At 42.9% G+C, this 72089-nt stretch overlaps 2 protein-coding genes and 1 non-coding gene across 7 annotated transcripts; 1 reads left to right on the forward strand and 2 right to left on the reverse strand.

Moving 5' to 3' along the window:
• Positions 1-20251: 20251 nt before the first annotated feature.
• On the reverse strand, positions 20252-20325 carry TRNAT-AGU (transfer RNA threonine (anticodon AGU)). Its single transcript has one exon. It is a non-coding gene; the product is annotated as a tRNA-Thr (tRNA).
• A 3152-nt stretch (positions 20326-23477) lies between these two features.
• LOC136504881 (protein DEHYDRATION-INDUCED 19 homolog 2-like) lies at positions 23478-33469 on the forward strand. Its single transcript, XM_066499917.1, has 5 exons — positions 23478-23806; positions 23916-24100; positions 32102-32179; positions 32319-32566; positions 33048-33469. The coding sequence occupies exons 1-5, from the start codon at positions 23740-23742 to the stop codon at positions 33148-33150; spliced, it is 681 nt and encodes a 226-aa protein (XP_066356014.1). The 5' UTR covers positions 23478-23739; the 3' UTR covers positions 33151-33469.
• Positions 33470-34808: 1339 nt separating this feature from the next.
• LOC136504135 (calmodulin-binding protein 60 A-like) lies at positions 34809-39588 on the reverse strand. Of its 5 annotated transcripts, none has more exons than XM_066499001.1 (14): positions 38998-39588; positions 38870-38912; positions 38436-38488; positions 38224-38270; positions 37780-37828; positions 37621-37670; positions 36895-37373; positions 36650-36810; positions 36357-36563; positions 36087-36270; positions 35876-35992; positions 35613-35726; positions 35385-35476; positions 34809-35282 (listed from the first exon to the last, which is right to left on the reverse strand). In XM_066499001.1, the coding sequence occupies exons 1-14, from the start codon at positions 39496-39498 to the stop codon at positions 35073-35075; spliced, it is 2307 nt and encodes a 768-aa protein (XP_066355098.1). In that variant the 5' UTR covers positions 39499-39588; the 3' UTR covers positions 34809-35072. The 5 variants fall into 5 exon arrangements, with proteins under 5 accessions (XP_066355098.1, XP_066355097.1, XP_066355101.1 ...); XM_066499000.1 differs by having other exon boundaries at positions 36078-36270; XM_066499004.1 differs by lacking the exon at positions 38224-38270 and having other exon boundaries at positions 34810-35282; positions 35876-36019; positions 38998-39203.
• Positions 39589-72089: the final 32501 nt, after the last annotated feature.

Here is a 72089-nt window from a genome sequence, read left to right on the forward strand (position 1 = left end):
GATGGGACACCCCCCCCCCCCCCCCCCCCCCCTCCCAAACTATCTATGATACATATAATTCTGTATTTGAGGATAGTAGGAATTAATCATGTAAGAATCCAGATTCCATATTTACATGGACGTAGCCACCGGGGCTCTTTTACTACAACTAGTAGATATGCACATGCGACACGTATGTGCGTATGAAAAAAATCAAGATAGATGAGTATAAAAATCAAATGTTGAACAAGTTAATTCCTATGTCATATACAAAATATTCCTAATCTAAAATCTAGCTTTTGGTAATCCAGACTTTACAAACTACTTTTTACAATATATGGTGCAAACAAAGGCTAAACGGTCTTTGTGTAGTTGTTTCTTATAGTGGTAGATGATGTGATCATAGAGAGTAAAATACCTCTTGTATTTCACTTATTGTAATGGTAGAGTTTGTGTGCCTAAGAGAGATTACATGTAGAATCTTTGTAGTTTTCTATCTATAATATATACCATTATACATATAGAAAACTATTTGAAAAATAAGCTTCGAGGATCACTAAGAAATCCAACTATGTCGGTCGGCAGCTGTAGCCATAACAAGACATCATTAACATCCTGTCAGGGAACCTTCAAATAACAAATACATGTTCTTTAACCTCCCAGTCGAAAAATGTTGGGTTCCTCACACTATCAATGAGTGCTTCAACCATCTCAGGTACATAAAACATCCTGTCAGGGAACCTTCAAATAACATCTACCTGTTCTTTAACCTCCCAGTCGAAAAATGTTGGGTTCCTCACACTATCAATGAGCGCTTCAACCATCTCAGGTACATAAAACATCCTGTCAGGGAACCTTCAAATAACATCAACCTGTTCTTTAACCTACCAGTCGAAAAATGTTGGGTTCCTCACACTATCAATGAGCACTTCAACCATCTCAGGTACATAAGCCTTGAATGCAGCATAAGTATAGCACATCTGTTCAGTGTTCACGAGAGGATGACACAGAAACACTCTCTCCATTGGCCTCTACTTCATAAACCAGCCGTAAATGACACATATTTGTGGTGCTCTTGAAGAGCCATTAGCTCTAACCGATCAGCTGCTCCAGAGGACTCAAGGTATTTCATAGAACCAAAGTTAATGTACAGTCCCAATGACTATCGATGTCCTAATAAGCAAGTAAAATGAATGGATCATAATTATATACAGGTCATGATAGCAATAGTACAGGTATAGGTCACTTTTCCATAGTGGCTTTCGAGTGGAGTAGGTTAAAAAAAAATCTTAACATGGTAGTATTTAACAATAATATATTTTCAAGGAGCAATACAATGTATTGATTTGATAATAAGAATAACTAAATGGTGTATGTTATCATCAATTTAGCGAGACGATGACCTTTCATGTTACTGGATCATAAACAACACAGCTGTTGGTAGCATATATCAGTTTTGACAAAACCATCATACATAAATTTTGACGGTTCAAACCAAGTTTTTTTGCAACTGGAAAGAAAAATAAAATTACCAACACAGTTTATAAGCATATGTGAAAGTTTTTGTTAAAATACTTTTACTGATTGCAGATATTCCCTTTCCATTACCTTTTGCGGTAATTACACTAAACAAAATTACGAGGAATTCACTAAGATTCAGAAGCTTTTTAAAAAAAATGGTTCAAATAGATTTCATGATCAATGTTGCTGGTCATCTTAAGCAGGTGAAATCGTAAGTGTGGTTTGAGATCTCCATCGAGAAATAGCGCCCCTCTTATTTTAAGGTCAAACATAGCACAACAGATGAGCCAAACAAGTTAGTAAATGCTATGTTGCCACATGGCATTTCTACCATCAGAAGATAGAAAATGCTTACAGTTTTAGAGAAATATTTAAGCCGAAATTCAAATGTTCAACACATAGATTACTGCATGGCCATTATGTAGACCGGAAGGAACATAGGTGTATAAATTTGCTACCTCTGTAAGTAAATGCTCAGTAACTGACAGTTGTTAAACTGTTCACACACATGCAAAACATTTTTGAACCACCATATCAACTGTCTTACTGCACTTGGTGCAAATATCAATGTGGATTTGCAACATCCCCATCTACTCCAACATTATTAGTAAGATTGTTGCCTGAACGAAACTGAAACAAAATAAGTTTTATATATCTTATTGGGACGACTACACTAATAATAATATATGGTGTATGAAATGGAATGCAGACATGAGTTTTCTCCACAAATAGCTTAAGCTGAGCATCAACCAAATGTTCGCCAGTAGCCAGCTTCCCTTGAGATGATGGCAGGTTATCACTGTCCAATAATCATTTGAGATCTTTAAATTCACTAAAAGTAGGTACAAGAATATCTATTCATGATGATTATCTAGTGGATAGGCATGTGTGTCACTGAAAGCTCTAATTTGGTTTTGGTGAATTGATGAAACCCTAAGTGCTAACCCATTGCTCTAAGTGATCATGAGATAGGGTAGCACATTCCAAGTGGTGGAGCAAATGGATGATGATCAAGATGGTGGTGATGGCCATGGTGATGATCAAGTGCTCGGGCTTGGAAAAGAAGAAAGAGAAAAACAAAAAGCTCAAGATAAAGTGAAAGTGATAGTGATGATGATGAACCAACTAAAGATGAACTAATTGACATGCTTGAAGATGCTAAGACTCACTTTGACATCAAGAGAAGGGAATGCAAAGACTTGCGTAAGGAACTAAAAGCCCTTAAGCAAGCCTTTGATGAGCTCAATGCATCTCATGAGAGGCTAGAGAAAGCCCATGAGAAGCTTAGCAAGGCTCACAAAGAAGCTTGAAAAGGCTCATCCACTCTTTTTGAGCAAAATGAGAAAATAATTGTAACATGTGATATAATTGATGAATCTTTCTATAAGCCTATTGTTGTTGCTCCGGCTAACCCTTCTTGTAGCTCATCTGGCACTACCACTACTACTTCACCTATGAGTGATGGTTTCACTTGTGATGCCTCACTTATGGTTGAGAATGAGACCCTCAAGAAGGAGGTAAATGAGTTCACTCATGCCTTAGGCAAAGCCTATGGTGGTGAGGACCGCTTGCTTATGTGCTTGGGTAGCCAAAGAGCACCTCTCTACAAAGAGGGATTGGGCTATACCCCTAAGAAAGGCAAGGCAGTCTTTGCTCCTCACAAGACTAGTTTTGCGAAGAACAATGGTCAGTTTTACACTAGTTGGAAACAAGTTGGTCACAAAGAGAATGATTGCAAGAACAAGAACAAGAATGCTATTGTATCCTCAATCAAGTTTGATTCTTGTTATTTGCTCACTAAGGGTGCCAATGGTGTGAAGGTTAAGTTTGTTGGTACATCCATGTTGGGCACAAAGAAGAAGGTCATTTGGGTACCAAAGAGCTTAGTGACTAACCTTTAAGGACCCAAGCAAGTTTGGGTACCTAAAAAGAATTGATCTTCTTTTGTAGGTTAATTACAAAGCTGGAGGAAGGCATTGGGTTCTTGATAGTGGATGCACTCAACACATGACCGGTGATGCAAGAATATTTAACTCAATCAATATCAATGGCAATGATGGTTATGATAGTATCACATTTGGTGACAATGGCAAATGCAAGGTCAAAGTGCTTGGTAAGATTGCAATATCCAATAACTTGAGCATATCTAATGTGTTGCTAGTAGAGAGTTTGAACTTTAATTTGCTAATCGTGGCTCAATTGTGTGATCTTGGATTTAAGTGCATATTTGGAGTAGATGATGTAAAGATCATAAGTGTAGATGGCTTTAATTTAATCTTTAAAGGCTTTAGATATGAGAATCTATACTTGGTTGATTTCAATGCTAGTGAAGCTCAATTGTCAACATGCTTGTTCACTAAGTCTAATATGAGTAGGTTATGGCATAGAAGGCTTGGTCATGTTGGAATGAAACAATTGAATAGATGGTTAAGTATGATCTAGTTAGAGGCTTAAAAGATATGATATTTGAGAATGATAAGATTTGTAGCTCTTGTCAAGCGGCAAATAAGTTAGAAACACCCATCCTAAGAAGAGCATAATGAGTACTAGCAAGGCATTTGAGTTGTTGCATATGGACTTGTTTGGGCCAACACAATACACTAGCATCGGTGGAAACAAATATGGCTTTGTGATAGTGGATGACTATACTAGATACACTTAGGCATTCTTTCTAGTGGACAAAAGTGATGTGTTTGCAACCTTCAAATCATTTGTCAAGGGCATTCACAATGAGTTTGAAACAACCATCAAGAGAGTTAGAAGTGACAATGGTAGTGAGTTCAAGAATACTAGAATTGATGAGTTATGTGATGAATTTGGAATTAGACATCAATTCTCGGCCAAGTACACTCCGCAATCAAATATCCTTGTTGAGAGGAAGAATAGAATACTTATTGACATGGCAAGGTCTATGTTTAGTGAGTACAATATGAGTCAATCATTTTGGGCCGAAGCAATCAACATGGCTTGGTATTGTAGCAACCGCTTATATTGTCACCCATTGAAAGAGAAGACACCATATGAGCTCTTGAATGGTAGAAAACCCAACATTGCATATTTTTGGGTTTTTTGTTGCAAATGCTATATATTAAAGAAAGGCACTAGATTGAGCAAGTTTGACAAGAAGTGTGATGAAGGGTTCTTGCTTGGATACTCAATCACTAGCAAAGCATATAGAGTTTGGAATTTGGCAAGTGGTACTCTTGAAGAAGTTTATGATGTTGAATTTGATGAAACTAAGGGTTCCTAAGATGAGAATGAGAATCTTGATGATGTTAGAGGCATTCAACTTTCAAATGCCATGAAGAACATGGATATTGATGAATTGAGGCCTAGACAAGTGATAGATGAAGAAGATGATCAAGTACAAGTGCTCTCTAACTCAAATGTGCAAGAAGATACAAGTCAAGCAAGTACAAGTGGCTCTCATGACAATGTGGAAGATCAAGTGGCTAGTATATCATCTCAATCAAATGAGCAAGCGAGTGCAAGCAATCAAGTTCCAATACTCCAACCAACCAATATTGCAAGAGAACATCCATTGGACACTATAATTAGAGATATTTCTAGAGGTGTCCAAACAAGATCAAGATTAGCATCATTTTATGAGCACTTCTTATTTGTGTCATCCATTGAACCAAAGAATATAGAAGAAGCATTGAAGGAGGTTGATTAGGTAAATGCTATGCATGAAGAATTGAACAACTTCACAAGAAATCAAGTATGGGAATTAGTTGAGAGACCAAAGAACCGCAATGTGATTGGAACCAAATGGGCCTTTAGAAAAAAGCAAGATCAATATGGGATAGTAGTAAAGAACAAAGCAAGATTGCTAGCACAAGGTTACACTCAAGTAGAATGTCTTGACTTTAGAAAAACATATGCCCCGGTTACAAGATTGGAAGTAATTAGGATCTTGCTAGCCTATGCTTGTGCCCACAACATCAAGCTTTATCAAATAGATGTCAAGAGTGCATTTCTCAATAACTACATCAATGAAGAAGTTTATGTTGAGCAACCTTCAGGTTTTGAAGATGACAAGAAGCCTAACCATGTGTACAAGTTGAAGAAGGCATTGTATGGCTTGAAACAAGCACCTAGAGCATGGTATAAGAGGTTGATGGACTTTCTACTCTCTAAAGGATTCATGATGGACAAGGCCAACACCACTCTTTTCACCAACAAGATTGGAAAGGACTTGTTTGTGTTACAAATCTATGTAGATGATATCATATTTGGATTAATCAATCAAGACTTTTGTGAAGAGTTTGGGAAGATGATGGCTAATGAGTTTGAGATGTCCATGATTGGAGAGTTGAGTTACTTCCTTGATCTTCAAATCAAGCAACGGAAGAATGGTACATTTGTGAGTCAAGGAAAGTACATCAAAGACATGCTCTAGAAGTTTGGCATGAATGAGAGCAAAGCCATTAGTACACCAATGAGAATAAATGGAAATTTGGATAGTGATACAAGTGGCAACATGGTGGATCAAAAGTTGTATCGGTCTATGATTGGAAGCCTACGTTATGTGACCGCATCAAGGCTAGATGTCATGTTTAGTGTGTGCATGTATGCAAGATTTCAAGCCTCACCAAGAGAAACTCATTTGAAGGCTACAAAGAGAATATTGAGGTACTTGAAGCATACACAAAATGTTGGTTTGTGGTATCCCAAAGGAGCAAAGTTTGAGCTAGTTGGATATTCAGACTCTGATTATGCGGGACGCATAGTTGAAAGAAAGAGCACCTTGGGCACTTATCAATTATTGGGAAGATCACTTATTTCATGGTCATCAAAGAAGAAAAATAGTGTTGCATTATCAACCGTCGAAGCCGAATACATATCCGCTGGTAGTTGTTGTGCACAAATTCTTTGAATGAAGGCCACCTTGAATGACTTTAGAATTATGTTCAAGAAAGTGCCATTGCTATGTGACAATGAGAGTGCAATCAAGCTAACCAACAATCCGGTTCAACATGCAAGAACAAAGCACATTGATGTTCGTCACCATTTTGTTAGAGATCATCAACAAAAAGGAGATATTTACATTGAAAGTGTGGGCACCGAAGATCAACTTGCTGACATATTCACGAAGCCACTTGATGAGAAGAGGTTTTGCAAGCTAAGGAATGAGTTCAACATATTTGATTTCTCAAATATGTGTTGATGCACCCCCCACTAATATGACATGCCCCTCCTTCGAGCAATGCAAGGTAAAAGTTGATTGACATGCATACATTCTTTGCTAAGGACATGCTTCTAGTCATTCCTCATATTTAATATGCTCATTCATAAAAATTAAATGAATTTGATGCTTGTGAACCTAGTGTTGATCTAGAAAATGAGCTATAAGTGTTTGACTCAATATGGTCGAGATAACCGTTGAAATGAGGTGTGAAGAAGCTTGTCATTAGATCAAACCGAGTTAAATATCTTTGGCAAGTGTTCTCGATTGAACCAAAATTGAGAAAATGATTCTCACCCCATTGATTGACATTGATAATCTTAACCTATCTAAAATTAAACCTTTGTGGTCATTAATGACAAAGGGAGAGAAGTAATGCACAAAGATAAGGAAAAGTTGACAAAGGGGAAAACTTTGACAAAGGGGGAGAAATATGAAAGTAAGGGGATCAATTAAAATTTAAGCACACAAGTAGGGGGAGCAAGCTCATTGATTTGTATGATCCATTCGGATGTGCATTTACATATGCTTGCTTGCATTTGTCAAGTTTTAATTTGATATACTTGCTTGTGTGGTGTATGCTAGTTGTAGGCTTGAATGATGAAATGAAAAACTAGCATGCATAGGATGATAGTTAGATGTGACTTGCATTTGTTTTCACAAGTGGTACTAGAACCTTGCATATAATGTTGATCTCATGAGGTATCTAGTATTTGTGTTTTGCAAGTGGTATCTAACTAGCAATGGTGCTAAGGATGGTATATTAGTGCACTCCGATTGGTATCATGCTTCAAAGATCCATCTCTTATACATTAGCATCATTTGGTAGATATTACTCTCCCACAACTCTAATTCATGCATATGTGCAAGCTTCAATCCAAACTCTTAGCACATATGTAGGCGGAGCAATTGCTACCATTTCAGGTTCATGAAACTTATCCAAATCCTTTAGACATGATAAAAATCCTTAGGCAAGCAACATGGATTCAAATGAATTTCATTTCATATCTTTGTAAAAGGGTTGTCATCAATTACCAAAAAAGGGAAGATTAAAAGCTCTAGTTTGGTTTTGTTGAATTGATGAAACCCTAAGTGTTAACCCATTGCTCTAAGTGATCATGAGATATGGTAGCACATTCCAAGTGGTGGAGCAAATGGATGATGATCAAGATGGTGGTGATGGCCATGGTGATGATCAAGTGCTCGGGCTTGAAAAAGAAGAAAGAGAAAAATAAAAAGCTCAAGACAAAGGTATATTTGATAGGAGCTCTTTGTTTTAGTGATCGAGACACTTAGCGAGTATGATCACATTTAGGATAGATAGCCGTACTGTTAAGAGGGGTGAAACTCATCGTGAAATGCGGTTATCAAAGTGCCACTAGATGTTCTAACTCATTGTATATGCATTTAGATTCTAGTGAGTGCTAACACCCTTGAAAATGTTTGTGGAAATATGATAACTCACATGCACAAGGTGATACACTTGGTGGTTAGCATATTTGAGCAAGGGTGGCGAAGTTGGTGAAGTCGAGGAGGTCACTGGTGTGACCGGACACAGGAACGGACCCTGGACCAACGTGTCCGGTCAACGATGCAGAGAAGGGTGCAGCATCAGTCTATGACCATACGCTGGCGTAAGGAGCTAATCGGACGCAACGGTGGTGCGTCCAGTCGAGTGTGACGTACGCTGATGCAAGCAGTTTTGTGTGGAAGAAAGGAGTGGACGCTGGGGTGAGTCCGGTCGTCTTTGACCTGATGCATCCGGTGATGAAATCTCTGCTCGGGGAGCGTACTGGTTGTGACCTAACAATGTTCGAGGGTGCGTCCGATCATCCCCTTGGTGCGTCCGGTCATGGCACAAAGGCAGCGTGGGGGTGCGCGAGCGGATGCGGTGGCGCTGCGTCAGCTCGATACTAGCGCGTTCGGTCTTGACTTATGCACTGGCGTAGAGCGAGTTGACCATCGGGAATCGACGAACGTAGTTGAATCAGGGGGTGTAAGGAAAATGGACCCTAGGCCCATTTACTTTGAATTTTGGTGTTTGATGACCAATACAACTAAATTGGACTAATAAATTTGAAAGTGATTGTTTTGTAGTCCAATAGGGTGCAAGACGTGACTTGGACAAAGGTGACATGACGATCCAATGATCAACACCATAAGCAAGACCTTAGAATCACAAGAGAGGACCCAAGATATCAAGCAAAGTCTAAGCGCGAAGATAAAAACCAAGCCGGACGCAAGATCGCGAAGAAACGAGCTCACGGAGGTGACCGGACGCTGGCGAAAAGTGACCGGATGCTCTGATCAAGAGGCTCGGCAATAGCAGGCGTCAACAGCAACGGTCGGATGCTGAGTACTAAAATTGACCGGACGCACCAATGGTATTGTTCATCATCACCGGCAACACATTCAGTACTGACCAGATGCTGGCGGCAAATCAACGGGACGCAGGACTGCAGCGTCCGATCGAGTACAAAAAAGTTCTAGAGCAATGAAATTGCGACCGGACACGTTTGGTGGCATGTGACCGGATGCTGGCAGTGTCCGATTAGTTGATCATGGCTCTATTGGTCGGGATGACCAGACGCGTCCAGTTAGGACGTGATCAGCCTCCGGTCAGTAGCAGAGAAAGCGGGATCTTGTCCTCAACGGGTACTTTCTCAGTGGGGCTTATAAATAGACCCCCCAATCGGCCATTTGAGGAGTGTGGAGCTGAGAAAGCATATCTAGGGTGTTGATACACCATTTTAGTGATCTCCACTTGTATAGTGCTTAGTGATTCATTAGGTGATTAGCGTAGGTGCTTTGCGAAGTGCTTAAATTGATTAGACCACCTCTTATGCGCTTGCTCTAGGTTTAGGCCTAATGTTTAGTGAGGTTTGCATACCTCTTATCACTCAGTGCTTGCGCGCACCATTGTTGTACATCGAAGGGGCTTGTAGTCTTGCGAGATCACACCAACCGCGTTTGTGGTGTGGCCGCCACCATGTACCAAAGAGAACAAGGCCCGCGGCGGTTCGGCTAGAAGCTTGATAGTGAAGACGGCGGGGAGCAACCGAGAGAGGCTTGCCGAAAGGTACGTCAGAGACCCACTTATGCGTGGGGAAGGCCCGAGGCTATCCACGGAGTTACTCGACCGGGAGCTTGGCCCTTGCGAGGGGCTCCAACGAGAGCTAGGAGGAAGTTTGTGCGCTTCTCGATACCTCGGTAAAAATACCGGAGTCGTCGACGAGAGTTTGTATATCTCTACCTTGCTCTTTAGCTTCCGCATTTACATTGATTGTATTACTCCTTTTACGGTAGAGATAGCAATACACTAGCAAAACCGTAGTTGCACATCAAGATAGTTTATCTTTTGCATATGTTTTGCTAAGGGTAGAAAAAGAGGCCATAATTTAGAAGTTGAATTTTAAGTTGCTTAATTCACCCCCTGATCTTAGACGTCATGGTCCCCTATAGGGGGACACGTGGACAGAGATCCACGACCGGACGCTGGGGGCCTACGTCCGGTCAACGCGACCTGCGCGTTCGGTCACCCCGAGTTGGGCTGTGTGTTGAGCCTAACATCTCTATTTCGTTGGGGCTCCCTATTTAAGCCCCTTGGCCGGCTTGGGCTCACTCTCTTGGCCATTTGCATTGACAATACACCTTTGTGAGCCTAGCCAACACTCTCTCACTCACTCTACTTGATTGATTCATCTTTTGGTGAGATTAGAGAGCTTCCAAGGACATTGCTTTTAGTGATTGCATCTAGAGACACTTAGTGATTGTGTTTCGCTGTGGATTTCGCTTGTTACTCTTGGTAGTTGCCGCCACCTAGACAGCTTCATGCAACGAGGATCGTCGAGCGGAGGAAGGTGATTGTCTCCGGCTCGAATCGTGGTGATTGTGAGGGGTTCTTGACCTTTTCCCGGCGGAGAGCCAAAATGTACTCTAGTGGATTGCTCGTAGCTTATGGATCCTCATCTTGTGTTGGTTGTGCGGCACCTGATTGCGGGTTAGGCATGTGATGCCTATTAGCGCGTGAACCTCCAAGTGAGTGAATCGCTACAACGAGGACGTAGTTTGTCGGCAAGCAAGTGAACCTCGGGGATAAATCATTGTGTCATCATCGTCTCCGGGATTCTCTTGTGATTGATTGTGTATCTCTTGCCACGGCGGTATAAACATCACTGCCTCTCTTGTATTTACTTTTTTAGTATAGTTAATCTTTAGAGCTAGCTTGTGTCTTGTTAGTGGTTAATGAGGCTCTTTAGTTAGTCTTTGAGAGCTCACTAACTTATAAAGTAGTGACATAGCCCTTTGTGTGACATAGTAACTATAGCAACTAAAATTATGGATAGGTGGCTTGTATTTTGAGTAGGCTAACGTAATACTCGCTTCGCTTCATAAATTGTCTAACCACTTAGTTTAGGTGTTGTTCTAAAAAAAAGTATAGGCTATTCATCCATTCTAGCCATTAGGACCTTTCAGATACGCACACATGTACCATACAACTTTATTATTTATAGTAGGAGTACCCAATAAATTGTTTACTTAATAAATTGTTTTTCACTATGAAAGTAATTTTAGCTAAATAGCCTGTAAGCAGGATTAAGAGCAAACTTAGCAAGGAAGTTCAATAGGCTAAAAAACTTAAATGATATTTATTCATAGTATTTAACTAAGCAAATACATCAATTCCTGCCCCTGCTTTTATAGAAAAGTTATTCCTACATACCATTATTTTTTATGGAGATAATTGGCCCCGTTCGGCTTACCTTAAATTCGGTTTATTTTTTCAGCCGGAACGGTGTTTTTTTCTCACAACATTTCAGCCAGAACAACGTTTTTCAGTCAATTTCAGCCAAATTTCAGCAAGCTGAACGGGCCAACCATGCTTTTATAGGAAGCAACGTGCAGACAATGAATTAACAAGCCTTGACATTGTCGATGGTGTTCGAGCTCTCGACCTCCAGAGTGATGCACTTCCCGGTGACGATCTTGACGATCTCATCTGTTGAATTGAAATGAAAGAACCAAATATTAATGGACAATGTAACCGATAGAAAGTAGAACGATCTACGAAAAAGTATCATCGGCAGTAAATCTGTTACATTGAATTGAAAGAAACAAATATTCATCGACAATGCCAACCGATTGAAAGTAGAACGATATACGAAAAAGTATCATCGACAATGAATCTACTCTGACAACCGACAAACAATTCAGATGCCATTGCATACTGAGAATTAATTAAATGCTCTGATCAGGAGTACCAGCTACATAGTAAACAACAAAGACAAGTCATACTCATAAGTTTTCTTAATTATCCTTGTCCAGAAATTACAAAAAAAAAAGATTTACCCCATAAGATTACCCCCAGGCCACAGTACGTCCTCTTGGCATATCTGCATGTCTACAACAAGCTTGATATTGTTTTTGTTTCGCCAAGAGGACGACCTAAAAACAGGCATCTTAAATACATTCGAACAGCTTCCTCTCCACTCGGATCTGTATGAATTACTGTTGACTAATCTATGAATCTTGCAGGAAACAATCAAAGCCGATCGGTCTTGTAGATATGAAACAAAGCTGAGATCTCAACAGTTCGCATAGACTACACATAATCCGAATCCACAATTGCACACTACGATTCACAACTTCATTGGAAACAGTCCTAGTAGAAATCAAACACGATCGAAGAGATCGATCGACAACTCGCATACCTTGAATGAACCATCAAGAAGTAGTTGGGGCTACTGGACACCGTGAACACCTCCACCACTGAGTCCAGAACCGGCCGCCGCGTAGGCATCCGTGTCGTGCCGCAGTAACGCCTCCGTCTCCTCGGGTATCGCCGGGGCTCCCCACATGCTAACGCATTCTCCAGGCGTGATAGGGCGGAGGTAGAGAAGGAGGAAGTGGAGAACCGGTGGGCGGCGTCGAGGTGCGGGAGGAGGGCACGTGTAAGGGTCGACGGTGGCGCTGGAGCCGCCCTCCCCCGCGACGACGGGCGCGAATTGCCTAGTAAAGCAGAGGGCGAGGTCGGCCGTCGGGGGCCTGTGTCGGGCGGCTACGCGGATTGGGACGGAGTTTCCCTGTTCGTGTGGAGCCATGGACGCGGGGCGCCGGGGCGGCCAGCTTGCCACCGCTGGGGCGCTGGGGCTGGGCAATGGCCGGCGACTGGCCGAGGGGCCAGGGCGGAGTCTCCAGGGAAGGGGCGAGCCGGCGAGGGAAGGAGTTCAGAGCGGAGGGGGCGACGGGCGAAGGTGCGGTCTGGGCAACTTTTGCGGAGGCGGCGGCAAGAGGAGGGGGGTGAACAACGGGTTTTTTTTATTGAGGAGACGGGGTGAATCGACGCAAAAGGAAGGGAGGGCGGGTAGGCGTGGAGGACGGTGAAAAAAAAATCCAACGCAAAATGTCGGCTGAAGAGAAACAATTACCAATGTAAAGAGTTTCCGTCCGGTTTCTGACCGGATCCACTGCTTAGATCAGCGTGGAAGATTTAGGGGCTGGTTTATCCAGCAACTCCTAAAATTCCTATCATATTAAATATTTAGACATATACATAAAGTATTAAATATAGACTAATTACGAAACTAATTGCATAACTTACGACTAATTTGCGAGACGAATCTTTTAAGCCCAGTAAATATGTGCTAATGACAGATTAATTAAGCTTAAAAAATCATCTTGGCCTATGTCTATGTAATTAGTTTTGTAATTAATCTATATTTAGTGCTCCTTATTAGTATCTAAACATTCGATGTGACATGAATTTTATAAGGGACTAAAGAACCAAACAACCCCTTAGATAGGTTGGATCTATGTTTAAGAATTAAGGTGGGTAGAAAATATTTAAGTAAAAGACTATTTTTTATTTCTTCTCGTTTATAGTATAGATATACACTATTACGTATCAGGAGCAAACCAACCAACATGTATAAACTTGGAAACTACCGATCAGAACCAGTCGATGCTGATCGAATGGACGGAGTGAGAGGTGAGATTTTTTTACACTTAAGCCCTCCATCCATCGACCTTTTTTTACGCTTAAGTCCCCTTACCTCATCGTTGGATCAACATCTACTGATCCAGTAGTTTCTAAGTTGGCATTAAGTAATGCTGCCGTGGTGATGATCACCCGCTCCTTGTGCGGTCGATGGCAAGATGACTGGGCGGCGATCGTCACGAAGGTGGCGCCGGTTTCACCGGCTGGCAACGCCGACGTAACTCCCCAGAAGTACGCCGGAGGCGGATTGATCCCGCCGGCTGGCAACACCGCTAACATGGCGGCCACGAGAAGTGTTGGAACTAATGCTCGCAAGGCTGATATTGTGATTTGTGATGCTACTGCAGCCCCGGATCTAGCAGTGGGGTTGGGGGCTCCTCGCCCTACCGCTGCCGAGCCCACAAAGGCACAAAGCCCCCCGCTAAGAATTTCTGCCATGGTCGCACAGAGAGAAGTTGAGCCTCGGCTGGAGGTCGAAGACAAGTGTATCCGCGTCTTGGGCCAGCAAACCAACGGGCCTTTTGCCCTTTTTCTATATTTCCCTCCTCCCCTTTCCAGTCTGGCCCAAGAAAGCAAAAGCCCATTCCCTCCTCCCCTTCCGCCACAGGACACAGTAGCAGGCAGGCAGCGGCAGGCGGCCAGCCAGAGCCGGCCATGGCGGAAGCTGCAGCGAGAGTAGAGGCAGGGCCGCAGGGGCCATGCGGCCAGTGGCCAAGGCCCAAGGATGAGCGGCAGGCCAATGGCGCATACGTACGTGCTGGGCAGAAGCTAGCAGCCAACAGAATGGAGGCGTGCCGCGAGTAGCGACGGAGCTGCTGGCATCGGCCATCGGGCTATGGTGCTGCACTGCACTAGGCTGCAAAGGCATGGTAGCCGCCGGCTGGGCACGACATGGCTGCACCGAGGCAGGAGGCAATGTGGACGTGTGGTGTCTGAGTTTGACCATAACGTGTTCGAGGAAATGTACAACCTGTGAGGTGAGCATTCTGGCCCAGCTCCTATATGTGCTAGTCTGCAACTATTTTCATTTACTTGAGATAATTTTTATATCATGTCATGGAGCACCCGAAAGGCTAGAACAACATCCTTTAACACAAAGGATATGCAAACATGGACATACATAACAAATTTGCCTAGAAAAAAAAAGGAGTTATAAAATATCTTACTGAAAGATGTATAATTTGGATGAGAAGGGATACTAGTCTTACCTACATACACTATATGTGTTTCAACAGTAGAAAGACATAAAAATGCCTTTGCTTCGGTTTGAACTTAAGCCCCCTTAAACATTTATCCTAAATCCATCACTGACCTAAACTACTTGCATCTAGATAATGTTAGGACATCCTCAATATCATGAGCTACTCCCTATATTCCAAATTATAAGATGTATGTACGAGAGTAGTTACTAGCTCTAAGACAACTTATCCAATGATATTGACTCTTAGTACATAGCTCGTAATATGTGTAACCCCACATGGCATCCTCACATAATTTTGAAATGTATGTACGAGAGTAGCTCTTGATAAAGAGATGACTTCTCTCTCCTCTATTAAATTATGAAATAATATGCTTAGAGCTAGTTTATAGAACACCATTGGAGCTGCCCTTAGAGACCACACAATGTTCATTTTATCTTTCTCTTTATTGACGAAGCAAATATATTGAAGATATTATCATGTGGTCAGTATACGTTTTCAACACCAATTCATTAAAACTTTGGGTCTTTTCTTGTTTTTTCCGCATGAATAACATTTACAGTGGCGAGTTCTTGACAACTTAGTCAGCTGACTTTATTTTGCTGTTGTGACAAAAATTGCGATGAGGAAATCGATTCGTCAATAGAGAACAATTTGAATGGCAACTATAGCAGTAAAAGATATGATAAAGTGCACCGTAGGCATCCGGATCCTCGAACTAAAAATGTTACCATCTGGATCCTGATTCTATCTATCCTGTGCACCTAAGGTCCAAAACATGCCACGCGTGTGCCAGGATCCAACGTGGATATGCCACCGTGGAGACTAGACGCGGGCCCGTTCTTTACTTTGCAAAAAAAAAAAAAAAAAAAAAAAAAAAAACGGTGTCTCCCAAGGGCGCACCCCCGCGCTCTGCTTGTGCCGTCACGCCATCACAGGCATCCCTAAACTCGTCTGGTGTTACAAACTTCACGAACAACAATTATCCAATACCGTGCCTTGTCCCCGCCGAGCTGGGACCTCGCCACCCGCCTGTGCACGCCGTCGCGCCAAACCAGTTCGCGGGCGCCGCCGCGACGTCATCGTCCTCATCGCGGACGACGTCGCCAAGCCGAGGCCGCGCCGCGATCCGACCAACGCCGACGACGAGCAAGAGCACCCCACCTCGCCGGCCTCCGCCACGGCGCCACCGCCATGGCCAGGACGGGCTCGCGTCGCGCTTTGCTCCGGGAAGGTCGAGCCGCACCAACACTGTGGCGGCCTCGACTTACCGTCCACGTCCAGCTTGCACAGGCGGTCCTGGCCGGATGCGCAGCCGACGCCGAGCTGGTCGGTCTGCCCCACGAGGCCGTCCTGGTCCACGTGATAGAGAATGCGCAGGGCCAGTCTGTGACCGCGCCTGGTTCAGCTTCTCAACAATGTTCTTCGCGGACAGTGAGTGAAAGCAAAGCATTGCGGTTTAATGGGATTTGTTGTTCGTTCATTCAATTCAATTCACGAGTTGAATCTGAATGTGGTGGCTGCAGGCAGTACAAATGCTGCTGCTATCAGGCGCGCTCGTGGAACTCGGCGACCATCATCTCGGCGGCAGCGGGCAGCGCCCTGGCGTGGCGGCGCCGGCGCTCCTGGGCGACGACATTGCTGCTAGCTAATAGGTGGAGCGGCGTTGGCGGTCAGCATTGTGCGGTTGTGGCGGCGGGCGCGCGGCGGACCCGAGGGAGAGACGCGGCAGCTAATGCCTGTCCGCGCGGGTTAGGCCTTCATGAACCGTGGAATGACCGCATGACACGGGTGGCTGGCCGCGCCACGCGACGCGACGGGCGCGCGGGACGCGCTGCGAGGCGTGCGGCGGCCGGCGGGCTGCTGCCTCCACCAGCCCGCGTGCTGCCTCTCGCTGGTTGCCATGCCGTGCCACTCGGTTCGCGCGCGCTGCGCCATGTCTCCACGCCGCCCTGGCCATGCATGCACGGCTGGTGGAGACCTCCGGGGGCCATGCATGTGCAAAGACTTCGGAATGGGAAAGAGAAAAGAGACAGGATTTTTTGGAAGTTGGCACGGTCACAGCGTCGTCTGCCACCGTGGCGCTGCCACGTCGGATGTTGTCGCTGGCGTGGCGAGTTTTGGACCTTTGGTTGGTTACTTTTTAAGTTTGAGGATCTAGATGAAAATGTCCTAAAAGTTTAAGGACCCAGAGTGTAATTTACTCTTTTATTATCTTAGGAGTTGCAAGCTACAAGGCCACACCTTGTACAAGCATTTCCAGCTCAGAAATAGTCTTGTTAATTGATTGTTGTTTGCCAACAACCAGTAGCCTTTCAAGGATGTATTCACGCCTGCAGATTGTATTCTACAGTTTTTTTGTATAGGTCTTTAACGTCGACTGAAACCACTCCTTGTTCTGATGATGGTACTGGCAAACAGGAGGAACCTTTTGATATTCATTTTCATTGGCATGAAGCTCTGAAGTGAAAACCAAAGATTCCTATGGCAACGCTCACGAGACCTCCGGCAGCAACACTTGCGATCGAAGAAGAACCGAAGAGATTTTGGAGCTTTGCTTTGCTACTGCTACTTTGAGAGAAGAGCAATAGACATGGAGACTACGGAGTTGAGCGGAGGCAGAGTTACAGGAAAGAGAAAAAAGACTTTTTTTATCCATTCATGCCACTATACAAAAAAAAAAAAAAAAAAAAAAAAACTCAAACTCAAAACTGAGACCGTGACCGAGTGGCACGAGAGGAAACTAAAAAGATTTTGAAGCCAAGCTAAGCTGAGGGTGCTTTGGTTACTTTATCACCCTGTTTAACACCGTCTGAGGCCAAATAGACGGCAGTGTCATGCAGAGAGAAAAAAAAGCTTCGACCGGTCCTATTGAAGACCAAAAAACCATTTTAATGGCTTATATGGAATTTTGAACTTTTGTGATGGCTCATAGGATAGTTTAAAGTAACATTTAATTCCTACTTCCCTCAAGAGCTTTGAAGATTAGGTGCTCAAGGGAAGCTGGAGATAAGACTAATTGATGGAGATGGTTTACCTTTGGTGGAGTGGGGTTTGGGGGTTACCGAAAACTAGAAACTATTGGGTTTTCTCTAATATGCTAGTCAAATCTCCAAAGTATATAGTCCATAAAATTTTTGTAATCTTACAGCACTGCAAGAAGATGGCAATGAAGGAGAAGGCAATTTATGTGGAGGAGCTATACTGAAGAAGTTGAAGGACGGTCTTGCAAATTGGTGATCATGTATTCGCGTGACCATGTTTAGCTAGCTTGGGTTAGCTGATTGCTTTCTTTTGTGCATGCTTAGCCTAGTTTGTTGCTTCAGTTGTTATAGTTTGTAGTTCTCACTAGTATATGACAGTATGAGTGGAGTGAGTTGATATGCCTTTCTAGGTGGACTTGTGCCGTATTCTAAGCTTGTAAGAAGGTTCCTAGAAAAACATTTTAAAAGCTAGATCAATTTACTCTTTGGCCAACTATAAAATTCAAGTTCAAGATAAACAAGAACCCAATCTTAATGAACTTGGTAAAAGCAAGGTTAGGGCATGTTTGGTAGAGCTCCAATCTCTGATTCTTAGCTCTAGTTACTTGATTCTCCAACGGAGTGATTCTAGTTGATTCTGATGAGGGGGCGGGGAGCGAGCATGTGAGAATTGATGCTGGAGCAATTCTAGTGGGGATTGAACATGGAGCAGCGAGAAGTGATTCCTTTTAGTTTCCAGTGTAAATGGAAAAGTGATTCTTGTTTGCTCCCCATCAGAATCGATACGAGATTTTATTGTTTGACTGAGAAGGAGTAATTTTCAGAGAATCTACTCAAAAAGTGTTGACAAACGACTTGTAGTAAACATACCAAGGCTACTGATGCAACTATGCAAGCAACACTGAAGGAGAGAGATGATGCAAGAGTAGACTTAAATTATTGCAAACTGTCTTTCCCACTTATTAGATAATACTCCCTCCATTCCAAAAAAAAACATGATGTGTTTAGTCTAATTGCTAAATAAAACTATTTTAACTTTGACAAAATCTATAGAGAATTTTGCTAACATTTATGACTCAAAATAGGTATACTATGAAAATATGTTGCATGACAAATCTAATTATACTTATTGATACTATAAGTATTAGTATTTTTATATATAAATTTGGTCAAACTTTGGATAGTTTGACTTATGAAAAAGAATAAAAACACGATGTTTTTTTATGTTATTTTAGTGACACACATATGTTGTAGAGAAAAAAGTGTCCTATGTGTTGGCTATTGTAGGCTACTGGCTATTGAATGATGACAATATATATAGAGACGATGGGTAGATCAGTTTTTTTTTCCTCGCAGCAAAGCTACCTGCATCAGTACAGCACAAGTATAAAAATAAAAAAAAAATGGCTAACCACTATGATTCTATATATAGAATAGAATAGAATAGAATCAAAAGCATCCAGTCCTCAGAAATATCTAACGCCAGCATGTGCTGCCTCCAAGACGGTGGTGCATTGCAAACTGATGACCAAGAAGAACAGGGTGTATGTTGTCTTCCAAACACTAAAGAGGGAACGCCAGCGCATGATGCCTCCAAGATTATGCATTACACATTCACCATGTTTGCTTGTTGGTTTCAGCTAGCCTAAACCAGTCAGCCAACCGTGTTTTCCTCTCACAACAAACCAGTACCAGCCAACCCAAACCAGCTCAGAAACCAACCAGCGAACAGTCCGATTGACCAAAAGAACAGGATGCATTCAGCCTGTTCGCTTGTTGGTTTCAGCCAGGGCTTATTAGCCATGATATAATATTTTTCTCTCACAACAAACTAGTATTAGCCGAGCTTATCAGCTCATAAACCAACCAACGAACAGACTGATGGTCTTCCAAACACTGTAGAGGAAAAAATAATAAACACGTGAAACAAGATGATGCGTTACACATTGACCTAGAAGAACAGGAAATATTGTCTTCCAAACGCTAAAGATGGGGATAATTAATAAACAACTAAAAATGAAAAAAAACTGCTCTCAACACATTTGACCTAGAAGAACAGGAAGGATTGCCTTCCAAACACTAAAGAGGAAAAAATAGCAAACAGCTAAAAGTGCAAAAAAAGCGGAAAGAAAATTAACAAACAACTAAAAATGAAAAAATGTGCTCTCAACACATATTTTATTGATAAAGTGCTCTCAACACATTTGACCTAGAAGAACAGGAATTATTGCCTTCCAAACACTGAAGAGGGAAAAAATTAACAAACAGCTAAAAGTGCAAAAAAAATTAACAAATAGCTAAAAGTGCAAAAAAAAGCTCAAGCAGCTAAAAGTGCAAAAGAAAAATTAACAAATAGCTAAAAGTGCAAAAAAGCTGAAAAATGTGCTCTCGTTGAGAGTCGAACTCAAGACCTCCCGCTTACTAAACGGGTGCTCTAACCAACTGAGCTACGAGAGCTTGCTGGTTTAGAGAATTATTTAATATTAATAACTGAGTGTCTTCGCCCTGGCTGTTTCTGGTGAAAAAGGTGATACATTTCCAGTTCAGTCCTATAAAGAAAATCTAACAAAAAGTTGGGAATCTCCATTCAAATTCAGACGAAACTCCAATTTAAAAGAGACATGTTTCACACAAGTATCGAGCCTTTCATTTTGAACCAAACCCGGGTTGGGTTTTCGTGGCATGAGATAGAGGCTTGGCAAAAGGTGGTCACTCATACACCAAATACTATTGTTTAGCGTGGTCTTATTTATATATTTATTTCCTTTTGTATAAGATACTTTAAACATGTGATTAGTTCATCAGAGTTCAACATAAGTTGAACTAAAATGTGGCTTTATTGTTCAAAGACATGGATATAGAACTATACTAAGTAGCAATTTAAGGCATATACAACCAGATTTCTAATTTATTATTTTGCTTTTTTTGTCTTTAAGTTAATCATGTAAGTATAGTGTTTGAAGTCATGCATTCATAACCTATTACAGAGCGCACACAAACAGCCGGTGTTGCTAATCCACTACGGCTACGATAATTTTGTTCCTTAAATTCTCTGTTCACGCCATTTAATTTGGTTTTATGAAGGTGCTATTAGGGTAATTCTAGTTGTATTAATTTGTGAAAAATATCTATACCAGCTCTATGAAGAGACAACTTTTTGCAAGGAGAAATGTAGGATCAATTGTCATGCATGTAATGTATTTATCCTCCATTTATTTTTATGCATCGCTTATTAATAATTTTTAAAATGAAGAACACTTAGCATCAGTGTATCAGCATGAAGTCGACCTATGGACGTTCATATTTGTGTTTCCAAAAGAAAATATATATTTAGTTATGGATAGAATAGTGCACTGGAATATACATTGTTTCATATTGTTGGTTTATATATAGATAACACACGTGAGAGGGTAGTTGCATCAGGATGAAACTAATCTGTTTTTCTTACGTCAAAAACTAACCTATTTCCCCATATCACCACAAATGTTGGCTTGGCATGGTAATGGACACTGCTAAAGATAGCTATCACAACCGGTGGTGGATAAGAGCATCTCCAGGAGCCTTTCTAAATCTCATTCTCTAAATCATCATTTGGAGAGTCATTTGTATAAAAACCATTTTTTATATCTTTTTCTCTCCAACAGTTTTTCTATATCTCATACGCACTCAAGAGAGCCATTCTCGTCTTCTATTTTTTGCTAGCGAAAAATCCAGAATAGAAAATGTCTATATCTAAATAACCATTTATAGAAGCTGTTGGAGGATAGTTTTTCACCAAAATCTCTATTCCTAGCATTTAGGAAGGATATATATATAGAGTATGTTGCTCCTATCACCGTTGTTTGTGCTATATTGGCGATGATAGTCAGCATTATATTGAAAACAAAGATAATCACCATTGTTTGGAAAAACTACAGTAATAACTGAATTTTTTTTTGAAAAAAACTGCCGCCACCTCCTTGAAGCCCACTGAGCCCTCCACCGCCTCCACCAAACCCCCCTTGCTTCCAAGCTCTCGTGGATCTGAGCGACATCAGCCTAGAGCTTCTTCTCCACGAGCACCGTACCACTACAAAGAGCCTCCCTTGCTAGTAGATCCGAAATGGAGAACGACATGAGAGAGAGAAGAAGAGGGAGACATTGAGGAGCGGCTAGACCTAGGCCATTTGTGAGATCAATCTGGACTACCAACAGATTCACGAATAAGTGCGGCACACCCCGCGAGTGCCGCCAGACTTGGGTCATGGGGCGACTCCCTGCTGCCCCCATCTTTGACTAGAACACAAGATCAGACCGAGGAATAGCTCAAGGGTGATTCCCTGTCCTCGTCGAGCATGAACCTACCTTCCTTGGTTCAAGCAACTCGTGACCTAGGGAATCGTGCACCCGTCCACATGGGAGCACCGCTACCTTCAAATCTAACTGACGCTACCATGTGCCCCTCTCCCTGCTAAGATTCCATCACCCATGTTCTTCCTACGTCAGGCGCCATTGCTCGGATTCAAAATCCACTACCGCCCTAACATCAGCGTGCGGAGAGGATACAACAATGTGGAGCACAATGTTGATGGAGGAGTCCAGGTTAGAGAGGATACGGGTGGGGTTGGCGACCATATAGCGGAGGGGATGGGTGCAGAGGGAGGCAAGGTGGAAGAGGAGGTGCGGAGGGGGGCCAGGGAGGATGTTGTGGCTAAGAATGAGAGTAGGAGAGATAAAGTGGGGCGGAAGAGTGATACAAAACCCAAATGAATGCATGCCCAAGCTCTCTAGTTTTATGAGCTGGCGATGAAAGCAGCATCGAGTTTCGCCGTCAGTTCCATAACAAACTAGTGGTGACAATGATGTTCACTACTTGTTCGTTATGAACCGACGATAAAATATTATAGGAAAAACCATTTATATAGTAGTGGGAGTTTTTTTTTAGATGCCCATGTTTTGTTATTAACAACCCACACTATGCATGTGATGCAAAATGAGTTTTTCCTACATCCTTTATGCTTTGATTCCTACTCTCGCCATTGTTTACCGATCACTATGTTTCTTAACAATCCATACCTTGAGACACAAATGTTGTTTTCCTGCCCCTCAATTCATGTCACCACCATTGATTCTTGGTATACACAAGGATCAAGGTAAAAAGACTAAAGGCCTCTTTGACACATCATGTGCCGGCTCTAGCTTCTCCATTTTTCTTTACCGTTTAGTTGGCAAAATTTTTGGCGAAATGCACTGTAGCACTTTCGTTGTTATTTGGTAATTAGTGTCTAATCATAGTCTAATTAGGCTTAAAAGATTCGTCTCGTGAATTTCGTCTAAACTGTGTAATTGATTTTATTTTTTATTTATATTTAATGCTTCATGCATGCGTCAAAGATTCGATGTGACGAAGAATCTTAAAAAATTTAGCCCTTGGTTGTTTTGCAAAATGATGAATGATGATGCTATACAGCTGCCACGAGCTGTGCAAGCCTAACGTGTAGTGCTGATGAATAACGGGCGGGTTAGCTGGCCAGCATTTAACTTCAGAAGTCGAACACAATACGAAAAGAATTCCAAGTAACTCGAGGGGGTCTCTGCAAAAGAGCCGCCTTCCTCCCTAAGCAAGAGCTCCCGTGTTCACTCAATGCTGCCCAAACCTCCGAGACACCCACGCTTCTCTCGTCCCTCCCTTTGTCGGTGTCTCCCTCCCTCACTCTCTCTCCCCCCTACAAATCCCTCTCCCGCATCCGCCGCAAAACCCTAGCCTAAGCGCCTCACCCCTAAGATTGCCGCCGCCGCCGCCCCGCTCGCCCGCGCAAGCTCGGGCGGGACTCCCCCAGCTGGGCCAAGAGCCTCGCCCCCCTGTTCCGGCGGCGCCGCACCGCCACCGCCATGGACATGGAAGTGTACGAGCGCCTCACCGCCGCCGAAACCAGGCACCACCGCGGCACTCCTTTCGGTGAGTCAGATATCCGATTCCCCCCTGTTATCTCGAGGATTTTGCGGGTCCTGTGTGGAGTTTCGAAGATCTGTGGTGGAGGTTTTAATGGGGTTTTGTGCTGCCGCAGATGCGCTGATCGGGCTCGACGAGGTGGAGGGGAGTGATGAGGAGGAGGAAGAGGAGGAGGAGGAGCGGGCGGCCGGTGCCGGGCTCGGGGATGAGCTGCCCTGCCCGTTCTGCGGCGAGGAGCTGGACGCGGTGGGGCTGTGGTGCCACATGGATGACGAGCACCACGCGGAGGCCAATGCCGGGGTAATTTCATCTCGTTCTCTTATGGGAAGATGCAATTTTTACTCTTTTCTACCTACTAGGAGCTCTTCTAGCAGCAGACGGTCGGTTGTTCATCCCATGATGTTCCGCGGAACATTGTTGGGTTTTTATTTCGGTAGGGTATGGGGAATGCCTGCGTCTTTGACCTGATTTAGCTGTCAATGTTAGATCTTACATGGAAAGATGTCATCTTTCGGGCGCGGATGGTCCTGCTCCTTGCATAGAGAGTGTGATTGAGCTGCTTTTATTTATATGTGGTAGATTGGTAGTTGTAAAGATGGGATTTTGGGGTGTGTAAGACACATCTGCTAGTACAGCATTGCATGTATCAGCTCATTTTAGTTCTGGGATTTCTAGTAGCTGTTGGGATGGAATTCTGGGCTGTGCAAGTTATGCCTGCTTTTGTACCAAGCTTGCTATGCTACTTTTATTTGCAGAGCTATGATTCTAGACCCCAAGATGGGATTGTTCCAGTGAACAAGGTGCTTATGTTTATATACCAAGCGTTTTGTTGGGCTCCTTTTAGTTGTTAAGAGAGATTTCAGTTGCAAATGTTGTGTTTTTCTAGTTTTCTTGTCTGCGTTTGAGCCTGATTTTAGTCCTAGGTTATAATTTTCGTTGCAAAGATGTGCTTTTGGTTTTCAAGTTGCTTATGCGCTTATAGAAAGTGTTTGAGCTTCTTATTTTGCTGTTTAGATAATATACCAGATGCAAAGATAGAATCTTTTTTTAGGGTGTCTAAGGTGTTCGTGCTCATATGCATGATGCGTTGACTAAGTTGGTTTCAGATGCAAAGAAGGGATTTTTGTTAGGAATCTTTGGTGCCTCTGCTTCAGCGCATGGCATATCAGCTTGCTTCACCTGTCTTCAGCTATGAAAGCTTTTCTCCCTTAGTTTTACTGTACCCTGAATGTCCAGTTGGTGTTGTTAGATTACAGTTTTTAACAATGCCCTTTAATGTATATATTAGGCATTTCTAATGGTCCATGATGTAGTGTTTGTGTCATTGTGTGGTTGGGCTAACATTACATCCAATGTGATTTATTTTGTTTGGAAATTGTGCTTTTAATTGTAGGATCAGTTTCTGCTTTCTGCTTCTTAATTGTTAAAAGTTTGTTTTTTTTCTTTTAATGATATTTTTCAGCCAAAACATTTGCTCTATGTTAAATAACTGGTTGCATGCTTGACTTGTTTGTTGTAACCTTTTCATTATTTCCCTTGTTTTGTGGCGAAGTACAGTCTTCCATGCACTTTGCATGCAATGTCTCCATTAATCTATTTTCAAGTAGCAACATTTCTTTGTTAGTTGCTAAGAAGTAATTAGAAGATCTTAGTGTTTGGGGCAGTATATTGATCCATGTTCTTATGTAATGATATATACTTGTGTGGTTTGGGGTATTTTCTTTGCAAGCTTGGGTTTCCCCTTAGCGCCACTGGATGGGAATATTTTATGTGGTTTTGTTGGAGTGTTCCTTGAGAGTTTTACAGCAATAATTTGAGACATAAGGGTGGAATTAAGTGCTACTATACTGATTGTGTCATTAGCTGTTTTTCCTTGTTGAGATTTGAATATCTCTAGTTTTGTTGGGCTGTGCATATTCTGCTAGTCTAGTTAATACTGCCGTCCCTCCTCCATTGTGATATACATATGATGCCTTAGCTGATGTTAGGTGTGATGCTCATGTAGTTGAGATGATGATATACATGTAGGAGTTTGCGTGTCACTTCTATTTTGGCATATGAATTATATTGACTATTTGGTTAAAAACCAAAAGTTTCATCTACTTTTGGTAAATATTTGTGCATTTCATCATTGGTTTGTTGGCAAGTGTGTTGTGTTAATGCCCCCATTAATCTAGATCACTGTAACAACAGTGTGGCATTGACACTTCTGAAGATACCACGGTAGTTCTGCTCCATAGTTTTTTATTAAAAATCTCAGTTGTTTTTAACATTTTTAAAATACTGCGAACATGATTACAAACTAGTGAATTAACAGTCACCTTTAGTTTAGAGTCACAGATTTTATTAAGCATTAGACCACAAATTGAACATCAAATTGTGTGGTTCATGACAATGTTACTCATTCGACAGTGGGCAATATCAAGATCAAAACATGAAGACCAAACCTCACTATCATACTGTATCAAGCATTGAATATGACTGCACATAACATAGTTGCATTCTTGAGTTGGGTGTAAATAAGACAATTTTGTGGCTTGTTGGATTTGGATCAAATGTTTCACAATTTTGGGCTTGATTTTTATAGCATTGTAAATTTTAAATTCACCCTTGTTGTGATAAATGTTCATTTATTGCTTGCACATATATTTTCTAGCCCAAAAAATATGCCGTGATGTGCTTGCTATTTGCCTATTTCTGCTATGTCAATGTTGGGCCACTAGCACTATATTATGGTTGTATTCGTTATGGCTGTGATTGTGTGCATTTTGTTAATGTTTAGTGCTTGTGCAATGTAATTGCAGTAGTACTGCTGTTGTAAGGAATTGGCAGATTAGTACATGTGAAAATTTCTTCTATGATACAGCAATTATTGATTTTAGAGTGGGTAATATTTATGTTATTGATTGCTTTAGTTTCATGTTTTGTGGTAAGAAATATGTTATAAAGTTAGCATGCATCTTTGAATGATGGTATACCATGTAAACTGAGCAATTGTGTTAGATTTTGCTGTTAGAGTGGGAAGATCAGATTGGGGGCAAAGGCCACACTGGGCAACAGCCAGGGGCGCCATTATATATAAGCCAATGGGCTGAATTACAGGAGGTGATAGACACCAATAATAGCTTACTATACAGGCCTACCATACATGTGTAGCAATATTCCAACAGCCCCCCGCAGTATCAACCGGGAGAGGATCGGACGTTGAGGCTGGATCGGAAGGACTGGAAGACAGCAGTAGGCAGTCCTTTTGTGAAGATGTCCGCATATTGAAGTGTTGTTGGAACATGTAGAACATGAACTTCCCCGAGAGCAACACGATCACGCACAAAGTGCAAATCAATTTCCACGTGCTTGGTGCGCTGATGTTGAACCGGGTTGGTGGAGAGGTATACAGCACTAATGTTGTCGCAGTAAACCACCGTAGCCTTAGACAACGGGCGATGAAGTTCAGCAAGAAGCTGGCGGAGCCAACATGCTTCGGCCACAGCATTAGCAACGCCGCGATATTCAGCTTCAGCGCTCGAACGAGAGACTGTCTGTTGCCGTTTGGAAGACCAGGACACCAGATTATCGCCAATAAAGGCACAGAAGGCGGAGGTAGAGCGCCTAGTATCGGGGCAGCCCGCCCAGTCCGCATCGGAGTAAAGGAGCAGATCATGAGAGGAGCTGCGAGTGATCTGAAGACCATACTTGATAGTGCCTTTGATGTAGCGAAGAATGCGCTTCAGAAGAGAGAAGTGTTCCTCCCTCGGATCATGCATATGCAGGCAGATCTGTTGGACGGCGTGAGCGATGTCAGGCCGTGTAAGAGTAAGGTACTGAAGACCACCAGCTAGACTGCGATAGAGGGAGGCGTCGGCGACTGGAGGACCCGCCTCTGCAGGTAGCTTGGGGCTCACTTCAATGGGAGTGGCACAAGGGTTGCAGTGCTGCATCTTGGCACGGGTAAGAAGCTCCAAGGCATACTTGTCTTGAGTCAACAGCAAACCAGAGGTATTCCGGGATGCAGTGACGCCAAGGAAATATTGAAGTTCACATACAATAGCAAGTACGCAATGAGGTCTGGGATGCAGTGACGCCAAGGACATAGCAAATTCCTGTTGAAGGGAGGCAATGATCTGCTGAAGCAGTGCCGAGGAGGAGGCCGTCAGAATGAGGTCGTCCACATACAGTAGCAAGTACGCAATGTCATTGCCAGACTTGCGGATGAACAAGGAGGTGTCACATCTGGAACTGCAAAATCCAGTAGAGAGTATGAAAGACTGGAAGCGAGTATACCAAGCGTGTGGGGCTTGTTTAAGTCCATACAGTGACTTGTTCAACTTGCAAACATGTTGTGAAAGGCTGGATCAATGAACCCGGATGGCTGCTGAGAGTAAACTGTCTCTTCCAGAGTACCATTTAAGATGGCATTCTTCACATCCAGTTGATGAATAGACCAGTTGCTACTGATTGCCAGAGAAAGAACAGTGCGAATCGTAGCAGGTTTCACCACCGGACTAAAGGTCTCCTCAAAATCGACACCTGGTTGCTGAGAGAAACCACGAAGCACCCAACGGGCTTTATAACGATCCAGTGACCCATCAGACTTAAGCTTTTGGCGATAAATCCACTTCCCAGTAACAATGTTGGCATTGGGTGGGGTAGGCACTAAATCCCAAGTCCTGTTAGCCGTGAGAGCATTGAACTCTTCAACCATTGCATTCTTCCAATTAGGATCAGCAAGAGCTTGCTTGTAGGATGTTGGAATGGGCGATGGTCCGGCAACCTGAAAAGTGGCTAGAGTGTGGAACCCACTCTTGGCCCGAGTAACCATTGGATGGTCATTGGAGATAGGTGGAATGGGTACTTTCTGAGCTTCTGAAGACCGCTGAGAGACGGGAATCGGCGCAGGAGCAGATGCACGAGAGGCATGCTGAGGAGCAGGTGGTGCCGGCGCGGGATCGCGCTGTTCGATGGAGAGTTCCACAGGACGTGGACGGCGAGTATAGACAGCTGTTATAGGCAGCCTGGTGCTGTAGTCGTTCGGCGCCGATGAAGAGGTGCCCACACCAGCAGCGCCGTGCGTGGAGGGGCCGCACGTGGCGTGCGACGTTGACGTTGAACCGGGCGCGCCGTGCATCGGGGCTGGCCCAGTCAGCGACGCCGGCACTCTTGCAGCAGCTTGCGACGAGGATGGCGCCAGTTCGGTCGCGTCATGCGACGGGGCAGGCCCGTGCGGCGCCGTGGATCCAGGTGTGCCGGGCGATGGGGCAGGTCCTCCTGCCGGCAGTGAGCCGAGCACGCCGGGCAGAGGCGCAGGAGCACCAGGGAGCACCGTATCATCATCTGCAAAGTCATCCAAAAACGAATACGAAGAGGCAAGGGTGCTAGTACGAGCGGCATAAGGAAATGTGAGCTCGTCGAACACGACATGCCGGGACGTGATAATTTTGTTAGACTTGAGATCAAGACAACGGTAGCCCTTGTGATCAGAGGGGTATCCGAGAAAGATGCACTCGGTGGATCGTGGCGCAAGTTTGTGAGGAGTGGTAGCCGATAGGTTGGGATAGCAGCGACATCCAAAAGCCCGGAGGTGGGAATAGGACGGCTTGGAGTCGAACAAAGCCTGGTGTGGAGTGAGATTTTTGAGGACTTTTGTGGGGTGAAGGTTAAAGAGGTGGGTGGCTGTGTGTAAGGCATCGGCCCAGAAGGCGGGAGGAAGACCGGCTTGAATCAACAATGTTCGAAGAATATTGTTGATTGAGCGGATGACACGCTCAGCTTTTCCATTTTGTGGTGAAGTGTGCGGGCAAGAGAGTCGGAACCGAATTCCCTGGGAAAGAAAAAATGAGCGAGCAGCGTGGTTATCAAATTCACGACCATTATCGCATTGGACGAAACTGATACGACACTGAAAATGTGTTAACACGTAGGTGTGAAAATCGTGAATAGTGGAAAAAGTGTCAGATTTCAGTTTCAAGGGAAATGTCCAGAGATAATGAGTGAAATCATCTAAACACGCCAAATAATATTTATTGCCAGACACACTGGGAATCGGAGAAGTCCACAAATCACAATGAATAATCTCAAAAGGGCGCTGAGTGCGCGTTAAAGATGTAGAAAACGGCAAACGAAAATGTTTTCCTAACTGACACTCATGACAAGGAGTGGCAGGTGTTTTATTTGGGGCGACAGAGATGGCGTTGGCTGACTTCAATTGAGAGAGAACTTTGGCGCTGGGATGGCCGAGGCGATGATGCCAAATGTCTTCTGCAAGAGCCAGCAACACTGCGCGAGTGGAGGTGGGTGGCGTGAAGAAAGGGTACCAATCGCCGAAGCTATTGCACCGATAGAGCAGCGCCTTAGTTTTCAGATCCTTCACAGACAAACCAAACGGGTCAAATTCCACAGACACAAGGTTGTCAATGGTAAACTTGCGCACGGAAATAAGATTGGTGACTAATTGAGGAGAAACTAAAACGTTGGATAAAGAAAATTGCCGGGTAGGAGAGGGAAAAACAACACTGCCACGAGCGGTGATGGGAATGGAAGAGCCATTGCCGACAAGAATATTTGTGGGTGTGTGGGAAGGAGAAGTGGAGGAGAGAATACCCTGATCGTTGGAGAGATGGGAGGACGCGCCGGAATCCATGAACCAGTCGGGCTGCTGCAGGGTCATGGAGTTCAGCGTGTTGATCAAGGCAGTGGGATCCCAGGTGTTCGTGGCGGACGTCGTTGCAGCTGCTGCAGGCGCGCCGGCAGTAGGTAATCTGGGAGGGGCGCCAGCGAACATGGCCTGATGCGGAACGCCAGGACGTGGACCAAGTACGCCCTGGGTAGGCTGCATTGGCCACATTTGGAAGGTGCCGGTGTAGGGGTTCAGGAACGGACGGAAACCGCCGGGCGCGCCAGACCTGCCGGAGGATGGCGCACTGTTGCGATTTTTGTTCTTGTTCCTGTTCTTGTTGTTGTTCCGCGGCGCAGAAGAGGACTGCTGGGGCGCCGAAGGGGAAGCGGGCGGCTGGGGCGCCGGCGGCTGATGCGCCACCACCAGCGCCGTTTGTTTGCCAGGCTGCGGGGTCTTGAGGTCCGCCTCCTCAAGTTCCAGCATGGAGCACGCAGTGCTGAACGTCGGCAGGGGATCCCGGATTTGATGAGGGTCCCCATGTGACGAAGAGTCGGACTTAGGCCTCGAATGAGCGTGAGGACCAGAGTCGGCTCGTTGACGGGGAATCCGAGATCGGCGAGCCCGTCGGCGTACGACTTGAGGCGCTCGCTTTAGTCGGAGAAGGAGAGGTTGCCTTGCGCGAGATTGTGGAAGTCCGCTTCCAACGCAAGGGCCCGCGACGACTTGTTGTTCTGGAACTGCGCCTCGATCGCCAGCCAGATGGTGCGGGCGTTTGCGCCGGGCGTCACCACCTTGTTCATCAGCTTTGGAGAGATGGACGAGTAGAGGAGGGATCGGACAGAGAAATCCGTTGTCGTCCACACCGGCGTGACCGGGTCAGGCACCGGCGTACCATCGATGTGGTGACCAGCGCCGAACTTGCCGAGGAGGGTGGTGAAAAGCTCACGCCAGGCACGATAATTGGGCGGGTGAAGTTCCAGGGTGATGGGGAGGTGAGTTTTGATATTGATGGTGGCGAGAGAGGCAGCAGGATTCGGAGGGGCGGCGGCAGGAAGGACTGCGGCGAGGGCTGCAGCAAGAGCCGCGGTGGGATCGGGCACAATCTCGTCGTCGGCCATGGCAAGAGAGAAGAGGGCGGGCCGCCGGGTGGGTGGACGCGTCGTGAGGGGAACACGCGTGGAGAGGGGTGGCGGCGCGAGGAAGAAGAGTCATGGCCTGGGCGCGCGATCAGCGGAAGCGGAGGATCGGGTCAGCGGCTGATACCATGTTAGAGTGGGAAGATCAGATTGGGGGCAAAGGCCACACTGGGCAACAGCCAGGGGCGCCATTATATATAAGCCAATGGGCTGAATTACAGGAGGTGATAGACACCAATAATAGCTTACTATACAGGCCATAGCTTACTATACAGGCCTACCATACATGTGTAGCAATATTCCAACATTTGCTTCCCACTTTCTGTTATTTGCAAGTGATTCCTAGTATCAGGAAATGATCTATTTATTCCCAGTGGATGTTTATGGAAGTTTTTTATGACTTACTTTTTTCTCTCCATTATTCAACTTGGTGAAACACTGCATGCTAGCTACTTTAGCACCCAGTGTTCTAAAGACTATTGATAGCGCCATTATTTATGGAAGTTTGTACCATTTTTCAGTAGCTAATTTTCTGTGCTTTTGTTCTTTCAGGTGTGCCCAATTTGCACAGATAAGGTTGATAAGAACTTGTTTGACCACATCAGCTCAAAGCATCGAGGTTTCTTGAAGGTATCATTACCTTTACATGCATCATAAGTCAATTATTTCAGTTTATATATACTGTGAATCATATATAATTTTTGTTTTTGACTAAAATCTGGAAACTAGATCAAACTTTCATTATTTGACTCCTCAAATTCATGTGCAGGATAAGTGGAGAAATCAGAAAGGTTCATCTGGGGCACGTTATTCAACACTTGCCTTATTGAAGAGAGATTTACATGAGAGGATAAATGGATCGTCTCGTGCTGCCCCAGTCAGCACAGTGCCTGATCCTCTGCTGTCCTCTTTTGTTGGTAACTTTTATGAAGTAGATTTGCCAAAGGATGCTAAGAAAGAGTCCTTGGCTGAGACAGAAGTGGGAAGTGATAACTTAGAGCAGAAAGCAGCAGAGAGGTATGTTCACATGCAATGTAATTCATTTACTTTTATTTCCTGAGAGTAATAATTTGAGATCATTTTTGTTTATAAAGTCGAATCATGACAGAAAATAAGAAAAGAGCTAATGACACTGACTAGACTGCTCCTGTTATAAGCCATAGATATAAAATACCGAAGTTATGTCATCTGTTCCAATTATGCCATTGCTTCACAGTTAGTAGTGGGTAAAATATAAACTTAATAGTGTGGGCAGTCCGTTTGATGTCTTAGTACATGGTGGAACATATGTCGTAGATAGTTCGCCCTGTTCGCTTGGCTTATAAGCCGTACATTTTCAGCCAACGAACAGTATTTTTCTCTCACAACAAATCAACCAACAGTACTTTCAGTTATGGCTTATCAGCCAAGCGAACAGGGCAATATATTGTATGAACAATTTTTTATCAATGACTTATATGTCACGCATAAGAATTCACTGATGTCTGATATTTGCCAGTGTTGATGAGCCTTTGCTCCCTGAGGTCAAGGAGGAGAGAACCAGGAGGAGCCAATTCGTGCAGGGGCTTGTCTTGTCCCTGATGTTTGACGACATCTTATGAAGAGAGCAACCCAAAAGGAGAGTGGAGAAGGCAGCTCTTGCTACCAGCAAATAGGCCTTACAACAAGCACAAGGTGCTGCCGCAGTTGTTGTAACGATTAGCTGATTTGCCATCGGGAGATGGTGACATTGCTCCGGGATAATGGGGAGATGAGTTGTGGATATGGATGTTTCGTAGTATGCATCGTCATTGCATGAATAATAATAGAGTATATGTATTTATAGTTTGGTGGCATCATGGTACCTGATATTATGGGGCCTTGTATGTATATTGGGAGGCCGGGATGGATCCTATCTATCGTAAATCAGCCATTTGATCATGTGCCTGTGGTGTTCTGCTGGAAACCTGGAATGTGCGTAGGTAATAATCTGCCTGTGTGCCGAACCGAGTTTTCTTCAAATGCTTTATTTGAAAAATAAAACGGCATGATTTGGTCAAATTTGGATGAAATGATTCGCGTTCTTTCGTTGCATTCACACTGCCAATTTTCTGTGCTTTTGTGGACAACGGTACTGCGTCAGTTACTCATTTTGCACATACTAATCGTAATGGTATGGATTTTTTCTCTTCCGATATTGAAGAAAGCTCAATATAGCCCCCCAGAATGACAACATCATTCTTGAGCATTACTTGTACGTAACTATTGAATTTAGCACAATACAGATTTAACTGAAGCATAAAAGATGGCAAGAACATTATCATAAAAATAGCTTGGAAGAAACCATCATCCAAGTTGAATAATGAAATAAGTCTCCTACGATGGTAACGATAGACAAACTTGGGTTGCAACATAACAGTCCAAGCGTTAGGCAAAAACAAGACCTTGATGCCTAAACATTGTTATTATAACATGTGTTTATTCAATGTGTTAGGACATGCATATCATGATCTGTACGTCCGTATTGCTACTCCCAACCTGCAACAAACCTCGAAACTCATATATAATAAAGGGGGAGACAAGTGTATGGATTTATGAAAAACCTTAGCAAACTATGCCTTTTAGAGTGCAGTTGAAATGAAGTATCAGTTTAAAAACCTTGCCAGCCAGAATGGTAAATAGAATTATTAGGAAACAAAATTAAATATCAAATTGCGATGATGACTTAATCCATGATGTAAACCATATTGAAACAATCTTGATAAAAAGAATAACACATACCCCATTTACATACTAATTCTAGAAATTGGGTGGACTCAATCCAAACAACAATGCAAAAACGAGTAGACACAACACTTCAATTACTTATGTTCACTGAAGATAAAAAAAGCAAGCTAAGAATGATTTAAAGATACATCACATATTCACATGTATATCTTAATCCCCAAAACAGTTAAGAACGCAAAGCTAAGAACGCGTACTTATCAACTGGAGTACTGGACTACAAGACTTTGTCACAGTTAAGTCGTCGCTGCGTATAGTCTGCCATAAACGTGTTTGGGAAACCGCGTGTTCCAATCTGTAGCTTTTTTCATCCCAAGTGAGCTTCTAAATTGAATGCCTTGGAGTTGCCATTAGTCAAATCTGCTAATTTTTAATTTACACATGATGAAGCTGACTTTATGCCGTGAACTCCACACGTATTGGAGGGCTTGGTTTTGACTTAAAATGCTTATTAGAAAGGGCTATGTCATGCTGTTTTCCTTTTTACTGTGTGGGTTCTCAATGCACATGAAAATTCAGTCAATTATATATTCCTGGGGAAAACTCAGTGGCGTTTAAAGAAAAAAAAAGTCATTACAATACAGAGTCTTGTTTGGACTAGCAAACCCATCACCTACATTTGCAAACAGCCAAACACACGAAAGCATACATCTGTACACCATGCTGGTACAAACAATGGCTATGCACATGACACACAAACATACTGGTACCACATCACACAATTAACACAACCTGGAACGATTTTCCAGGGCTTGTGTGCTTACTGGAAGTCGTTGGGGTGACCTGATCCTGGAAATCCAGAGCAGCTGGGTCCCTGATCTTGCTCAGCCATTGATGGCATCCATGGCTGTGCAGCAGCAGGGCTGGTTGATTCAGGTTGAGTTGGGTTACGTGGCCCAAACATAAGTTGAGCTTGAGCAGAGGCTGATGCACCTGAGTCCTGATACAGGTCAAAGTTCATGCCCGCCAACTGCAAAAAGGAATGCCCAGCCGTTCAAGAATGTGAGCAAAGCATCTGTGAAGCAATGGATATGCAAAAGAAGAGGATGCGTTTTGTGGTTATCTGCATCACCTCAATTGGGCAAGCAAAGTCCATCATGCCTTGGGGGTTTTGAGGCCAAGGTGAAATTACTTGCTGCTGACTATGCAGTGGAATTCCTTGGCCTGTCAAGTTTAGAAATCATTTCATCAGGATAGCTGTGTAAAGTTTAAATTCATCATATCAGAATAACTCAGGGAACAATCAGTGACCTGGTAATGTTTTTGAAGAGTGAACAATTCATTTCTGGAAGTAAAGTACCTTGGCAATAACGTGTGTTTAGATAATCAGGATCGGCAACAATGGGACCACAGTCTGCAATTTGGTAAGGTGTTCCATGCTCGCCCTGGGGCAAATTTTCAGCTGTTCCAGTTCCTGGTAAGTACATCACTGTATCAGAAAAACTCACACAGAAAACACATGGAAAGGACAGACATAAGAGGAAAATGTTTCTAAAAAAATATAATGGGGGAACAATCACGAAAATAATGTGAGAGAACATTCATCTTTTTAAATCACAGTACCTTGGTAATAGTGTGTGTTTGGACCATTATTAGGAATGGTGGGACCACAGTTTGCCACTGGGGAAATTTGTCCCATTACATGTTCATCGTGGGCCAAATATTCAGCTGCTCCAGTTCCTTGGAGGTTTAAATAGAAATTGCAGCCTCAGACAATCAGTTGTACTGAGGAATGTAAGAGCAGTCAGAATTTAGAAAGTGATACCGGAGTGACCTTGATATGCAAGCTGATTAGTAGAGAAAACTTGTTGTGATGCACCCACTGCTAGAACAGAAGGTGCAGCAGCAACATCTGTGCTTGAAGAGACCGGCTCAGGAAAATTGCCATTCATTACAAAATCAGGTGAAATGTCCTTCAGTTTTTCATATGCATGCAATCTCCATTTGTTCACTAAAGCCTGCAACACAAACAAAGTTCAGATGTTGTTGAACATGGCCACGATAGTATTATTGGTAATATGGTGATCATGGGTTCAGTGTGTACCTTCTGAGCTGTGTTAAATCTTTGGCATGCAACATACTCATGTGGGAATGCTGCTCCGACAAGCTCATGCACGCAATTAAAGAAAAGCACAACGTTGCCCTCTTTACTGTGGTACCGTTTGAGTTCTTGCCGATCTTCGAGAACACACTCCCTAGCATGCTCAGTCAGTTTTGACCAAGCATTTTGCTGTTTTTCCATCTCGAGGATCTGCATGATTTAAAACAACATCATGTGAATGAAACAGATAGCTGCAAAACAGGGGCATACAGGATAATGCATTTAGAATTCTTTACCGCACGAAGCTTGTTGGAGTCCTCATTCAAAGCCTTCAAGAAGCCCCCCACTTTATAGATTTGCACCTTCTTAAGCCTCCTGTGGTAAGCTCCATCCCTGGCAATCTCCTCTAAGCGATATAGGTCATCATCTAGTCTTGGAGGGTGCCTCTTCTCATTTGCTGAAAAAAAAAAATGATCAGACTAGACTAATACAAATTCAGAAACAGCAATAAACCTGACAATATGAAAAACCAGGTTCATACGTTTGTTTCTGCGGTCGAGAACTTTCACAGGCTTCATGATGGCTTCCTGAACCCGACCACAAGTCTTTTTGTTCTTGCAAACTCTTGCTGCCATGATGACGTTTTTCCTGGATGACCCTTCCCTGAAACGGATCTGGCTAAGTTCAGCCATTCCATTGGTTAACCATACAGTCCCCAGGACAAGATCGTGCCCGTCCCGACCTTGCAGTATATGCTTATCAAACTCATCTTCAGTCCAATTGTCCCAGCATTTGTTGGAGAAATCTCCACGGAGAACCAAGATCTCAATTTTTGCTTCCGAAAGCGCACCAGATTCTACCACCTTGTCACCTTGAAACATGGCAAGTTTGATAGCTGCATGGTTCTGAGATGTTAAGTTCTCATCCGTGTAAACAGGTGGCTCCAAACCATTCAGGAAACACAGTCGCGTGTTTGTGTTTGATCCATTAGCAGCAATATGCTCCTGATTTGCCTCTAGTCTGAAACACCAGCATGAATGAAAGTGTGATAAGCCCAAAATCAAGTAACATATTCACCTGGCATTTTTTAAATTCAGCACACACGTACTTCGTTTCATCACATAGCAACAAGAAATTGATGTTTCAAATATTTCTCTTGTTAAACTGGATGCAAAGGAAGTATTATATGGAAATGGCAACTTGATAACAAGCAAAACAGGAGATGCATAGTACAGTTCAGGTAGAAACAAATTTGTGGGTTCATTACCTTGTCTGTTGATCAGTGTGGTGATTGGAACACAGGCGTGACAATTGTGTCTGTCATAATTTTTATATAAAGAGTTTTATCATGAGTATGAACATAAACTGGATTCCATAGACAGGGATTTACAGATATCATGTATGGAAGGTATTAAGATAATCTAACCACTTCATGGCGGAGACCCTCGATCTGCTCCTGAAAACTCTCCAGCTTGCTACAACCATAGAGAAGAGAAAGGATTAAAAATAGTGATAATGGAAATAAATGCAAATAAATGTGCTTTGATGTGAAATAATACTTGTGTTAAACGGATGAATTCTATAAAATGTATGTTACTGATCCTGTCCCTAGTTGCAGGAAGCAGTGGTGGTAGAATAATTACAAAAAGTTACAAACCTTTTATTTTAGGGATAGAAAGATTTGCAGATTTCTAATGAGTATCGAAACTTCATAAGAGAAGATGGATGTGTAATATATGAACTATTGAATGTGAGAAACACATAAATAACTAATTTTTGAACCTAATCCTGGTTGATTGCACCATAAAATACATGCCAGAGAAAATTTTCTGAAACTAATAATAAAAAACTATGGGCACTCATGGCTCACCTACCAATCGATCCAATCTCTCTTTCTTGAAAAGCACTGATAAGTACCTACACAAAAATTTTGCGCTCTCACAAAAACTCATACACCAATTGTTGTGCTAACCATAGTACTACTGCTCTAAGTGATAAAGGCAGATATCCTTACATCTGAGGGAATAAATCGTATGGTTATAAGAAAGGTAGGGACTTGCAGCAAGAGAAGAAAAACTGTACCTGGAAATCATCCCATGATACTTGTGAAAGGTGCAGTCGACATATCTCTGAAGCTGTGAAATCACAGGAGCAATGAAACCAGGGCAGACAAAATGCTAGTAAGAGAGTCTAGCAGAGGAAGACATTGCTATGCTAAAAAGCTAAATGCAGGGCCGGAATTTTTCCATTTTCTAATAAAAAAGAAAAAGGGGCAGAGGACAATAATGGCAAACATATATCTGAATATGATCTTAGGCTAGATCTAGATCTGTAGTCCTGCACTATAATGTACTAGTACCTTTTAGTATCCTTCCACAAAAAGGGTTCATTTTGGTCAATTTAAGGAGGTGCTCAGTAACTGTGAACACCAATTTCAGCATAGGTGGCAAGTGAGCAAATCAGACAAGAAATACTAGTAACAATTGTTGTAAGGATGGGTCGGAGGAGTAGCTGACCATGCGACCGATTTGGGAGATGCTGGCCGTCACCGTGGTCCTCCTGCGCGCACAGAGAGCAAGATGAAGAAGCGCACCCAGGACCAGGAGATTAAAGAAACAGAAGTGGGTGGGATGGGAGCACTCACGCTCGCACCAGGAAGAGCACCACGAGCAAGGTCTGCCGCAGCCTCCGCCACCTCGGTGACGCCACCTGGCCACTGCCGCCGCCGCCGGCGGCGGCGGCGGTCGGCACCACCGGTGCCAGCTTCATGCGCTTCGCCGGCGGCTGCGGAACCAGCCCCCTCTCCCTCTCCCTCTCCCTCTCCTCCCTCTCCATCTCCCTCTCCCTCTCCCTCCCCCTCCCTACCCCTCCTCCCGTCAAGGTCAAGCGTCGCTGTGGTACTGCCGCGGAGCACGGACAAGCGTCGCTGCGTCAGGCCGTTGATTATTCCCGTTGTTATATAGAGGATCGAGGAGGCGGCACTCGGAGGCAGCTGAGTAGCAGTGCCGCCGCGGCGGGCGGGCGGCGAGGGGGAACGGGAAACGCGGATTCGGTTCGGCCACGCGTCAGCCCAAAAGCGCGTGGGCGCCACCCATCCCGGCCGCGGCCGCGGCCGCGGCTCGGCGAGGTCAGCAGAGTTGCGCATGCTCCCCCTCGCTCGCTGGGACTGGAGATTGAGGGATCTTGGCTTCCTCGCCTGGCCACGGAAAGGACAAAAGGCATTTTTTCTGCTTCCAAAAAGAGAGAAAGAAAGATAGGATAAAGGACGCGCGGGCCGCGGGCGGAGATGAGCCGACGTGTGTGTGTGTTTGTGTGACACTGACACCACAGTACTTCATGCTGATTCATTTCCATGTTTGGAATTTATTTTTGCTCTGCCAATCATGGAGAACTTATTTGGCAATATTTCCTGATATGTCATTACTCATTACTGTGTTTATGGCACATGGAACCCTACCATCCACAATCACTAACAGTAACATATCAGACAGGTGGTATATCCTTTATTGTAATTTATAATTTGTAATAACAAGGAATTATTCATCTCCTATCCTTCTTTTCCCTTTTCTTCCTTTCTTTTTTAGTTTTTCCAAGATTTTGTCCTCATAGATGCTTATAGCTAGGAAATCGAGGGTGATTTGGGGTTCATGACATGAATGTACATCCCTTTCTCTAGGTGAAATAATGTCTAAGGGACAATTTGGTAGAGCTCCCCTTCTTGATTCTTGATCTTTACTTATTGATTCTAAGGTGAAGTGATTTTGGTGGGGACTAGGGTGAAGAGCAGGTGAGATTCGATTATGAAGTGATACTGATGGTGATTGAGTGGGGAGCGGTGGACAGTGGTTTTTTTTTTCTCTCTCAGCTTGTAGTGTAAATGGAGAAACGATTCTCGTCAGCTTACCACTAAAACCCAGTTGCATTTTAATCGTTTGGTAGGGATCTGCAAAATGCACTCCGACGAGCTGGGATCAAAGCTTTGTCAAACTAACCATAATAATCCCGTAATGCAAGGATGTCCATGTAAACCATCAACAATATAGTGACTAATAACGAGAATAATAAATACTCCCGCGATTCTAAATTATAAAACGTTTTAGCTTTCCTAGATGCATTCTTTTTATTATGTATTTAGACATAATGTATATCTAAGCGTATAACAAAAGCTATATATTAAAAAACCAAAACAACTTATAATTTAGAAGGGAGGGAGTATGGTTTTATAGCTTACAATAATAGCTCTCTAGCCATGAAAAACAACTTGATCTAAATACAGTTAAGGTGTGATACTGTTACTCCCTCCATATTCTTTATAAGACAGCACACATATATCAAGGTTAAACTTTAAAATCTTTGACCAATAATTTGACTAAGAATTTTGAGCTATAATAATTCATACTCTATAGTGTTAGTATTGTGATGAAATATACTATCCAACTATAAAAAGTTTATAGACATAAATAATATAATGTAAAATAAATAAATGTTCAAATAGTAATTTGAAATACGGTGTCATGCTATGTCTTATAAAAAGAAAATGGAGGTAATATTGTTCGAAGAATTTGACATTTAATATTCATGCTATCATGATCACACTCCGCTATGCTAAACAAGAACTGTGTTTTAGATTCTTGTTTTTATTGTAAGTTTCTTCTTTATTATTTTGCCTCATACATAGGATAAATATTAATTGAATTCAAGTGCCTGCAACCAACATGGCCGCCGGCCCCTAGATTAATGTATATTGGTATTATATTGGTCTATGGAATACTTTTACTTAATTAGTATATGTCGTTGTACTAGCAAACATGATAGTGCACTCTAAGAGAGGTTCTGTTTGGCAGAGCTCTCAGAGCTAATTCTCTACTGAATCCAGCAGGAGCTTTGCCAAACAGTTTTTCAGAGAGAAGTGATTCTCTGTTGATTCAAGTGATTCTCTGAAATGAACTAATTAAGAGGCTGAGAGTTAAAAAGTAGCTTCTCCTGATTGTGTGAAGTGATTCTCCATCGCGATTTTGAGAGTTTATGTTAAAGAATCAAAGAGAATCACTTTCAGCCATAGAACTACTTCTCTCAGAGAATCAGCTTCCATGGAGAATCAGAATCAGATGGAGCTCTACCAAACAGGCCAAGAATGTATAACTTGTCGCATGATCATCTGAATGACTTGACGCTTGGAGCTTTACTTAATAATTGTGCCATACGTTTTAATTTGTCTTGGAATTAAATTATGTACCACGCATGGCACTCTTATAAGAACAGAGGGCTTAGTCATTTATCTAATGATCGTGTCATGCATTCTAATTTGTCTTAGCATCGGATTCTGCAGCTCCTTGTATGGGTATGGGAGAGTGATGAACCAAGGAAACGCTACAGACTTTAATATTAGTTATAGATACATATACTCATGTACGTAAATAGTTTCCATGTTCATGTTGGGACATATAAGCACATCACATACAATCCATAGAGACACACCTTGCAATAATGCCTTTGACGGAAATTGAAGACTCTCAATTTCAGAAATGGGGTTCTTTCATTCGTTGGGTAGACTAAGTAACCATTGTCCAATAGAGACCCATCAATGCAAAGCAAGTACATCTTAGGTTGCCCTTATCGGCAGGCTCATTAGACCACCTTAATAGACGAGAGAAGAACAACACATATGATTTGACAAAGTAGGGTGGAGAGAAAAGATTAAGAAGATAGGGGGATTCTTCTTGGTCATGAGTCAAAACTCTTGTAATCCACACATCAAAGCAACTCAATAGATATGTTTCAGAAGAAATGGAATATTTTGATTTGAAAATAAAGAAAACTAGATAGTTTAGTTTTAGTGGTTTGTGGACGTGGTCATGTTGCAATTACCATAAGTTTCACATCCGTACTCCAAATCAAGCGATCTGTGTGCTTATTTGGATTATTTTGACAAGGGATATGTCATGGCAATCTACTATATGTAATTTGACCCCCCATATTATTGTAAGTACAAGTACTTTTTTGTATCCTCAATAAAATTAAATCAAAACCTCTAGATTAGATGTTCATAGGTTGCAAAACACGTCAACATACCAAACTTGTGGAATAATAAGTGATAATACTAAGTCTATTGAATTTAAGTGTAGCATATGCCTCCTACTTTTGGCAAAGCTTGCATGTCAGAAAAATAATACTCATGTTACTTATGGTGATGATAAACTTAACATTCACTAGCATGTTTAGTTCATTTATTCTATAAAAGCATATTAATGTAGCAGAAATGAAATTCAAGCAAGTATAACAATGCATGCCGACTTTAATCAACTAAATATTTTGTCTTGTCAACATTTAAAGCATATTCATAAACATAACTCTGGATGCAACTATGATAGTGAATCACATATATTATGACCTCTTGGTATAGGACAATTAGGGTATATGGATATTCATAAAACAACACATGCCAAAACCATGGATTATAGTCAAATGTATTGGAGAAGCATATTGTGGCTTGTGCATTGATGGTATATATGATGAAACTTGTGAGGTAATCACTAATGATGTTGATGCATCTTTGTTCTTCATGATGAAGAACTTGTTTGATTATTTGTAGTCTCACATAGTCACTTATTTTGCATGGTTATTTGCACCATAGTGAATTATAAGAAATACCATATTGAACAAGAATAGGGCATGATGGGACAATTCTAATACATTAATATTGGTTGCTCCCTGGAGTGGTGTGCAAAAGTGGTTTGTGCTTGGTTGTCATAAGGAAGCCGAGTGGCCAAGGAAAGGTCGGGCGGCCTGCCTTTTGCAATGCTTGACTATGGGATAACCATCATTGGAACTTGGATAGTGTGGATAGCCTCCTTATTAGTGTTCTTTGTCATTGACAATGGTTATTATGGGATTGTATATGCCCAATGATGATGATGGGCCTATGCACTTGACCGAGAGCTCGATGCTAACACAAAACACAAATTTATATAGGTTCATTCCCATCTAGTGAGGTAATACTGTAGCCCTATACATGGGCATATGGTGTCCTCGGAGGGAGTTCATGTATCCGTGGACGTTGCTTGGTGAGGCTTGATGTGGGATGCTGAGCAATGTCAAGGGATGCTGTCTAATGAGGCTATGTTGAAGGAGACTCAAATGAATCTAAGGGATGTCACGGTCTAGGGATCCATGCCCATCTTATATATGTTGGAGGTGAGAGGCTAAAAGCTCTAGTTTGGTTTTGGTTAATTGATGAAACCCTAAGTGCTAACCTAGTTTATCAAGATGGTTATGAGATAGGTAGCACTACTCCAAGTGATGAAGCAATGGCGAAGATCATGACAATGGTGATGGCATGGTGATGGTCAAATGCTTAAACTTGGAAAAGAAGAAAGAAAAAAAAACAAAAGGCTCAAGGCAAAGGTATAAAATGTAGGAGCCATTTTGTTTTAGTGATCAAGACACTTAGTGAGTGTGATCACATTTAGGATAGATAGCCGTACTATTAAGAGGAGTGAAACTCATATCGGAATGCGGTTATCAAAGTGCCACTAGATGCTCTAAATCATTGCATATGCATTTAGGATCTAGTGAAGTGCTAACACCCTTGAAAATGTTTGTGAAAATATGCTAACACTTGTGCACAAGGTGATACACTTGGTGGTGTTGGCACATCTACAAAGGAGGTGGTGTTTGCAGGATTCGGCGCTTTCAGGAAAATGGAATGCCTATTTTCTATTGCGCCGGATGCAAATTCTTGTGGTTGGCACATTGGAGCAAGGGTGAAGAAGTTAGAAGTGAAAACGAGTTGATCGCGAAGACGCTGGCGTCGGTCAACTGACCGGACGCTGGGTCTGAAAGCACCGGACCCTGGCAGCGTGCGTCCGGTCAAACTGACGGGTCTGCACAGTACCAAGGGTATTGCACCGGACGCTGGTCTGTGTCTGATCAAGGTGGACCAGACGCGTCCGGTCAAAGAAATACGCCTCGGGGAGCTTACTGGAAACGACCGGACGCTGAGGATTCTGTGTCCGGTCAGTTTTAGCCGGAGCGTCCGGTCAACTATGTAGCCGTTGAAATCTGACGAATAGCGTTTGAAGCTAGTGACACGTGGCATGAATCAGTGGACCGGACGTTGAGTCCAGGGTCCGGTCAATATGACCGGAGCGTCCGGTCAAAGCGCGTTTTGCCCAGTGAAGGGGTATAACGGCTCTATTTGATGGGGGGCTCTATATATAGCCCCATGACTGGCTCAAGCTCTCTCTCTTGCACATTTTCATTGACATAGCAACCTTGTGAGCTTAGCCAAAGTCCTCCCACTCATCTCCATCATTGATTCATCATCTTTGTGAGATTGGGAGAGAATCCAAGTGCATTGCTTGAGTGATTGCATCTAGAGGCACTTGGTATTCGTGTTGCACTGTGGATTTCGCTTGTTACTCTTGGTGGTTGCCACCACCTAGACGGCTCGGTGCAGCGGTGGAGGATAGGCATGAGTTGTGATTATTCGTGGCTGTCTCCAGTGATTGTGAGGGGAGTTGTACCTTCCCCGGCGGAGCGCCGAAAGGTAGCTCTAGTAAATTGCTCGTGTCATTGAGTTACCTCACTTGTGGGTCGGTTCTTGCGGTGTCCTATTGTGTGGACGAGGTTTGTGAAACACCTCTTAGCCGCCGAACCACCAAGTGTTGGTCGACACAACGGGGACGTAGCGTGTTGGCAAACACGTGAACCTCGGGAGAAAATCGATTGTCTCTTGTCTTTGGCATTCTCCCGGTGATTGGCTATATATTCATCTTGTGATTGGTTCATCCTCTACACGTCGGTATAATCACCCTACTCACTTATTTACATTCTTGCAAACTAGTTGACACAAGCTCTTTAGTGTAATTAGAATTGAGAGCTTGCTTTATTATTTACATTCATCTAGTTGAGCTCTTTAGAGTAGCAAGGTTGAGAGCTCTTAGTGAGTAATTACATAGCAAGTTTGTGTGCCTAAGTAATCATTGCAACTAGAATTGTTGGATAGGTAGCTTGCATCCCTTGTAGAGCTAGAGCAAGTTTGCATTACGCTATTTGTCATACTAATCAAATTGCTCTAGTTGATTTGTAGATTTTTAAATAGGCTATTCACCCTCCTCTAGCTATATTAGGACCTTTTAGAGGCTAGTTCTATGAAAGATTGGTAAACGACATGTAGGCCGAACATAGGCAATGGTTTGGGGGACCTTAAGAAAGGAAAGGAAGCATACATCCCTAGCATTTTATTATGACAAAATGGGCGAGACAAAACTCCAGTTCCCAGCACCAAAAGGTAGCCAGAATAGAGATAGAGACTAGAGAGCCAGGATAGATGGCGGAGGAGGGAGGAAGAGGCCACCCTCCACGCAATTTGAACCACCATACACAGGCATATATACCGAGCTGTGGAGAAACAATTTTCAGGCTGGTCAGAGACGGCAGTCACGAAGATGCGCGAGGAGTTGCCGGCAGTGTAATAGGAAATGCAGCACGAAGTTCCTGTTTGCAAAAGAGAAGTTGAAGCCGTGTCAGAGAAAAATGAACCATGCTGACAGCGTCTGAACACAGCTAGAAAAAGGTCAGAAGAAAGAGACTCGATAAATTATAATTATCGTCCTATGTTTTTGCACAGAAGCTGCAAGGGTGACAGAACGAAAATACAGCGAAAAGACTCTGCCTTTCCACGGTATCACCCATACATCTTCTCGGATTTTTCCTTGCCTCTATGACCAGGGATTGAAAAAAGTTCGTGTTATTTGCGCGTCCATGGTTCACAGAATCACAGCTCTCTGTCATAAAACAATACAGTTTGAGCTTAACAATTTAAAATTTAATCAAATATATAACAGAACTAATACAATCTATGATACTAAATAAGTATTATTAAATTATTTTTAAGTATATTTTCATAGTATATATGTCTATTTAGAGTCACAAATTGCAACACCCTAAAATTTGCAATATTTTGAAAATAGGTGAATTGGATTTATTTATGCCATAGTGTGGGCATGCAACATAGGAAAATAATAAATTTTATCAAATTAAAATCAAATATAAGGTTTACCTACATGATTATGCATTCATGCTGCTGCATATTATTTTTGTACTGTGTGGTTTGAAATCAGATTTTAAATTGATTTGAATTTGCATTTAAAATTTGTTTGGAAATTGGTTTAGAAAATAGAAAAGATTTCCTTTCCCTCCCTTGCTTTCGGCCCAAGCAGCCAGCTTCCACCCGGCCTTGTTTTCTTCTCCGCTGGCCCAGCTCGGCTTCATCTCTTCCCCGCAGGCCCAGTCGCCCCGCTTCCCTGGTTTCCTTTGCGCGGCCCAGCTCTCTCTCCCGGCCCAGCTTTGCTCGGCCGCAGGCAGCCACGCCGCACGTCTCCTTCCTTCCTCTCTCGGTCGCTGACGAGAGGGCCCGGCATGTCAGGCGCATCTCCTTCCTTGGTTCGTGTCCAAGCCGGACACCATCACCCCCGTAGCTGCCGAATCCGCCTCCGCTATGCCATGTTTGACGTGAACCCCAAGTAAGTTCCGCCCATAAATAGTAGCCGAGCCCGCGCTGCCTCCCTACCCCATCCTAGAGCCAGCGCCGCCCTCGCTTTTGCTTCAACCGCTGCGCAACCCTAAGCTCTGCCGCCGTCGTCGGGATCGTGCAGCCGCCGCGCGCCATCGTCGGTTCCTCGCTCGTGTTTTCGGTCTCGGTGAGTTCGCCTTGATTTCCTCTCTCCCCACGCTCTTGTTTCTCTCAGTCGTGGACCGAAGGCTATGAATCGCTAGCACCGCCCGCTCCAGCCATCGCGCCGCCGCATCGGTCCTGTTTCGGCCGGCCAGCTTTCTCTTCCCCGCTCTCATCTTATCTGCACCATTGATTTTAGATCCAATGGTCCAGATGCAACCGTACCCCTTTGCTGCGAAATTTGCAAAAAGGCCCTTACAATTATTCAGATCTTAACCCGCCGTCCTTGGTTTCTTTCAAAATGACCCCTAGCTTTTCTTTTAATAATGCCCACAGTCCTCGGCCGATTTCAAAATCCGGTTTTATTTATTTTAATTCAAAAATCAAGTTCCACTTATTTATAGAACTACCACTACCTTCTATAGGCCATAAAATCTCCGTTTTAACTCCAATTTGATCCGTTCAACTTGTGTTAGGTTCGTGATTCCATAATCTACATGTTCATACTACTGTTAAGTAGGTTTTCAACTTTTAAAATTTGAGGTTATATTTAATATATTATTTTACTAAAGGAATAGCTCTGATTTTTGTGATCTTCACGTCTGTGTGTTCGTAGTGAGACGTAGATTCATTTTACAAACTTTTCATCTTGATCTTATGATGATTGGTGTACTATTCTAATATATAGCTTTTATTTGCTATGCATGATTGCTTCTGGATGCTTGTATGTTGCTGTGATTATCGAGTATAGACGGTGAGCAATTCGTGGGAGACCAAGAGTATTACTTTGACAAGCCGGATCAGCAGGAGAATTTTGTTCAAGGCAAGTATAACATGGGATTATCCTTGTTTTCTATCAACTTTAATACATTTAATTCATGTTGCATGTATCACCTTGATAGGGATTCACTAGAATTGAACTTATACCTTGTCTACTATGGGATATGCATTGCGTAGCTTTGCTAGTGCTCAATTAAACCATGATCTTGTAACTTGACTAATGGTATATGCAATAAATATTAAAACATGACTTTTTAGCAACTTGGAAACAGAGGGCTGGAGTGTTTAGCTACTTTCTAAATGCTTCAGATTCCTCTCCCTAAGGACTTATCTGTAAGTGATCACCCGGGACTTACAGTACAGCTGTGAGGGCTACATGGCTCTAGCTTTAGCTCAGTATGAGGACCTTTTCTAGCTTGTTAGACGTTACCTTTATTGGCGTAAGAATGGTTTGACGAATTGGGTATAGGACAACCTCTACTCTTTTGTGTATAGCCATGATGGAATTGTGCCATTCGATAGGGGGTTCCTACATCTGTTTGCCGAGTGAATCTAATAGCCCTAACTTGTTAGACGAACCTTTGAAAGGCTTTATAGTGACCCTGCCTGCCCACCTTGGAAGTGTTTTGGGAGTAATTAACCCGGGCATATGGGTATCATGACTCACAGTGAAATTGTACAACCTCTGCAGAGTGTAAAACTAGTATATCAGCTATGCTCACGGTCACGAGCAGCCTTGGACCCTTATGGAATAGACAATTACTAAGAATTATCTATTTATGCCATTCATTATTCATGTTTACATTGATCATATGTTTTACTGTGGGATTGAAACAATTTGTTGCTACTCTTATGCTAAAATTGTGACAACTAAAAGCTAAATGCTGTTAAACCTGTGTTAAGCCTTTTGAGCCTCACGAACCCCATGTTACACTTGTTGAGTACGACATGTACTTACGCTTGTTTATCTTCATTATTTGGATAAAAATCCTAGATGGGTAACAGATGGCTATGGTAATAACGACTGTCCTGAGGATTACTAGACATGTGGTCAACCAGTGGACGTCCCTGTGATATGGAGCTTCTGCGAGAGATTTTCTTTATACTTCCGCTACATTTATGTGAAGACTCTATCTTATTCGTAATGTAATAAACACTTGTGATGATACTATTTGTAATTTGTCGGCTTATGTGTGTGACTGATCTCTGAACGCACATAAGATTTTGCATCCCATTTTATCCTTAAAATCGGATATGACAAATTGGTATCAGAGCCGTATTGACTATAGGACGCAAGCCTAGTTAGCAATGGTCGTTTTAGCTTCTTTTGCTTCACTTATTTCATGCTTCCCATCTCACCCTTGTTATTTGCTAAAGTTTTATGCTTCTTTTGCCTCACTCTGTTATGAAAATTATTGCTTCTAATCTGACTAAATCTAATTTTGTAGATGCCTCGTGCCAATAAGACTGCTCACATCAGTACTGAAGTCTACTACCCGTCTCATGGCTTGTCCATGGAGCCACATGAGGAGGAGGAACCCTAGGAACAAGAAGTTGATTCGCCAACACCTGCACCTACGTCGGAGCCATTCCAAGAAGAGCCTGAAGAAGAAGAACCTGAAGAAGTGGAGGTCGTCTTATTGTTTGATGATGATGATGATGAGGAGGAGGAAGACGCCGCTCAAGAGGATGAGCTGATCCCTCCCCTAGGATGGACTACGAAGGTCTGGTACAAGCCAGGGTGTGAATCCTCCATTTTGTACCACTGACTTATGGGGATTCTTCAGACCTACTATGGTGATTGGGATGCAGCTATGGAGTACGTCTGCACCGAGCGTACACACCCTCTAGAGGACACCTATTGGAAGACCAGGGCATGCATCTCCATCAGGGATGAACAAAAGAACGCATATCAGCTGGACTCAAACTATGCGCACCACGCTCACTGTGCCACCATGGAAGATAGCATAGAAGATCCAGCCGCTGTAGCTTGCATGGGTCTCCATGATCGTCGCTTTGAGGATATGAAGGAGGACCAATATCGATTCCTCCCTCGCCAACACTCTGAATTGGAGTGGGCAATGATGGAACCTCAGGGCACGGATCCAACTACCCAAGTGATGGTACATTTTGGCTGTGAGTCAGTAGCGAAGATTCGATGACTGGAATATCAGTTGAAGGCACAGCAGGAAACCCTTAAGAGATACCAACAAGTGATAGATGAGCAAAGGGTGTGCCTCAACCTGCCAAGGATGTACGAGGAGCTTCCCCATAAATTCCGCCCATAGGTGTTGGAGTCTTTTTTATGTAATAAGACGTTAGTAGAACGGGTCAAGTTGAGTTAAGTCGAGTCTAGTAGTGCGGTGTGAACTTTGGTGTGCCTAGTTGATTTATTATTATGTTTATGTGTGAGTTGGATTTTTGTAATGAGTGCTTTGTGGGCATTTCCGCAAGTTTCATAGTTAATAATATTAAAGTTTGAGTTAATAAATAAATAGTTGGGTTTGGTATATCTTGTTCTCCTAGATCTGTTTTCAGAGCAGTCTGCCCTTATCTCAATGCCAATCAAAATATACTAGACTAAAAATTATGAAATTTTTATGGGAGCAATTAGACTTAAGTATATTTCTAATGCCTTTAGAATCACCCATATATATGATCTGGTTTGTGAGATATGGCTTATTTCAATTGAAGTGTCTGCGTAGTCTGGAATCTAGAATAGTTTCGGTTGTATCCTATTTTTGAGTAACCCAACGACAGAATCTGGGCATATGGTCTGAATAAAAGTTGTAGATAATTTCTTAGGCTTTCCAACCATATAAAGAACGTCTCTTTTGGATATCTAGAACTTGAGATATGACTATTTTATCAAGCTGCTGATGTTGAAACTCGTCCAGAAAATTTTCAGAATGTATTCTATATCTCTATAGGTGCATATAACCTGGAAATCTCTAAATTTTGAATATTTCTGTTGAATGTCAGATGTCTAGAAGAGGAAGAGGCCGAGGTCGCGGAGGTGTTCCCCCACATCCACCACCACCACCACCACCGACAATTGAGCAACTTCTAGCAGTGCAGACACAGCTTATGCAAGCGCTGGTGAAGAATCAGCAGAATCAACCGATTGGTGGAGCACTGCATGACAAGCGTGGTGAATTCTTGAAGGGCCGTCCCCCGGTGTTTTCTCATGCCACTGATCTACTGGAAGTAGATGATTGGCTTCATGAAGTGGAAAAGCAACTCAACATAGCGCAGTGCGATGACCAGCAGAAGGTGTTGTATGCGTCAGGACAACTCCAAGGAGAAGCTCAAGATTGGTGGGAGGCATTCGAGTATGGATGTCCCGCCAATGCTCCTCTTGTCACCTGGCAGGAGTTTAGAGAGAATTTCAGATCCTACCACATACTAGAAGGATTGATAGAGCACAAGCAGGAGGAATTTAGAGCTCTGAAGCAGGGATCTATGTTCGTAGCTGAGTATCATGACAAATTTGCTTAGTTGTCATGTTACGCTCCGAATGAGGTGGCTGATGATGCTGATAAGCAACACCGCTTTCTCAAGGGTTTGTATGATGGTCTGCAACTCCAACTTATGTCCAATACATACCCTAATTTCAAGACGTTGGTGAATCGTGCTATTGTTAGTGACAACAAGCGTAAAGAGATGGAGGCCAAGGAGAGGAGGCTTCAGGGATAGACCTCTAGAAGTAATACCCATCCACGCACCAATTCTCAGCAAGGTTTCTAGCAGAAGTACCAGGGACCACCCAATTAGTGGAATCATGGTCAGTACCCTTAGCGCAACCCGAACTAGCAGCAGAATGACAATCAGCGTCCCCAACAGCAGAGTGGTCAGCAGACACCACGACAGGGAACACCCAACAACACTCCCATGAAGACCAGTGCACCTAGTACCCCCAACATATGCTATTGTTGTGGAGAAATTGGGCATTATGCTAACCAATGTGCTAGGAAGCAGAATCAACAAACACCCTAGGGTCAGCATAGTAATCCAAAAGGAACACCTCAGAATCCAGCACCCAACACGGGAAAGGTGAATCACGTGTCTACCGAGATGGCGCTTGTGGAACCAGAAGTCATGCTCGGTACGTTTGATGTTAATTCCACTCCTACCACTGTTCTTTTTTATTCTGGAGCTTTGCATTCATTCATATCACAAGCATTTGTTAGAAACCATAGCATACCCTTATGTGCCATGCAAAATCCCATATTAGTAAACTGACCAGGAGGTAGTATGTAAGCTTCTTACCGTTGTCTTCCAACTAGTCTATCCTTAAGGGGGGTAGAGTTCAAAGTGAGCCCCATTGTGTTGAGAACATCTGGTATTGATGTGATTTTGGGTATGGACTAGATGAAACAAAACCGGGCAGTCATTCAGTGTCAAAAGAAGGTAGTTGTTGTGACCACACCGAATGGGGATAGAATCAGTGTTGATGTTGTAATACAAGCATAGCCGACAGCCACAGTGAACCAGCTTGATGATCGCGTCAACAAGGAGGACCCAATAGTGGATGAGTTTCTAGATATGTTCCCCGATGACTTGCCAGGTATGCCACCTGACCGTGACATTGAGTTTATTATTGAATTATTACCTAGAACTACACCTATAGCTAAGCGTCCATATAGAATGGGGGTTAACGAACTAGAAGAACTTAAGAAACAAATAAAGGAGTTACAGGAGAAAGGTTTTATTCGTCCTAGTTCATCACCATGGGGAGCATCGGTTATATTTGTGGACAAAAAGGATGGTACCCAGAGAATGTGTGTTGATTATCGGTCACTAAATGAGGTTACTATCAAGAACAAGTACCCACTACCTAGAATTGATGACTTGTTTGATCAGTTGAGAGGTGCAAGTGGCCCATATGTCAAGTGAGTTGTGTGCTAAATTTGAGCGACTAAACTTGGGTTTTGTCACTAATGCAGTGGAGTTGGTGATAGAACCTACACTAGAGCAAGAAATACGTAAGGGCCAGTTGCAGGATGCAAAGTTGAAAGAGATGGCATAGAACATAGTGATTGGTAAGGCACCAGGTTTTCATATGGATGATAATGGAACTCTGTGGTTTGGGAAGAGGCTATGTGTGCTTGAGAATAAGGCTATTCGAGATGCGATTCTTTGTGAGGCACATGAATCTACTTACTCTATTTATCCTGGGAGTACCAAGATGTATTTGGATTTGAAAGAGAAGTATTGGTGGTATGGACTGAAGAGAGATGTTGCTGAGTGTGTTGCTATATGTGATACTTGTCAAAGAGTTAAAGCAGAACATCAAAGACCTACGGGATTGTTACAACCCATGAAGATACCCGAGTAGAAGTTGGAAGAAGTTGGTATGGATTTTATAGTTGGGTTACCACACACTTAGAGAGGTTATGATTCAATATGAGTGATAGTGGATCGGTTGACTAAAGTTGCTTACTTTATACCGGTCAAGACACATTATAAAGGACCGAAGTTGGCCCAATTATATATGGAGAGGATATTGTGTCTACATGGAGTTCCCAAGAAAATTGTGTCTGATCGAGGTACTCAATTTACATCTCATTTTGGCAGCAAGTACATAGACAAAGTTGAATTTTAGCACAACATATCATCCTCAGACAGATGGACAAACTGAGAGGATTAATCAGATATTAGAGGACATGTTGAGAGCTTGTGCATTGCAATATGGTACTAGTTGGGACAAGAGTTTGCCTTATACAGAGTTCTCGTATAACAACAGTTATCAGAAGAGTCTCAATATGGCACCTTTTAAAGCTTTATATGGACGAAAGTATAGAACCCCGTTGTTTTGGAATCAAACGGGAGAAACTCAAGTATTTGGACTGGATGTTTTAAGAGATGCAGAAGAGCAAGTAAGGATGATTAGAGATAACTTGAGAGTGGCTCAGTCTCGACAGAAGAGTTATGCTGACACTCGGAGAAGAGAATTGGTTTTTGAAGTTGGAGATTATGTTTACCTAAAAGTACCACCAATGAGAAGTGTGAGAAAGTTTAACATGAAAGGAAAGTTAGCACCAAGGTATATTGGGCCTTTCAAGATTTTAGAGAGACATGGAGAAGTAGCTTATCAGTTGGAATTGCCTGAGAGTTTGTCATGTGTACATGATGTGTTCCATGTGTCTTAACTAAAGAAGTGTTTGCATATACCTAAGGAGCAGATACCGTTAGAAGAGCTTATAGTTAAGGAAGATCTTACATATGAGGAATTTTCAGTAAAGATTTTAGAAACGACAGAAAGAGTTACAAGGAGCCGAGTTATAAAGATGTGTAAGGTTCAGTGGAATCGGTATACAGAAGATGAGGCTACTTGGGAAAGAGAAGAGGATCTAAGAAAAACATACCCACAGCTTTTTGAGTAAGCATCGCTCGAATCTCGAGGACAAGATTCATTTTAAAGGGGTAAGAATTGTAACACCCTAAAATTTGCAACATTTTGAAAATAGGTGAATTGGATTTATTTATGCCATAGTGTGTGCATGCAACAAAGGAAAATAATAAATTTTATAAAATTAAAAACAAATATAAGGTTTACCTACATGATTATGCATTCATGCTGCTGCATATTGTTTTTGTACTGTGTGGTTTGAAATCAGATTTCAAATTGATTTGAATTTGCATTTAAAATTTGTTTGGAAATTGGTTTAGAAAATAGAAAAGGATTTTCTTTCCCTCCCTTGCTTTCGGGCCAAGCAACCAGCTTCCACCTGGCCTTGTTTTCTTCTTCGCTGGCCTAGCTCGGCTTCATCCCTTTCTCGTAGGCCCAGTCGCCTCGCTTCCCTGGTTTCCTCTGCGCGGCCCAGCTCTCTCTCCCAGCCCACTTCCGCAACCGGCCTAGCTTCGCTCGGCCGTAGGCAGCCGCACCGCGCATCTCCTTCCTTCCTCTCTCGGTCACTGACGAGAGGGCCTAGCATGTCAGGCGCATCTCCTTCCATGGTTTGTGTCCAAGCCAAACACCATCACCACCGTAGCTGCCAAATCCGCCTCCGCTATGCCGTGTCTGACGTGAACCCTAAGTAAGTTCCGCCCATAAATAGTAGCCGAGCCCGCGCCGCCTCCCTACCCCGTCCTAGAGCCAGCGCCGCCCTCACTTTTGCTCCAACCACTGCGCAACCCTAAGCTTCACCGCCGTCATCGGGATCGTGCAGCCGCCGCGTGCCATCGTTGGTTCCCCGCTCGTGTTTTTGGTCTCGGTGAGTTTGCCTTGATTTCCTCTCTCCCTGTGCTCTTGTTTCTCTTAGTCGTGGACCGTAGGCTATGAATCGCTAGCGCCGCCCGCTTCGGCCATGGCGCCGTCACGTCGGTCCTGTTCTGGCTGGCCAGCTTTCTCTTCCCCGCTCTCATCTTATCTGCACCGTTGATTTTAGATCCAACGGTCTAGATGCAACGGTATCCCTTTGCTGCGAAATTTGCAAAAAGGCCATTACAATTATTCAGATCTTAACCCACCGTCCCTGGTTTCTTTCAAAAGGACCCCTGCCTTTTCTTTTAATAATGCCCGTAGTCCTTGGCCGATTTCAAAATCCGGTTTTATTTATTTTAATTCTAAACTCAAGTTCCACTTATTTATAGAACTGCCACTACCTTCTATAGGCCATAAAATCTTCGTTTTAACTCCGATTTGATCCGTTCAACTTGCATTAGGTTCATGATTCCATAATCTACATGTTCATACTACTGTTAAGTAGGTTTTCCACTTTTAAAATTTGAGGTTATATTTAATCTATTATTGTACTAAAGGAAATTTTGTTTAATCTATAACTTCTTTGTTTTAGCTTCGATTTTTGTGATCTTCGCGTCTGTGTGTTCATAGTGAGACATAGATTCATTTTACAAACTTTTCATCTTGACCTTATGATGATTGGTGTACTATTCTAATCTATAGCTTTTGTTTGCTATGCATGATTGCTTCTGGATGCTTGTATGTTGCTGTGATTATCGAGTATAGATGGTGAGCAATTCATGGGAGGCCAAGAGTATTACTTTGACGAGCCGGATCAGCAGGAGCATTTTATTCAAGGCAAGTATAACATGGGATTATCCTTGTTTCCTATCAACTTTAATACATTTAATTATGGGATATGCATTGGGTAGCTTCGCTAGTGCTCAATTAAACCATGATCTTGTAACTTGACTAATGATATATGCAATAAACATTAAAACATGACTTTTTAGCAACTTGAAAACAGGGGGCTAGTGTGTTTAGCTACTTTCTAAATGCTTCAGATTCCTCTCCCTAAGGACTTATCTGTAAGTGATTATCCGGGACTTATAGTACAGTTGTGAGGGCTACATGGCTCTGGCTTTAGCTCAGTATGAGGACCTTTTCTAGCTTGTTAGAGGTTACCTTTATTGGCGTAAGAATCACTACTAGAAATCCTTTCATCTATGACATTTTGGGTATGACGATCCCAAATTTGGTCACTTAACAAGGTTCATTAATGACGAAATTTTGTTATTCATCTTGGATGACCGGTTTGGGCGTCAACCCCTTTGTTCAACTATGACAAAGTAGAAGAAATCATCATAGAAATGTTGTGAACTTCGTCATAGAAGTGAAGCTTAGTAGTTTCACCATTGAGGTCCCACCTGTCAGCCAAAATTTTTGTCATAAAAGTGAAATTAAAAAAAATGTGTGGTGCCTAGGAATCGAACCCAAGACCTGCACTTCCCAAGCAAGATGGCTTACCATCACGCTACAAATTTAGACGTGTTACAGAGTGGGAACATTAATTTATTATCTGTTTGAATAATTCATATATTAAAAAAATGTGCGGTGCCTGGGAATCGAACCCAGCACCCTTCACTCAGAGTCAAGCTGCCTTACCATCAAAACACGACTTTGGTCATGCTCAGAGATGAATTTTTTTTCTTATTCATTTATTGAATCAGTTCTATGACTCAAACCCAATCCAATCGTGCTGCCCCCTAGATCCAAACCCAACCCAAATCCGGTAGAGGGTGGGAGTAGGTTCTCCACTGACAGCGAGCCTCTCCGACGGCTAGCTCTGGCGAACTGCTCTAGCAGCCTAGCTGGTATGGGATGCGCTGGCGGGCAACTGCTCTGGTGGTGTAGGGGGTTGCTTCGGTGGGCACCTGCTGCAGAGTAGGTTCTCCACTAGTGGCGTGCCTCTCGGGCATCTACAGTGAGCCTCTCTAGCGGACAGCTCCGGCGAACCGCTCTAGCAGCCTAGCTGGTACAGGATGCGCTGGCGGGTAGCTCCTCTGGCGGCGTAGCGGGCTGCTCCGGTGGGCACCTGCTGCAGCGTAGCTGCTTCGATGTGCACTGGCGGCATGCTAGGGTGGCTACTTCAGCTACTTAGAGGTATTGTCCCCTCCCATTACTTGCAATTTGTAGAGCAGTAGATGTTTATACAAGGATTGGTAGAGCAGTTCATGGCTTTTGTTCAGCTACTTAGGCCTATTTTTTTTGCATTCAGAAGATGGACAGAACATGGATTCGTGCTACTCGGTTCAGCGATGAGTTCACTGTAGGTGTTGATCAGTTTATGTCTTTTGTTTGAGATAGATTCAGTCCGAATGATGCTATACATTGCCCATGTCGCAATTGTCTGAATCAGTCTTCATAGAGTCTGAAAGATGTGCATGACCATGTTTATCTCCATGGATGGTCAGCTACATATACTCGGTGGGTACACCATGGAGAAGATTTTGATGTTGACATTGTGGAATTTGGAGAGGATGAAAATGTACCTGCCTATCTAGGTGATGTGGTAGATGTGGAGGAGCCCGACAATGAAGATGATCATGATTCGGTAGAGATGATTGTAGACTTGTACACAGATGTACAACAAGATGGAGAACAACCTATGTTTGTTAAAGTTCTTGAAGATGCAAAACATGCTCTTTGCCTGGGTTCAGTTCAGTCTAGGTTCTCTTTTCTAGTAAGATTGCTACATATCAAGTCATACTACAGGGTCAACAACACAACATTCAGTGCATTTTTGAAGTTATTATTAGGGTCATTCCCTAATTGTTGTCTTCCAGATTCATATGACAAAGCAAAGAAGTATCTCAAAGAGTTGGGCCTTGGATATGAGTTAATCGATGTCTGTGATAATAACTGTGTGTTGTTTCACAAAGGACATGAAAAACATGACATCTGCCCAAAATGCAAGGAATCTAGGTGGGTAGATGGAGATGCTGCCAAACAGATTCCTAAAAAGATTTTGAGATATTTTCCTCTTATACCAAGGCTGAAGAGGATGTTTACAAACAAAGCAACATCGGAGGAGACCCGGTGGCACAAGGATAAAAGGGTTGCTGTGGAGAATGAAATGACCCATCTAGCTGATGGCTTAGCCTAGAAAGATTTTGATGCTGTGTTTCCAAGCTTTGCTAGAGATGCCAGAAACCTAAGGCTTGGTTTAGCAACAAATGGGTTTAATCCATTTGGAAACATGAACACAACTTATAGCATGTGGCCTGTACTTGTAAAGGAATACAATCTACCTCCATGGTCATGCACCACTGCATCCAACTGCATAATGGCATTGCTCATCCCAGGACCAAAGTCTCCAGGCAAGGACTTTGACGTATTCTTACGGCCTCTCATTGAGGAATTGTTAAAACTCTAGGAGGGAGTCAGTACATATGATGCATTCACTGGTGGGAAGTTTGACCTTTGTGCTACAGTACTATGGTGCATCCATGATTATCCAGCTTTGGGTGTATTATCAGGGCAAATCACTAAAGGTTACTATGCATGTATCTATTGCAACAAAGATCCATTATCAAGGAGTCTTAGGAAGAAGATATGTTACATTGGACACCGTCGCTATCTTGATAAAACCCACAAGTGGAGAAGAAGCTTGGCCTTTGATGGACACCGAGAGAATCGGGGTGAGCCAGGAAAGTTGAGTATGCATGAGACATCGGAGTGTCTAGAGAAATTAAAAGATGTTACTCCTAGTAAGGTTGATGGTACCAAGAAAAGGAAGCGAGGACAGAAGGACAAGGAGCCAAAATTGTTTAGCCGAAGGTCCGCTCTATGGGACCTTCCTTATTGGAAATACTTGAAGCTACCACATAATCTTGATGTGATGCATATAGAGAAGAATATATGTGATGCCCTTCTAGGCATAATACTCTGCCTTGAGAAGAATAAGGATACAGTTAATGCGAAACTTGATTTGCAGGATATGGGCATACGTCCTGATTTGCATTTAGAAGAAGATGAAGACAATTTAGTTTCCATGCCAGCAGCATGGTATTCCATGGAAAAAGAAGAAAGGGTTACATTTTATGTATTTCTAAAAAGTATTCGGTTTCCATATGGATATGCTTCCAACCTGACAAGATGCATTAGTTCAGATGGTTCCAAGGTGCAGGGCCTCAAAACCCATGATTGCCACATCCTTCTTCAAAGAATTTTAGCTATTGGTCTCCGGGGACTAGTGCACAAGGACATATATGTAGCAGTTGCAGAGTTGGGTAAATTTTTCTAGGAGCTTTGTAGTAGGAAACTAAAGGTTGATAGATTGAAACGTCTAAAAGCAGAAATCCCTATGATACTTTGCAAGTTAGAGAAAATATTTCCTCCTGCTTTTTTTGATGTGATGGTCCACTTAGCTGTCCACCTTCCTGATGAAGCACTCCTAAGAGGTCCTGTCCAATATGGATGGATGTACCCAATCGAACGGCAAATGGGCACTTTGAAGGGGTATGTGAGGAACAGGGTTAGACCTGAAGGGTCGATCGCTGAGGCGTACATAGCTAATGAGGCCTTGACCTTTTGTTCAAGTTACATGGAAGATGTTGTCACTAGATTTAATCGCGATGATGAAAAATGGCATCATGGAGCAACTAATGGTGACCTCCCTATATTCCAGCATGGTGTTAAACTCTTGGGGGCCAACAGGCAGACATATCTTGATGATAAAGAATTTCACAAGATTTGTTGGTATGTGCTAAACAATAGTGAGGAGGTAGAGCCATATTTGAGGTGAGTTTTGTTTCTAAATTATATAAGTGTGCAGCAAACTATGTGTGCACCTGACAAGTTTAGGAGTGCAACAAACTGTTTCTCAAGACATATTGTAAACTATGTGTGTAGCAAGTTTAGAGGAGAGTTAGACAAAGAAGGTGGCCATGATGTTGAGAAGAGGTTGGAAAAGGAATTCCCTGCTTGGTTTAGGAGTCATGTAAGTGGTTCCAGATTTATTTTTGACTTGCTTGGTTTAAGATTCATATTGCAGCAAGTTTCACTCAATTATGTGTGCTGGTAATCATAGTTGCTTTAACTTATTTTGTTGTCTTTTTAGATCAAGACTAAGTGGAAGGATAATCGAGAAGAAGTTAGTGAAGGGCTATATGCAATATCATGTCCTCCTAACCTAAGAGTGAACTTATGGGCATCGTGCAGTGTCAATGGTGTTCGATACAACACTGTCGACCATGAAAGACAAAGGCAGACACAAAACAATGGTGTGCTGGTGGATGGAACACATAATGGATTGGCAACAAAATTTTATGGTCAGCTCAGAGAGATAGTTGAGTTGAGGTACAACTCCAGTTTGGAATGCATTCGAATGGTTGCACTTTTTCGGTGTGACTGGTTTAGTCAAGATGGCAAAGCTATAACCATTAGAGATGATGGCCTTTTTAGATCCATCAATGTAGAGAGGCTTTGGTACAAGACGGACCCATTCATATTAGCAACTCAGTCAAAAAAGGTCTTCTATGTGCAGGACACATAATTTGGCAAAAATTGGCGTGTTGTCCAAAAATTTGAGCATAGGAGCATGTATGATGTCAATGAAGTAGAATTGAGCACTGTTCACCAAGATGAAAATGGTTCTGGTAATGAGCTTGGGGTACAAGATGATGTTGATGATGGCTTGGATGAGCCTACACCAGTGCACTGACATGTGGGTGGCCAAAAATCTACTGTTCCTGGTAACTTACAAGTTCTTATCAATAGAAGGGAAGAAGACATGGTTGAGGACAGTGACTCTGAAGGCTATGAAGATGATACTATCTGAGTATTTTAGTGACAATGATAGGGATCCCATGGAATGTAATGATGATGATTAGATTAGCTGTCATTTGTAGCTGTATTTCTAGGATGTTGATTGAGCACAAACATTTGTACCTGTCTACTTCTGGATGTAGATGTATCTGACTTTTTTCTGGGATGTTGATGTTCCTGTCAACTTCATTGTATTTTTCTAGGATCACAATTGTAATTCACTGTATTTTTCTAGGATCACAATTGCAATTCACTGTATCAGACAAGTCACAAACAATTAGAACAGGTAGATCTTTAGTTGGCAATTCACAAACAATTCTCACACAATTGATACCATGAAGTCATTGATACATTGATACCAGGAACTCATTCATACACTTCTCAAAATCCAACTCAGTTAGACTAAGCTAGTGGATACAGTTCTCCAAAGCTATGACATACAGTTCTAAGACTTAGCTAATACATAAAACTCATTCAAACTAATCTAATTCAAACATTGATACAACTCTTTCATAGCAGCTGAAGCATCATAGGCCTTGGCTGAGGACCTTTATTGCATGTGGCGACCAGGAGTGCCAAACAGACAGCAAGTGCCAGAGCAAGGACCTTCATAGAACGACAACAGACCTTGACAAGTGCCTTGGCCTCCTCCCTCTCCTTGACAAGTGCCTTGGCCTCCTCCTCCTTGACAAGCTCCTCCTTCTCCTTCACTAGTACAACATACTTGGCATGTGCTTCATCCACCAAATATGCTAGTTCACTATTCTTCACTTCAAGAGATTTGTTCTTCTTACGAAGGGCCTTGACTGCATCTCGTAGATCAACAAGTATTTCAATCTGATGCTCAGTTGGCTTTGGATCCAGCCACTCCCAGAAATTACAACCACCATCCTTGCATCCACAAGGAAATTGCACTTTGTTAGACAGACTCTATATAAATGAACTCATTGCAAATTGAACTCAATGTAAATTGAACTCACCTGATATTTGTAGCAGCAGTGATACCTCCTTCCTAGATTCACATCACTCCATGATACCCACCTGGGTGCCCTCTCATCGCAGAAGCAATTGACTACTGGCGTGTACGAGTAGGGCAGATGGCGATATGGAATTGGGGAGGCATTCAGGGATGGCTCTCTATAGCATGCAATGGAGTTTTAGGACAAGCTTGACCCAGAGTTGGTTGCCATGGCGCTCAAACCCTAACCGAGGTGGTTTGGAGAACGACGGCGGGGCTGAACGGTGGGTGGGAGCACAGTAGCGGGGCTGACCGCTGGGTGGGAGCATGGCGGCGGGGATGGACGGTGGTGTGGACCTGCGGCGGTGGGGGCTCACCGGTGGAGTGGATGCGCGTCGGTGGGGGCTCGCCGGTGGAGTGGACGCACGACGGTGGGTGCAGCAGATTTGGGGGATTTGGGCGGATTGTGTTCGATTTGGGGGATTTGGGCTGCGTCCATTGGGTGGCTAACGGGTAGGCCAACCCGATCAGCTCTTGAACTGGTTGGACTCGGTTCACCTCGGGTAAGAGGCTGATGGGTGGGCCCATGATGGTCAAATCATGGTCAAATCCACGATTTCAGTGTATTTTGATGCAAATTTGAACCTAATTTTTGATTGCAATGTTAAGTGCAACATTCAAGTAAAGTAATTGTACCTTGATCACTAAAGTTCAAAACGGTTCATATATATCAATGGATAAGATATGTGTGTTCATGCATAAGCTATGTGTGTTCATATATCAAGTGAAGTGTGTTCATATCAAGTGAAGTGTGTTCATTTAATCTTATGTGATCTTATGTAATGCCTACCTATTTATGTGTGTTTCTATATCAAATCATGTATACTATCTTAAGTAGTGCATAGTTTAAGTGCATATAGCTATGATAGGAGACATATAGATCTTATGTGTATAACCAAGCACACATACATGGATCGATGTATATGATCTTATGAAGTAAACAAATGCCACATACATGTGTGTTGTTAGAACATTGTTAAGTGTTTGAATTCATTAATGCACTCACTAAATAAGTAGTGTAGTGCACATAGTACTTGGATATATATCATCCTATAATGTATATAGTGCACACAAAATAAGACCTACATGTCTCTATAATTTTAGAGCCCACAGATTATCATCTTTCACATTTACTTTGAAAAATCAAAGAATGTTTTCATATATATTATATAATGACTATATAATTTGTAATTTTGATGTATCAAAGAAGGTTACAAAGACTAAAAAAATATCATTTTGGATTACTATGGTACATAAAACATCATTATAAACATAAAAGTCTGAATCACAGGCAAATGGAAATTGATATCAATTTTAGAGAAACAAATATCATTTTTCAACACAAAAATAGTCCCCAAAAGCTAAAGAAAGAACCATTTTTTCATGACAAAAAAAAAAGAAAATTCTTTTCACTCCTCCCACCTAAACGCCCCGGTGGTCGTCGTGAATCCCCCGCCCAAACTTTGGTAGCTGAGAAAATCCCCTAACTGCCCTCAAGCACGTCGGCTCTTGATTGACTACAGCAGGGGTAAAATAGTAAATATACAATGGACTATATATCCGTGAATCCACTCAACTCGGTCTCATTTCACTCCTCCCGCATCCACTCCGCTGCCGCCCGTCAAGATCCACTCCGCCGCCGCCCTAGTTCGCCTCCACCGCCGCCCTCCAATATCCCCTACGCCATTGCCCACCTAGAGCCCGCCCACCGCCACCCTCTTACCGCCTAGATCCGCTGCTACCCATTTCGCCCCGCCCAGATCCGCCACAGAGACGTGACCCACGACCCGGAGATGGAGGAGCCACACGACTACATCGCTGGAGATCGTCCACCCCAGCGGAGATACAACTCTCATCAACAATGCCTAAACAAACCGCAACATTCCTCTGCCCCCCAAGCCCAGGTTCTGCCGAATGATTCCCCTTTTAGGTGTATGGTTTTGTTCACTAGGTAGGGTTTAGGTTTTATGGATTACTATATTCACTAGGCATGTGTTCACTAGGTAGGGTTTAGGTTTTATGGATGATGGGTAAGATGTTAGGGTTTATTGTTTAGGTTTTATGGTGTAGGGATCAATTGGACTAAAATTCATTTACAAATAAATAGGGTACTATGAAAGGCTGAGGGACTTGCAAGTCGCAGAGAACAAAAGGTTCATGGAATCCTTGGGTATTCGTACCTTGTCAAATGCAAGTTCTCAGAACCCGGACAAGCCACGAAACAAGAATGGTCATGGGGAGGGGTCAGATTCATCGGAGTATCTTCCTGGAGCTGAGGGCAGCCAGGAAGAGGAAGATGAAACAGTTGTGGTGGGTTTTTTTTTACATTACACTGTGCGATGTACATTTTAATGCAGGTTCCAATAACAGATTTGTTTACCCTTCTGTATTAGGAAACTGAGAAAAGCAACAAGCGGGGCACAAAGTGGAAGAAGAAGACCAAGATGCCTCCAGGTGGCACAAAAAGAGTCAGGGCAATTGGCGGCAGTGAGGCAACTCCTGGAGTTGCAACCAGGTCTGGAAAGAAGTACATCACCAACCACCCCACAGCTATGGCTGAGGGACAGTCAACTCTGCTACCAGAGAACAATGAGACAACAACTGTGGGACAAGGGGAAGAAGAACATCCCCCAAGTCTTGTTCTGGACTTTTCTGTATTTGATGACCCAAATAATACAAATGAAGATGAGGTCATAGAAGAGTTAGATGCTATTCCTCAAGGCAAGTAATAGACCATGCTTTCTCACATTCTTTGCTTTACTTGGATTACTCTAACACTAACAGCATCACTTTTGTAGCTCGACAACGTGCTCCAAGAAAGCCAAGACCACCAACAAAAGGCAAATTGCTGGACAATATGACAAAATCTATGGGAAAGAGATTGCCAATTGAAATTGCTGCAGGGAAGAGAAGGCCAGAGAAGCCTGTACAAGCTGCTAAGCTAGCTTCAGAGGCTAGACTTATCACTAGGAAGAGCATGCCTATCCTAACTCACTGGAAACAGTACAAGAAAGATGAAGCCAACTGAAAGAATTCATGGGCCAGTTATCTATAAGTAAATTGATACCTTCCATATCTATTTGGTACCTTCAATAAGTAGCTATACCAAATGCTAAGAGCTAACTCCGCTGGGTGATTGACTTTTGTAGGTTAGGTTGGCAGTTGATGACAAGGATGAGCCAACAGTTCAAGCCTGCTGCAATATACTCCAAGGTGTTGTACGCCAGAGGAGATATTTGTTGAAGAACAAGTACTTCAATGGTATATCGGCTAATGAAGTCCCCACTACTTCCCCTGTTCCTAGTATTTCTGACGATGAGTGGAAGGCACTCGTGGCGATGTGGTCTACTCCAAAAGCAAAGGTATCATGATGTTGTAAAGAAAGTTTTCTGTTCTCTCTATGTTGTCTTCCATTTACATATATGTCTTATAGGAAATTGCTCGGAAGAACAAGATAAACCATGAGAAGGTTAGACACCATCAAGCGGCGGGATCTCGAAGCTACATCTCACACTTGTACGCATTTGTAAGTGCTAAAACACTAGGACAATACATTGTATCTGATTTAAACATACATATCTATTTCCTATAAAGTTGTCTACAAACAAAAGCTAATTTTGCTGCATTTCCCGCTATAATTATGTAAAGGAGAAAAACAAGGACAGAGAGGTGGATGTAGTTGAGAACTTCAAGGAATTGCATACCAGCAAGAAGAAGGGTATGACTGATGTGGTCAAAGAAACAGTTGTAAGTGCCTACATATCATTGCTTGTTAGGATTGAGTATGTGTGAATTTATGCTAGTTACAGTTGCTAGATGGGATTAGTACATGGAAAGTATGTTCATATGATTAGATGTTGTGTGTCAATGGTTCTATCAGTTCTTTATGAAATGGAAGGTTGTTCTACATGCTTGCTGGAGGGGATGAGTACATAGAAAGTTGTTCATGTGTTTATGCCTATATATGGAATCATATGTTGTGTGCATTGTTCTGAAATGTTAAGTTGTGTTCCTATATGCTTGTGAGATGCTAAGTTGGGTTCCTACACCCTTGTTGGAAGGTTGTGCATGGTTGAGAAATGCTAAGTTGGGTTCCTACATGCTTTCTAGAAGGTAGTGCATAGAAAAGATGTTCCTATATGATTGCTGGTTGTTACTTTTCCTATATGCTAGCAGGATGGTCCTATCTGTGCTTAGGAAATAAATAGTTGTCCCTATATGCTTGCTAGATGGCATTATTACATGGATAGGATATTCATATCTTTGATGTTCATGTACTTTAAAATGTATGCAGCAATATGTTTTGTGTGGTTTTCATAACTTGGCTTGTGAAATAGATTCTGCATAATGAACTTACTAATGTTGCACCTGTTTGCTGTAGAGTACCATGGAAGATATGTTGGCCCAGCCTGCTCAAGACTTTGAGACACCAAGATCTAGTACTGAGATAGTTTCGAAGGTTCTCTCACAAACCAGTGCAGCTTGTACATTCCTCAAGAATGCTGGTATTGAAACACCAGTAAGCAAGTCTGCTGCATCAGCTGCAAGAGAGGCACAACTTCGGGAACAGCTACAGGCGGAGAAGGAACGGGCTGATAATCTTGAAGAACAACTGGTCCATCTGAAGAAGAAAGCTGCAGAAATAGAAGAATCCATGGCTAGGACCAAAGAAGTTGTGCTCAAGAACCAGCAAGAGCTGGAGGAGTTCAAAAAGAAACAAGAAGCAAATGATATGATCCTTCAGCGCATCTTGGGCCTCAACTCAGGTAATCAAGCTACTTAGCTTGTTCCTGTCCTGCCTAGGTTCCTCTGCAGTCCATGGTTGTGCTGGGCCGTGTCGCTACTGCTGGTACTCGTGTCGCTACTGCTGGTACTCATAATAAGTTGCTAAACTTGGTCTGTCAGTTGTCGCTTGTGAACTTATTCTGTGATTGCCTGGTCTGTGGAACTTGTTTGTGAACTTGTGGTTCAAGTGATGTGAACCTATGGAACTTGTGGCTCCCCTGTGTTTGTGGTTCCCCTGTGTTTGGGAACTTTGGTTGTGAGAACATTTAAACATGTGATGTATAAACTGTGTATGATGTATGAATTGTTGTATGTGGTAAATTATGTTATGTTTCTGGAATCAGTGATCAGGCACGGCTGCAGCCTGTATTTTATCCAATCAAAGAATTTATGACGAAAAAACGTCATCGTTCACGCACTGCCACATCATCGCCAGCGTTAAGATAATGCCACATGTCAACCTCTCAAAAATACACGTGTCAACCTCTCAGAAATACACGTGTCAACCTCTTAGAAATACATGTGTCGACCTCACAGAACATACACGTGTCGACCTCATATTGAAACATGTGTCAACCTTATTTTAGGACACATGCCGTACTCATAGTCACACACGTGTAAACCTTAGCTTAAGACACGTGTCGTCCTGAGCGAATGAAACGCGTCAACATTACCGTCATACACATGTCCACTACAACGCCTGCTGAAATAGTTCAGTGACGGTGCCCAAATCGTCATGGATGTAAACTTATCTATGATGAAACACAACAAATCGTCACAGTGCAACATTTGTGACGCTACAAAGATGACGAACATAATTTTGTCATAACTTCGACACAGATATCTTTCCATGACGCTTTTAGCGTTTACTATGACATTATTAGATCGTCTCAGATGTGCACTTTTTTAGTAGTGAATGTCTTGACGAATGGGGTATAGTACAGCCTCTACTCTTATGTATATAGCCGCGTTGGAATTGTGACATTTGACAGGGGGTTTCTACATCTGTTTGCCGAGTGAATCTAACGGCCCTAACTTGTTAGACGAACCTTTGAAAGGCTTCATAGTGACCCCTGCCTGCTCACTTTGGAAGTGTTTTGGGAGTAATTAACCCGGGCATATGGGTATCATGACTCACAGTGAAAGTGTACAACCTCTGTAGAGTGTAAAACTGGTATATCAGTCGTGCTCACGGTCATGAGCGGCTTTGGACCCTTATGGAATAGATAATCACTAAGAGTTATCTGTTTATGTCATTCATTATTTATGTTTACATTGATCAGATGTTTTACTGTGGGATTGAAACAATTTGTTGCTACTCTTATGCTAAAGTTGTGATAACTAAAAGCTGAATGCTGTTAAACCTGTGTCAAGCCTTTTGAGCCTCACGAACCCCATGTTACACTTGTTGAGTACGACATGTACTTACGCTTGTTTATCTTCATTATTTGGATAAAAATCCCAGATGGGTAACAGATGGCTATGGTAATGACGACTGTCCTGAGGATTACTAGACTTGTGGTCAACCAGTTGACGTCCCTGTGATATGGATTTTCCACGAGAGATTTTCTTTATAATTCCGCTACATTTATGTGAAGACTCTGTCTTATTCGTGATGTAATAAACACTTGTGATGATACTATTTATAATTTGTCGATTTATGTGTGTGACTGATCTCTGGGCGCACATAAGATTTTGCATCCTATTTTATCCTTAAAATCAGATGACATAAATATTAATGGTTTTTTATATAAAATTAGTAAAAAAAAGTTAGTATATAGGAGCTAGTATAAGATATATCAATGCGTCGTGTGTAACAGTAAACCTGTATAAACCGAGGTCTTTGGTCTTAGTCTTGGACCTCGTTTTCTGATCTTCACGCGTCGAAACCGCTGGGCAGGATAACACAAATATCTGCGCTTCCATCGTTTACTAGGCCTTGTTTAGATTGTCTCAAAATTCTAAGTTTTTTCACTCTCTCTTCATTACATTAATTTTTGGACGTATGTATAGAGCATTAAATGTAGGTAAAAAAAAAACTAATTGCACAGTTTGGTTGTAAATCACGAGATGAATCATTTGAGTCTAGTTAGTCCATGATCGGACAAAGTTTGTTAAATATAAACGAAACGTGCTACAATGTCTAGATTGTAAAAATTTGCAATCTAAACGAGGCCCTAATGTTGATCATTTGACAGTCATCGTCGTCTTGGCCTCCTTTTGCTACAGCCTAGAGTAAGTGGCAAGCTATCTTTTTCCTTTCTTTTCTTTTCTTTTTTGTCACTGAGAAGCTCAGATATATATACGGTTTTACGGGCTGTGTCCATATATATAGTTATCTTCTTGCTCTCCGTCCTCCAAACTTAGGTTATATTATGTGATAGCGTAAAAGATTAGCCAACCACCAAAACACATGTGGATTGCAGGATGGAACACGTGATGCTGGCTGTAAGAGCAACTCAGTAGTAGCTCTTAAAATAAGGCATTATTATTTTTTATTTGAGGACTCCACTACTTTTGAGGACACTATTTTCTTGGCTGCCCTCGAGCAGTAGCCCTCAAAACAGTTTGACCAATATGCTAGATTAAAGATGTTTGGTTGCATAGCCCATATCATTTGCTTGCACTCTTTATAAAATGATTCATCTTTAGAGCAACTTTAGCAGGGCCCCTACTTAAGCCCCCATAGCTAAATATGGATGCCTAAGTCAAAAACACCACTTCAGCAGGACCCCTACTAGAGCCCCCAATTTGAGGTGGGCACCCAAATCATCTCCACAGACCCCATTCCTATGGGCGAATGGGGTCCGGCCCCCATCCAGCATCGCGTCTCCCAGCCCCGCGGCACAGGTCCCTCCCTCTCTTCCCCTGCATGGCAGCGAGCTCTGGCAGCGCCCCTCCCCTCCGGGCACGCGGCAACGAGCCCAAATTATATGTACTCACGGATAGTTGGACCATAATATCAAGATTTAATGACTGACTGTTGAATGGTAAAGCAAAATAACAATAACGACCAATAGTCTGTTGCAAAAACGAGATATAACGAACGACCGAATGTTACTAATATTGAACGTCCGACCTTCCTTCCAATGTTAAATTGGCATTTTTAACATCTCCCATGCGATGCTAAAGATGGGCTATGGTGTAGTGGCGCCGGCTTGCCGGTCCGCACAGGCTCGTGCACGGCTGCTTGACACCGGCCGCCTCCTTGAGCCGGCTCGCTGGTCTGCCTCACTTTTGGTTGATGGCTTTTGCTCAACTGGGAAACAATGTTTGATGGCTGTGCAACCTGATGAATAATTGCTAGTTCTGTAATCAGCTATATGCTTGTATGTTGGCTTGATGTGAACAAGCTAGTGACATGATTACACATGTACTCATTTGATATAAATTAATAAGAGTATAATTATTGTGTCCATTTGTGTATGTCATTCAAAATCTGTACAATATAATTTTAATATTGTATTGGTTCTAAATGTTTGATCCAATTTACACGGTTTTAAATATATTTGGTTTAAATTTTTTTATCTATTTAATTGAGCTCGATGGATTGTTAGTCGCTAAAAGTTCTTTATTGCGTTGAACTGTTGGTCGTTAAAAGTACTAACATGCTATCGGTCGCTAAAAGTAGAACCGTCGAACTGTCCATCGTTGAATGATAGATCCATCGCTATTGTAACACCCCAGCCCATTTGAAGCCGGTAGTTGTCGTGAAGTTGGTCATCCATGTGGCCCATGTGACATATGTTTACTGTAGTTGGTGGATTTAGTACCACCTTAGAAGTCTAGAAGGGTGAGGGCTAACTTATAATTCTTGTCGTTCCAAACGTAGCACCACCAGGTTAACTCTTTTATGTGGAGCGAGGACAAAAGTGTAAGCAAGGTGCTACGCGTATATAGGCCCGTTCCACATGCGGAGCTAGGCCATATAAGCAGTTTTGGATGTGGGGATAGCATCAACCCTTGCTGCACGTGCCCGTAGAGGGGTGTACCAAGGGGTGGCCCTGGACATCTGCCACATATATGTGGTGAGCTGCCGAGGGCGTCAACCCTTAACGGGGTGTGAATGTAACACCCCAGCACATTAGAAGCTTGTAGTGTTGTGAAGTTGGCCCATGTGGCTCATGTGGCATTTGTGGAGCTGTAGTTGGTGGGTTTAGTACCACGTTGGAAGTTTAGGAGGGTGAGGGCCAGCTTATAATCCTTGTCGTTCTAAATGTAGCACCTCCGGGTTAACCCTTTTGTATGAAGCGAGGACAAAAATGTAAGCGAGGTGCTACGCGTATGTAGGCCCATTTCACATGCGGAGCTGGGCCATATAAGCAGTTTTGGATGCAAGGTCCTACAACTATTTACTTATAATGATAACGATGCCTTTTGGTAGCAACAGCAGGGAGCCCGCTGCCACTGCACTGCCCTCCCTGCTCTATTCCATGGACACCGCACAACATCGTGGAGCGCCTAAGGCCACTTGTGCACTCCCATGCTTCTAAGGTCCTAGACGAGGTCGGCGGAGTTGTTCCTCAAAGTTGGTCCATGGTGCTCGCCATGACGGTGAACATCCATGGCGCGTCGTTGAAAGGACCTAGATGGCTAGGGGGTCAATAGCCTAAAAAATTCTCTTTAAACCACAAACACTAGAGCAAAGGTTGGTTATTACAATAAGAAGCCCTAATAGAAACAACTTGATCTAGCTCTATTTCACTCAATGCAAGACCCTACACATTACTAGTAGCTTGGTTTCTAGTCTCTTGTCACACAAGCAAACAACTACACTAAAGAGCTAAACAAGGTAACTACAACTAGTTACAACTACAACTACCACTAAAGCTACTCTAGCTAGCAAGGCAAACAACTACACACACAAGCAAGTAAATGCAATGTAAAGAACAAGTGTGTAGATGGCAAACCAATGAGGGCTAGAGATAACACAAGATTTATCCCCGTGGTTCAGTTGCTTGGCGGCAACTTAGTCCACGTTGTGGCGAGTCCCCAAGTGATGATTCAAGCGCTAACTAGCATAACAAGCTAGACCCACAACTTGGGTGCCTCAAGAATCAATCAAATGGTCCACTCCAACTAGCCACATGCATTCCAGTAGAGTATCTCTTTTGTACTCCGCGAGGTGGGATCAAAACCTCTCAGCATATCAACCAGTCGGAGGCGAAGAACAAACACCAATCTTCCTCAACGACCCAAGCTGCTCTAAGCCGTCTAGGTGGCGGCAACTACCAAGAGTAACAAGAAAACTACATCTCAATCGATCACTAGTGCCACTAGCTGTAAGAACCCAATGCAAATGCACTAGAATCACTATGAACCAAACTCTCCCCAAAGGAGGACCTCTCCGTCCCATCCTCCTTCGTCCCTAGAACCAAACCCATGCTTGAGTGTTGATGAGGATGTAGTACATATGCATGTATAGAACCAATTCAAAGATATAGAGTAGCTGATGATGAG

Source organism: Miscanthus floridulus, chromosome 14 (genome assembly GCF_019320115.1).
Source record: "Miscanthus floridulus cultivar M001 chromosome 14, ASM1932011v1, whole genome shotgun sequence".
NCBI classification, from domain to species: domain Eukaryota; kingdom Viridiplantae; phylum Streptophyta; class Magnoliopsida; order Poales; family Poaceae; genus Miscanthus; species Miscanthus floridulus.

Coding starts and splice junctions, on each gene's coding strand:
- LOC136504881 (XM_066499917.1), top strand. CDS start 23,740: ATGGACATGGAAGTGTACGAGCGCCTCACCGCCGCCGAAACCAGGCAC. Junction 23,807..23,915: donor CCACCGCGGCACTCCTTTCG/GTGAGTCAGATA, acceptor GTGCTGCCGCAG/ATGCGCTGATCGGGCTCGAC. Junction 32,180..32,318: donor AGCATCGAGGTTTCTTGAAG/GTATCATTACCT, acceptor ATTCATGTGCAG/GATAAGTGGAGAAATCAGAA.
- LOC136504135 (XM_066499000.1), bottom strand. CDS start 39,498: ATGCGCAACTCTGCTGACCTCGCCGAGCCGCGGCCGCGGCCGCGGCCG. Junction 37,829..38,223: donor GAGATTGGATCGATTGGTAG/GTGAGCCATGAG, acceptor CTATGGTTGTAG/CAAGCTGGAGAGTTTTCAGG. Junction 37,671..37,779: donor AGGGTCTCCGCCATGAAGTG/GTTAGATTATCT, acceptor AAATTATGACAG/ACACAATTGTCACGCCTGTG.